At 39.5% G+C, this 72,089-nt stretch overlaps 1 protein-coding gene across 6 annotated transcripts; it reads right to left on the bottom strand.

The window, feature by feature from the left end:
* Positions 1-16,369: 16,369 nt before the first annotated feature.
* elavl2 (ELAV like neuron-specific RNA binding protein 2) lies at positions 16,370-55,863 on the bottom strand. Of its 6 annotated transcripts, none has more exons than XM_033609901.2 (8): positions 55,426-55,863; positions 38,373-38,463; positions 36,918-37,161; positions 30,741-30,844; positions 25,742-25,895; positions 23,095-23,281; positions 22,268-22,306; positions 16,370-19,038 (listed from the first exon to the last, which is right to left on the bottom strand). In XM_033609901.2, the coding sequence occupies exons 2-8, from the start codon at positions 38,442-38,444 to the stop codon at positions 18,708-18,710; spliced, it is 1,131 nt and encodes a 376-aa protein (XP_033465792.1). In that variant the 5' UTR covers positions 38,445-38,463; positions 55,426-55,863; the 3' UTR covers positions 16,370-18,707. The 6 variants fall into 6 exon arrangements, with proteins under 6 accessions (XP_033465792.1, XP_033465790.1, XP_033465788.1 ...); XM_033609899.2 differs by having other exon boundaries at positions 23,056-23,281; positions 36,918-37,158; positions 55,426-55,861; XM_033609897.2 differs by having other exon boundaries at positions 23,056-23,281; positions 55,426-55,860.
* Between the last annotated feature and the right edge of the window lie 16,226 nt (positions 55,864-72,089).

Consider the following 72,089-nt stretch of genomic DNA (forward strand, 5'->3'; position numbering starts at 1 on the left):
TATCATTGTGGCGTGAGAGCACCGGCCGGTCGGAGCTTTTTTTAAGAGATGTATTCTCTCCATCGACTACATACATTGTTGTGTATTACAATGAAGAATACTCCTGGAAAGCTGAGTTTGCAGATTGTTATTTGCTTTTATCCTCTTGTAGAATTCACCTCTGCAGGAGGGAAAAAAAAAGTATTGTTTGACAACCTTGGTCCCAAAGTTGTTTTTTTGCCAGCTAGAATAAATGGATACAGAAGGAGAGAGAAAGAGTGAGAGGGGGAGGCGAGGACCTCCCCACGGACTCCTCTATCTCCAGGCAAGTTTTTCTCTTGTTTGATGGAGCTCAACAGACAGGAGTTTTCTCACTGAGGCAAAGTTAAGGGGAAGCGGCAACTGAGGTGCCATGGCTGAAAAACATCTTAGCTCACAACCAAAAATCGGTTGCAGGCGAAGGGAAACCAAAGTTTCTCCTTTTCCGCTTTGTTTAAGAGGTCAGGGAGGCCAATAGATCCATGTGATTCATGTGTTTCAAGTTTTGTAGGAGTGGGTTGGACCGGGATACACACTGGAGCACACGTCTGCTGTCAGTCTTCCTCTCACTACCTTCAGTGGTGGTATCCAGTTATTCCAGTAGGAGGAAGCTGGAGTGTGATTGTAGCAGATGCATTTTTAATAGAGTCTAACATAATCTACACGCTGCAGCTTGTAGTGTGGGTGAGTAAATACCAGGGCCGTCCTGTATCACCTTCTGAATTTGATTCAGTGTTGAGCAGAGGTGGGACCAGATCATAGTTTTGAAAGTTACAAGTAAGTTTCAAGTCTAGTATACACTAAGCTAAACTTTAATCATAATGCACTCCCACCAAATTTAATGTCATTTTAACTAACAGATCATGCATAGTTTGTGGACATGAACAAAATTATCTTTTCTATCTTTTCCCAACTGCTGCTCAGAAACATAGCATTAGTGTTTCATGGTTCTCGCCTGCAACCTGACTGGATGCTGTTGGATTGGTTCAAACAAAGTGGGTCTAGAGAATGAATGTCACCTTGCTGGAAATGATTAGCATTGACATTGGTTAATAAAGGAAATGAAGGTAAATACATTGATTTGTTGCATGTTTTTTAAGTAGCATACTTTTTAATCTTTAGGTTTGAGGGAACGTATTGAGTATTTTCAAGTCAAAAGGCTCAAGTCCAAATAAAGTCACGAGTCATTGGTGTTAAAAAGGGTGGAGCCGAATACTTGGATTGGCACATCTGGTACAGATAACATACTGTGTACGAGTACGAGTACTACACGGGTAAAATATCTGTACTCTTGATGAAGGGAAATCTTCATTTGGGTGCCTGTGTTCAATCCCACACATTCTAACTTTGACCTCGTCACATATTGACGCTTGGTCATGGACCTTCCATGTCCGGATATGACGTGCAGCCTACCCTGCATGCGTTGGTTGTTGATGTTCTGGGACACCATGTCAAATTCTGCCTGTTGCATGCATTGTCTTCTTTCAAAACACACTTCTGTTTTCACAGGAAATGTAATGTTTTCACACAGTCTTTTTCAAAATAAATGCACTACATCAGTACAACAGTGCAAACTGACTTTTTTCCCGCTAATGCATATGGTTGGATTTAGGAATAAAGAACAGGGTTTGGCTTTAATTCAATTCAGTTTTGTTTATAAAGCTCAATATCACCAATCGCAATTTGCCTCAGAGGGCTTGACAGCGTCCAATATCCCTCTGTCCTTGGACCCTCACGGCAGATAAGGGAAAACCCTTTAACGGGGAAAATAATCACCTTACAGGATGCGAACACCGTTCTCCCAGATGAAAGTCGGTGTTTTTTGAACCCATCCATCACAACTTCTGCCCGCCCTACATGGACTTTTGCCGCCTTAACTTTCGTCCTTGTCCGGCAGTGTTTCCCCCTGACACCGCCAAGCGCTGTTAAACTATAATGGCGACTGCCCATGTATTAAGCCAATGGCTTTTTTCGTCAGTGTCTGACGCTGCAAGTCACTGCCGAAGCGCCGGATTTAGACGACTTTGGAGTGACACCAGGTTGTTCAATCTCTTATTCTTTTGTTTAAAAATGACCTGAAGCTCAATTCTGAGATTGTTGTATGCAAATAGTTTTCTAATAATAAATATAGCAACTTCTAATCAACCCACATCAATTTCAGGCTTGAAATAATTTCTTGTGGCCCACTACCGGTCTAAACTCCATCCATTTTGATCACAGATACAGATCCAGATAATTTAGTCGGTTAAACAGATACAAAGATACAGATAATGGTGTACTCACTCATCCCTGGTGTTAAAATTCAAGTCGAGCTGCAACTATTTTTGATTCAAGTCGTCAAATTTGTGACTTGCTTCTGAGTCGAATCCAAGTCATGTGACTCTGGTCCACTCCTGCGGCCTCTGAGGTGTGACTTCTACTCCTATATTTTCCTGCAGAAAACACAGTGAAGTGTATCTCAACCAAAGGAACCAAAACACATATTACACACCTCAAATTGATGTAAAGTATGACCTACTGCCTGCCTTTCCAAAAAATTACTCTGACATCTACTCACACACTTACAATAAAATCAGACTACACAATACTCAGCCCAGTAATGATCTGACTCAACAGACGGAGCTTTGGGTGTGACAACTGTTTCTTTTTAATCTATGCAGTTTCTTGAAAATAACCGGCACAGCATAAGGGTCCATCTGTGGCATCTTACTGATCTCCAATGTACAAGTCATGAAAGACAGCGGGGTATGACTGGGCAGGGTCAAATGTCTGCAGGGGGACACAGGGGGCACGTCCCCCTCATTATTTATAACGTGCATTTGTCACCCCCGATAAAAACCCAGACACATTTACACTATAAATTGATGAAGAACAGGCACAACTTAGTGGGAAAAAAAGAAAGTGGGAAATTAACTGTTTGGTGCTCAGTTTTCTGCTGGAGGACCCCCAAACTTTTCATTTTGTATGTGTCTCCCCCAGTGTTGAATTGAAACCTACACTCCTGAACGCCTGCCATGTGTCCTTGTACAACTATGATCGCTTATTCTGACATAGCGACATTATGATTTGATCAGAATTGCTAAATAGGGAGCATATTGTTTAAAAATGATATCATTGTTTAGCATAGGAGAGCACTGGCCAGTGATTTGCTACCTAGCAGGTACCATAGCCTTACTGCTCACAGTTTTATTCTCTCTGTATATATCTGTGATTCCCACGCATGATTTGTCCTTTCTTCCATCCCCTTTCTCTGTCTCCTCTCTCTATCTCTTCCTCCCTCCTGGGTTAGCTTTGCAGCCTAGCCTGTGGGCCCAGGGATGTTGTATTAATTAACTCGCCTCACTGCACTCTCATCAAGCTGCCGGTAAATGGCCCCGCTCCAAGTTTCCCTCCCGGAGCGCACCAAGATGGCAGCATCCGTAAACAACTTCAAATTTACGGTACTGCAGTCACAGCAGCGAGGCCCCTGCTACTCCTTACACTGAGGGAAGGCAGGCTGGAGCGTGCAATTCAAACAGAGCCTCCCTCCGCACGCTGCTGTGTGGTTTAATATGTAAATGCATTTTCGTTAGACTCAAACTGCCATCGCAGTCATCTATTTTTCCTCTACCTCTCTGACGTCTGTGATTTGCAATTGCTGCTTGGAACAAAGTGCAATCTTTTTTAATGTGCACTGCAGTACGGAATGTGCCTATCGCTCAGCAGTGGAGCAGTCGTAAACAACTTTGTATACCTTTTACGTGGCATGATTAAAATGGGTGCAAATCTTTGTCAATATTAACATGGTTTGACAAGCCATGCAAATGACTCTGCTCCTCAGAGAGTGTGCAGACTATAATGAGGTAAATTCTACAGTGCGTTTCTGTAGCATTGGAGCTGAGTTGCTGAGGAAACTCAAGGTGGGTAAATACAACCCACAATCCCAGAGGATTCCCAAGTCCTACCTTAGCTTTGAATAGCTGCTACACATAATGAATTCCAATCAGAATGGACATTTTAATAAATTGGTTTGTTAGAAAACCTATCTAATAAATATTCCCCTTTTCTGTGTTGTTTATTTCCCCAATACGTCATATCTGCATATGATGGTTGATGATCCATATCAGGAAATCAATCAAATCATAAATATTTCATGCAGAACCCCACATCTACTCTCTGGAGCTTCATAAAAACAGATTATTATGTTCTACTTACTGTCATGGAGGCCCAAGATATCCTGGGGTCACTGGGCCAACGTTTCTCTTCATCTTCACAAACTGAAGTTCAACCAACAGCAGCAACTGAGAGTTTTGCTTCACCTGAAAGAGACAAAACATAGACAAAGAGACCCAAAACATCCTCAGAGACACTAAACAACACAAAGAGACACCAAAAATCCACAAAGAGACACCAAACATCCTCAGAGGCACCAAACAACACAAAGAGACACCAAACAACACCAAAGGCTACAAAACAACTACAAAAAGATGCAAATAACCATAAAGAGGGCATAACGATGCCCTAAATGACCAAAGTGAAACATCAAATGTCAGCAAAGATGCTCTAAACATCTACAAAGATATGCTAAATAAATACAAAAACACACACACACAAAACTGCATGACATGAAATGACTTAAGAATACTGCAAATATACACTAAAATAAAGAGACAAAATATGCCTACAAAGAGACACAAAAAAAAACTACAAAGAAACGCTTGCAAAGACATGCTATAGACTACGAAGGGATGCAAAATGACCACAAACAGACAAAAATAGACACAAGTTGCCCACAAAGATACACTAAATGACCACAAACAAGATGCAACACAACCACAAAAGAGATAGACATAAAATTCCTACAAAGAGATGCTAAATGTCTCCAAAGTGATGCAAAACGACCACAAATACCTACAAAGAGACACAGAAAACTACAAAGAAATGCAAAATGCTTGCAAGAGATGTTACAGACTACAAAGGGATGCAAAATGACCAGATACGGACAAAGGGAAATGCAAAATACCCACACAGACATGCTAAATGACTACAAAGTGATGCAAAACAACCACAGATACTGTGAGACACAAAATGCTAATACAAAGAGATGCTAACTAACTACCTAAGAATGTGAAACAACAACAAACAGATAAAATAGGACACAACATTCCTACAGAGATGCTAAATATCTACAAAGGGATGCAAAATGACCACAAACGGACAAAGAGAGACACAAAATGCCTACTTAGAGATGCAAAATACATCGACAGAAATTCTAAATGACTACAGAGTGATGCAAAATGACCACAAACAGGCATAAAGAGACACACATTTTGGAACAACTGCCTTTCAATGCTGAGAATCTCAAAAGATGCATCATCTGCACACTGAATCCAACCTGAGTTGCTTCAGAGCACGTAAGTAAAATGGAATAAGCTAAGAAAATGAGCGTGACTCACGCTACACACAGTGCAACACAGCAACTCTTCATTCTAAAGGCCGGGCACAGAAATACACCGACCTAGCATCATCCATAAACAATGATCTGAGGCTTATTTTTCCTGTGGACATAGCTCCTGTCTGTTTTCTCTCTCAGTGGCTGCAGTGGGCGAAAATAGCCCTCACAGAGACACACCCAGAAGAGAGTCAAATCAAACATCATTATTCCCTGGGTAAATATTGTGAAGAGATCTCATCTCCACTGGCTGCAGAGGAAACGAGGGATGAGGCACTATTCCTGGTGTGCTCCGGTCAACCTTAAATCAGACCTTATTACAGGGGATGCTGGCAAAGCAGCCACGAGCACACATGAAAACACAGCGATGCAAAACTCACATGGCATAAATGTATGGCTACATCATAAACACGCAAAATGCATCCAGATGTGGAACGCACAGACACCGACTTCTAAGACAAACAGACTCATGCTGAGCTTTCATCACAGCTTCATGCATACATCAACATACACAGTGGGGTTTTTGCAATCTGCCAAGATGGTCCAAAAAGGCGCAGTTTTGTTTCATGCCCAAAATTAGCTAACATTTTAGGGAGGCACACTAGACATCGTATGTGCAAAGAAATGGAGGGCCATTGGCTAAGTGAACAATGCTGAGGTCAAAGGTCAAATTAAATTATAGTAACCTGACATGAGCATGCAACAGAAGGTGCTCTGTGTTTCTCACCATTGCAATTCATATCATCGCCTGCAGCTGCTGTAGAAGTGATAGATAATGGCCAGAACTGCAGCAGCTCATCAGTCGGACTTGCTGCGATTAGAGAACCTGACACTCATGTTGAATCCAGCTACTGATGCTGCACAACAAGAGAGTGATTCTCCTTACCTGGGACCATTTCTTGGGGATTTTTACGAGAGCACAATACAGTGACAGGTTTGATCAACATATAACAGAGGAGAAAATCACAAAGCAGTCGACCATCAGTCATAGTTCAATGTGTTAGCAATTTGCTATTGTTTTATGGAAATCAGTGTCCATGTCACTACTGGTAGCATGAGGCCACACCTGCAGCCTATTAGGTTGCACAGGTAGTCCACCTCCTCCAGGATTGCACATCCATACATGCAATCATAAACAAGGTTTGCTGTGTCTCCCAGCACAGTCTCAAGAGCATGGAGGAGATACCAGGAGACTGGCTGTTACACAGGGAGAGCTGGACGGGCTGTAGAAAGGCATCAACGCAGCAGCAGGACCAGTATCTGCTCCTTCGTGTGAAAAAGAACAGGAGGAGCACTGCCAGAGCCCTACAACACAACCTCCAGCAGACTACTGGTGTGCATGTTTCTGACTAAACTGTCAGAAGCAGACTCCATGAGGGCCCGACGTCCTCTAGTTGGACCTGTGCTCACAGCCCAGCACCATGCATCTCCATTGGCATTCACCAGAGAACACCAGAATTGGCAGGTCTGCCTTTGGCGCCCTGTTCTCTTCACAGATGAGAGCAGGTTCACACTTAGCACATGTGATAGGCACAAAAGAGACTGGAGACGCCATAGTGAACATTGTGCTGCCTGTAACATCATCTAGCCGTCCAGTTTGGCAGTGGGTCAGTGATGATCTGGGGAGGCATATCCTTGGAGGGTCACAACAGACCTCCATGTCACTGCCAACGGTATCCTGACTACTGTTATGTACCAGGGTGAAATCCTCAGAGCGATTGTCAGACCTTAAGCTGGTGCAGTGGGCCCTGGATTCCTCCTGGTGCAGGACAATGCCCGGCCTCATGTTTAGGCAGTTCCTGGATGACAAAGGCATTGATGCCATTGACTGGCCCTCTCGTTCCCCTGACCTTAATCCAACTGAGCACCTATGGGCCACACAGGGGCCATACACACTACTGAGTCACATTATGAGTTGCCATGATAAAATTCCCACAAGTTGGTTGATTTCATTTTTTTTTTTTACTTTGATTCTCGGTGTGATTTTGAATCCAGCCCTCAGTGGGTTGATGATTTTCCACTGACCATTGTTAGGCCATTTTTTTCTCAAAAAATATACAATGTACATCACTAAAGATATTTCAGCTTGAATTATTCTTTCATCAGCATCTGATGTGTGATTTAAGAGTTCCCTTAATGTTTTTGAGCAGTGTAGTAAGAAACACCATGACCCCATTTGCACAACAACCACAAGCTTGTTATGTTTGTGGTAAAGTAAGCTTTAAATCCACACACTGATTTAGCCTCATTAGATTCATGCTGTCTCTGACACAGCTGACAATATAAAAGCTTTTAACCATTTGCTTTAAGTACTTTGCAGATAGTTTCATGGTTATTTGTCTAATGGACTGTAGCTAACAGCGTTAGCACAAAGGAGTTACTCAAGGCTCTAGTTCAGGTCCTTTCATTTCATTATACATGAATAAAATTGTATCGCACTTGGGTACAATGTGAGTGTGTCATCAACATATTTTGTAATGCTCAGTGTAACCTAGCAATTGAACAACTGCAGCTTGCTTTTGCTGGTTTTAAAAGAGCATTTCTAAGCCATCCTGTAATTGCAGACAAGAATAAGTAATCAACCTTCAAACTGTTATTTTTTATTAAACATGCATGAAATGAGTCTACTTGTGCATAAGGTTTGATGTCAAACTCATATATGTTGAAGCATTGATCTACACATTAAAGGTGAAGATAAGCTTGTTCCCCAGATCCTTCAGACATAATCGGCCATCTGTCTTTCAGTCATAAATTGACGTTATCTATGTACACGCATCAAGTCTCGCTCTAATACCCCCAGATGCCATCAATCACTATGCGCTTCCTATTCATGTGTATCAGGTTTTTGACTTGCAAATTGGACACACTTGTAAAAGAGGCCTCTTGCTGCTTGATGAGTGTTTCTAAATGCAAATTAAGTTTGAAGTGAAATATATTACACATAATGCTGGATCTGATCTTGTTTTCAATATTTAATCAGCTGCAGGACAGCAGGGGGTTTAATCTTTAAACTTTTTTTTTAGCAGAGTGAAAAACTGTTGACCATTTGGCCACAGTGTCAGTGAAAAATAATGTAATGCTACAGAGCTTTGAAGATTGCTCATAATAGTTCTCTCTTATTTCACCACTGTCTAAATCTATAATAAACCTGTCTGCTGGATATTCTTATGACCAGCAGGGGCCCCTAGTGAACACCCCCAGCCTGGAGAAACAAAACCCATTTTAAGAAAACTATTGGCTGGAAAGCCTTGCTGTTTCAAGAAAGCCTCGTTTGCCCATCACTGAAGAACAAGACTTGTCGATAGCAATCACTGGCAGAGCTGCCTCTGTCCCTGAGATGTGGGCTGGAGCCCTCAGTGGTTTCCTCCAAGCTAAAACTCATCTTTGATTTCCAAAGTCAACAGTGAGAGGCATAGATTTCCTCTCTCTCTCCTCAGACTACTGGTGTGAGCTGAGAAAAGGAGAGAGACAGGGGAAGAAGCTATGTTTTGTTGATTGCCGTCCTTGTGCCAGCGGCTTGCCACAGCCGCTATTCTTGGGGCTTGTTTTTGCGTGGGGGTTGAGAGAGAGATTTTTCCGTGGCACTGCAAAATGAGAAATGACACGGTTTCCCCAAACGTGGCGCCTCATCGGCCTGTTATGGATTAGTTAAGGCTGTTATTCTAATCTGCACCCCTTTTCTTCACTGCCTCATTATGGAACGGAGGTGCCAAGGCCTCATAGGGAGAATAACATGGAGCCCTGTTAAGAGTCGTTAGAGAAGATAGATGATGCCGTGTTGATGGAAGTCAGTGCTGATCTGACAGGGCTGCAGGAAGCCAAGCTCCAACCATTTGTGATGTAAGAACTTAAATCCAATCACTGAACATGTTTGACCGTGGACTGCAAGAAATAGGAAGACAGCAGAACAAGGTCCTATACTGAGCAGAATGTCTTTGATGTCTGAAGAATGGAAATATGATGCAAAAGAGAAGCATTCAACATTGTATACTGTACTGTGTAAGCCGCATGGCAGTTCTGTCAGAGGCAGCGGGGATAGAGGGACATATCTGCGTGTGGTGAATTTAAAAAAAAAAAAAAAAAAGGTCTTATTTCCTTTGACCTTCACCATGTAATTAATTTCAAGCCGGTCAAAAATGCTACTTTAACTCCATTTCACCGTTTTCAACTTTGCAGTTGACTCATTTGAATTTGTGCGCAATCAACAAGGACTGCTGATCACCACTTATCCTCTTAAATAGACAGGTGTGACGTGCCTAACCCTTCGTAACTGCTTGTTAAAAAGAATATTTCAGGGAGTGCTTAATGGATGAACCTCACACAAAGGGAAGGCACTTGTGAATTTACCTGTGAATTATCCGTGACACCGGGCCATTAAAGGGATCATATACAAGTCACATAAAGGACCACTATTCATCCACTCCACCCCAATCAGCTTAAAGGCCTTTTCATTTAAAACGTTCGAGAGCGTTTCATCAGTGGATGAAAGACAATGTTCCGCCGAGGACAAATACTCAGTGAACAACTGCACATACGGGAGACTGAAATTAATGACACGCATGCATTTTAACATGGAGGGTCAAGAAGCGAGGTTTGTGTGCTTGTAATGTCAAGGACCACACAAACAAGCTCCTTGATAACATGAAGCTAAACTAGACGTTGGCAGCTGGTTTACTGGCAGCTAGGTGCGTAGGACATTTTAACAGGGACACATGGAAGGTGGAAAGTATTCAAAGCAAAATATAGCAACAGATTTAAGTTGCCAAACACATTCTACATTCCACCGGCAAAACTTGGATTTAAGGTAAGTGCCAAAAATATTGCTAATGATATTCACATTTTAGCTTTGCATGTAAAACTTCCTGAACCTTTGGTATCAAACACTAGGTAATGTGAAAGTAAATACATTTAATCCAACATTCTTTTGATTCAATCCAACGCTGGCCCAGAAATTCATAAACTGTAGCTACTGTGTTGTGCAGTGTCTGGACCTGGGGAAATGATGCATCTCACCATGTTTAGTGGTTTAAAAATTACCTCCTGTGGAGTATGACATGCTGCGCACACCCAAAACACTAAATCTGTGTAAAAATGATCCCAAGATGAATAAAAAATTCAAAGCTACTCTGATTCAAAATAACACACAGTATCAGTTGCAACAGTGGGTCCCAACTGGTGGGGGACCCTTCTGAATGGACCGCAAGTGACATGTGAAGATGTCAAGTTTGTAAAAGCGCAGTTAATCTTGAAGTACAGTGAATTTCTAGTGCATAGCTTTTATTTTGAAGTGCCATTTCCTGCTACTGCCCTGTTATCAGACAGAAACAACCAGTGTCATGCACATCTAGCTTATCCAGTTCAGATATCTCAAAAACAGTAAAACCTTTTTTTTTTTTTTAATCACAGTAAGTAAAGTTTGTCGCAAAACTAAATTGGTGGGTACGGAAATATAATTTGAAACCAATTTTATGGGTGCAGATGACACTATTTCAAGTCAGTGCTCTCAGACCAGCTGTCAAAATCCAAATTTTTAAATGCAAAAAACTCCAGAGGCCAGTCAGATACATTTGTAATTGTATTAAATCAGAGCTGAAGTCTGTCAGAGTGGACACACAGCAGGGCCATCTTGACAAAGAAGTCCATGTCAATTAGAATTGGAGCACAGCTAAGGAAACAAATCTACATATGACTTGATGAGGGATAGGCCGACTGAAAATGCCAAAGAAATTGAAACTGTTCTAGCTGAAGCTATCCAGATTTTATTAATTTAGTGTTTTATTACTTTTCATTGCCTCATGCTTGACATACAGGAGAATATCTCACATTCAAGTATGTCCAAAATGTTTAAACTTTAATTGCATACCACTTCCATAGTGGTAACCCTGGCAAGGAATTTGTCAATATGCGAAATGCTGATGTTCCAACACTCTGCAGATTTGTTGCTTTTGTGCTCAGAAGTACAGACATCTTGTCACTTACATACTCCTATTATTTCATTTATCTGTGCAAGAATTCAAGTTCTCAACATACACAATATGAGCTGAAGAAGGCTCTGAAGTGCCTCCATTGTACTGTGGAATCTGAACAGGAGGATAGGTGCAAAGTATAAATGAGTGTAATAGAAAACCTGGTGGGCCATAAATCACATCAGCAACACAGACCGTATGCAAATATGTTTACGCGCGCCTGCTGACATCAGCAGCTCGAGACAAAATGTACAAGCATGTTTTATTCATCTCCTTTCCCATTACATACCATGTTACAGTATGTTAGGTTTCACAGGTGCAAGGGGGCTGTTATGAGGGTGAGAGCAGCAAATGGGTGGCATGATAATGGAGGGACCATCTGTGTGACCCCTTTCTTCATTAACACAGACTGAAATGAAGGGCAAGGTAAAGAAAAAATGTATAGAGGACACAGTGCTGGAGCTCAGATTCTCCATATACTGGCCACATGGGAGCTGCAGGTCAAAGCGACATCACTTTACAGCTACTGTACATCAAGGACGCGCATGATACAGACTAGAACCCTGGGAAATTCAACTGGTGCAAAAGGTGCAAAAAATAAAAAATGGCACCAACCACATTTTATTACTCCTCAGACTAGTTACTAACAAGCAGGGGAACTTTTATCCCTGGGTGTTTCTCCTGCAGCTGGCAGAGAGTACGGGGTTGCTTAACATAGAAATGCAGTTTGATTAAAATACCTACAGTCAGCTGTAAAACCTAAACACTATGTGCTGCAGTTAAAATTTGTGAACTATAGCCAAGTAAGCAGAGATGTCAAAACAGAATTACAGGTAGCTAGCAAGTGTGATAGTGGATTAACCTGGTAAGAATTGCTACATGTAAATGAAATGGTTGAAATGCTGTTGTAAAAGTAATGGATTAAATCAAAAAGGTTAGCTAAAAGAAATGGATAAAATAGATGTTATTGCTAAATGTAATGTAAATCATTGAAATAGTTAGCTAATATTAATGGACAACAGTTGATACTGTAGCCAAAAATAAAATAGCCTACTGAGCTAAAAGATAAGGATAGCCGAAATGGTTCAAATAGTTAGCTAAAAGTAACAAATGGTTAAAATAGCTAAAACTAAAATTTTTGGTAACTTTGTTTTTTTTTTTTTACAAAACTTTTTCAACAATTCATCCTTTAAAAGAGACAAATGGCTAAAATAGTTTACTAAAATAAAGGATAAATGGTTAAAATATATATATAAATGGTTGAAATAGTCAGCTAAAAGTAACAAATATTAAAAAAAAAAAAAGGTCAGATAAAAATTAAATTTTAGGTAACTTTTTTTAACAATTTAACCTTTACTTTACTAAAAGCAAATGATAAATTTTGAAATGATTAGCTAAAAGTAAATGATTAATTTAGAAATAGTTAGCTAAAAGGAAAAGATAAATTTAGAAATGATTAGCTAAAAGTAAAGGATTAATTTAGAAATAGTTAGCTAAAAGTTAAAGATAAATATATAAACGGTTAGCTAAAAGTAAAGGGTAGGCCTAAATGGTTTAAATAGTTAGCTAAAAGTAAAGGATAAATTTAGAAATAGTTAGCTAAAAGTTAAAGATACATTTTTAAACGGTTAGCTAAAAGTAGGTCTAAATGATTTTAATAGTTAGCTAAAAGAAAAGGATTAATTTAGAAATAGTTAGCTAAAAGTAATTAATTTAATTTTTTTAATTTAAAGGATAAAATTAGAAATAGTTAGCTAAAAGTAAAGGATAAATTTAGAAATAGTTAGCTAAAAGTAAAAGGATAAATTTAGAAATAGTTAGCTAAAAGTTAAAGATAAATATGGAAATAGTTAGCTAAAAGTTAAAGATAAATATATAAATAGTTAGCTAAAAGTTAAAGATAAATATGGAAATAGTTAGCTAAAAGTTAAAGATAATAAACAGTTAGCTAAAAGTAAAGGATACATTTAGAAATAGTTAGCTAAAAGTTAAAGATAATATAAAGTTAAAAGTAAAGGATCGGCCTAAATGGTTTGAATAGTTAGCTTAAAAGTAAAGGACACATTTTGAAGAGGTAAAAGTAAAGGATAAATGGTTGAAAGTGACTGATTAAATGGAAACAGTTAAATGGAAAAGATAAGGCTATAACATATTTCCCTACTGTGGTGGTAACAGCAAAACTGCAGACTTGACCAAACTGATCTGAAAACTAACTCTTTAATTGTAAATTAACAGTATTCACTCATATGATTATTAGCGCCAAATAAGATCCAATTTAAAATCAACAATGTCAAATGGACACATTTTGAACATGACAGGTTTTTAGGGGGTACCTGAGCTCATCTGACAGGCCTGTGGGGGATGACTGGAAAAAAGTTTGGAACCATGACAGTAGACAGACCTGATGGTGCCATAGCAAGGTAATTACTTTTTCCCAACTTTATGGTCTTGGTAAATTTTGATTTTGCACTTTCCATCAAACCACAATTTATTTATTTAGGCATTTGCATAGGAAGCACAGAGACGTCACTCAGGATAAAACAGAGCCCTCTTCAAAGTTAAAAGCTCATTTTTGTCCCTTGTACTTCATTTCTGAATCTGAATGACTGCTTGTCCAAAGCATTCAAAATGAGTCAAAGCAATTTTCAAGCTGCCGTCAAAACCCTGATGATTCAGTGCTCTAACAGAAGAAAACCCACTGACTGCAAATCGGTTTCTTTACGTCAAATAACTGAGAGGGATGTGACATCAACTTACACCAACTCATCTGTGATGGCCATTAACTGCTGAAGCCTAATCCTATTTTAACTAGCAGCATGTAATCACAGCATATAGCTAGAGGATGCCCAATCACATAACGTGTCTGCCATGATAAGACCACTCTCAGCTGGGAGAAGAGCCTCAAACATGCCAGATAAGAACTAAACACGCTGTCACTCAGCCAAAGCTCCTGACATCAATATCAGTTTCCAGTAGAAGACAAAAAACCAAAGAAGTGCCATGCAACCTTAACACTGATGTACGGGATGCTTTTAAACTGCAAAAATGACTCCTTTCATAGTAGAAACTGCTGTCGGGAAAGATTATTTCTGGTCTAACATGCAGGCTAATGGAACAGTAAATATCCGAGACTCTGAAAGCTTTTTAAGCAGCACACAGATTACCCTCCTTATCTTCCACTAGCCAAACACAGTGCTAGAATGACTACATGATTGAGCATGCCATAAATATTGTTTTCATTAAACTGAGCGACTTACTGGAACTTTTTTTTTTTGTTTTTTTTTTACCCAAACAGTGACTGCTTTGAAGAAGCTTTCTTTACAAAAAGGCAGTGTGGTTTCTTCAGCGGCTCCCATCTGCGTCCTTGCAATGCCCCTAAAATGACAGTCGGGCAGCATGAGGTGGCTGCGCAGTAGGGAAGCGCACTTCAAAGCAGGCCATTTCATCTTCAGCGAGGCTGTCTGCTTCAAGTGGAGCATGAGATAAAAAAATAAAAAGGGAGGGGAGGAAAAAAAAAAGAAAAAGAAAAGAAAAATCAATTCTCTATATCGGGCTTCTTCCTTCAAGCCGCGTGCTGCTCTTTGTGATGGTGCATTCAAGCCAGCACCTGAACTCTGCCCCAATTATCTGTTAAGGCAATTTGAGAATAGATTAGCATTTTAAAGACATTTGATGTTGAAAGCTCTAAAAACAGGCTATTTAAATGACTGTGCATCTGTCCTTCCTTCAACCTCGGCGCTGTGCAACTTTACAGCAGAAAGAATTAATCGACAAGTGTAGCAAACATGACAAACACTCATTCATCACTAGTAAAAACAGAGCTGTTCTAAAAATGTCAAACAAAAGTATGAGATAATGTCAATAATTCAAAGAAAAAAGCATGAGTGATAGGTATTGCACTTACTAGAACAAGACAAGTCAGTGCAGTTCAACGTTTGAATCGGTGTACATTAAAAGGAACTGTTTGACGTTTTGTGAGATACACTTATTCACTCAGCTGCTGAAAGTTAGATAGAATTGATTCCTGTCTGTCAAACACAGCTGAAGTGCCTACGAGCATCTTTACAGCTCATGGATGAACAGGGTACACCTCTTGTTTAAAGCCAGAGTAAAAATGATTTTACAGGGGGGGCTGAGTCGACTGTCGGGCGACAAAACTCCAGTGATCTTTGGAGGCACCTGTACATCTGTGGGCTTTTTGCTTAAAGGTAAAAACTGTGTATATACTCATACAAAAGTAATCCCCCCCCATTAGAAATGCGTGTCAGTGTATTTATCTGCAGAGACTGCCTATGTTTTCCTTTTTTTTTTTTTTTTTGATGGAGCTGTTCCTGGGTGTCCCGGTGAGGTTGGGACTTTATAAAAAGGTTGCAAACAGGTGCCAGATCCAAAGCGGCACTCATCCAGGGGGAAGCTTAAAAGGTGAGGACAAAGCACCAAAGAAACAAATGTTGCTACCGAGCGAGAATCTGGAGTTGGGTTTTAATATATCTGGTGATACCGTTTTGAAACATTCATTTTCCGTAACTGCTTATCCTGTTAGGGAGCCTATCACAGCGGACATGAGGTACACCCTGGACAGGTCGCCAGACTTTCACAGGGCTGACACATAGAGACAGACAACCATTCACACTCACATTCACACCTACGGACAATTTAGTCACCAATTAATCTGCATGTCTTTGGACTGTGGGAGGAAGCTGGAGTACCCAGAGAAAACCAGGAACCCTCTTGCTGTGAGGAAACAATGCTGACCATTGCACCACCAAACAGCAACTGACAATTCCTGCATAGCATATCTTTAAACTAAAACATAGGGATAAAGTCTGGAAAAAAAGTTACACAATTTCAATTTGACATGACAGAATGGTGAGAAACATGAAGTGCTGACAGTTTAACATGTTAAACTGGCAAAACCACTTCTGTGAGGAATGATGGGGTCCATTCACAAAGCTGCATTGCCCTTCAACTTATTTATTGATGTACTGAACATGGAAAAAATCCAAAGTATCCAAACACAAAGTAAAGAACATGTACATCCTTTTAAATACTCAACAAAAGATATTCTATTCCAAAAAACGCTGTGAACCAAGTCAGACTATACAACTTCAAATAAATAATCATTCTTATATTAAGAATTGAGATAAGAGGGGTGGGAGGGAACCATTTTTCATGCCGGACCATCAGCACAATTTGTCAAGACCAAATCATCATGAAGAAGTTACAAAAAGAAAAAAGTTATTTTCAACAATGACAGGTCAGGCATGAAAAATGTAGTCTCTACCCCACAGCAGCAAGTATCACAAATCATCTAGACTTAAATTTAACTTTTACAAGTAACACAAAGAAGGAATAGATAAACAAGAAAAGCAGTTGCAAAGATAATTATATAATGCATAGCACACTGCTCATTTAAGGGGAAGCATGACTAGTAATTGGTTTAAATACCAAGCAGGATGCAGGTGCAGTATTCAGTGCATCTAAGGCTCCGCTAGCCTCCGTTTGTTTGTTCTAGAGTACTGCGCTGTTGTTCGACAAACTCTTGCAACCAATTTAGCTATCGGTAATGGAACTGCTTCACTGACCTTCCCCCAAAGTGAATAAAGCAATATACACCTTTTTACGATTTTAAAGACAGGTTATATGCATTACGTATATATATGAGTATGGAAAAAAAACAAAACTAATCAAATAGTTCAAAACTGTGGTTTATATCCATTCTTTACCACATAAATATATATCTATAATGTTTATATATAAAAAACAAAAACATATGTCTATAGTTTCTTAATACCTTTTTTTTTTCTTTTTTACGAAGCAAGACTATCTACAGACCAAACAACCAACAAATTTGATGCACTGTAATGCTAGTCCATGGGACGACAAATCAAGTATCTCAACTGAAGGGAAACTCAAATTCAAAAAGGTTAATATCCAAAATGAAAATACCTTACATACTCCATAAAAGAGAAAAGAAAAACGATATATATAATATCACACTTTCCGATGAAGTCCAAACGAGAACCAAAAGAAGTCTGCCAAATACTCAACATAAAAAAGGACTTATTTACATAGCTCAAAGCTCAGGAGTAATCCGTTCTATTCTTCAGACTAGTTTTTCTTAAGCTGCTGCCTTCATTGGCTTGTCCTCAATCTTTCATACAAAGTATGTAAAAACCCTTATTGGTTGATATTAAGACAAAATCAGTCTAATGATATATCGTAGTTACACCACAAAACACCATGAGCTCCGTCTGAAGGGAATTCTTTAGGAAGAACTGATTTTAATCCCCCATTTAAGATATCTCCATGTTATAATTTTGCATGCACTTTTTGCGAATAAACCTTTGTATTTTTGTCCGTTTCCAAATCAAATCGGAAAGCGAGTCGCTAGTCATGTAACAACCAGGATGACGGGGGACCCACAGATGATTTTACAAATGAAACCAGCACTGCCATTGATTCTATAATCTAAAGATAATACAAAGATCTCAAAAGGTATCTTTTACATCATAAATCTCCCCAGAAATTTCAACCACTGCAAACTTTCCTGTAAAGTTCAAAAGCTCACAAGGTGTCATATGAAGATATTTCTCAAAGTATCCAAGTCAAAATATTTTGTTCCAGGTCCAGTAAAAAGTTTCTCCAAATTTTTCTTTTTATAAAAATAGATGCTTTTTAAACCCACATCAAAGAGGTTCTTAGCTCTTTGGCAAGGTACTGCTTTAAGAATTTTTTTTTTGTCTTTTATCCATTAAGTTTACAATAAGCAACATTATGCAGCCAACCAATAACCAACTGATATTACAATGAACGGAATACTTACAAAATCAACAAAACTGCAAAGAGTTCAAAATAAGTACTTGCTAACCACTGAAGGCATAACGCACCTAAGGCAAATCAGGACACAGAGAAATACAAAAAAATTAAATAAAGTAATCACTACACAAACCTTACAAGACTTACTGTTTCAAAGCAGATGTGCAACAAATGACAAAACCTATAGTAACGTTTTAGATGGTCCATCTGTAAAGACAGCAAGATAATTCAACATCACAGGCGTTAAAACCTGCAGTATTTTTTTTCCTGTTTTAAAGTATATTGAGAAGATTCAAAGCGTAGCAATGAAAAGGAAAAAAAAAAAAATCACATTGTTGGACGCTAAATTTTGTTTTTCTTCGTAACACTGATTTACAAAGCTGTTTTTACTAATGTAGAAAGTTACGGTCAATGCGCTTCCATTTTCTGTTTCCATTTTCTGCTGAGTTTTCTAGAAACAATTTCAGTGGGTATTAGGCTTTGTGTGTTTTGTTGGTTTTGAACGAGACTTGCAGCACTCTGTCCCCGAGGCGGTATCCATTCAAGCTGGCGATGGCCACGGCTGCCTCGTCATAGTTAGTCATGGTGACAAAACCAAATCCTTTGCACTTGTTTGTGTTGAAGTCGCGAATAACCTTGACGTTTGTGACGGCACCAAACGGCCCAAACATCTGCCAGAGGATGCTCTCATCTGCGTCTGGAGCCAGGTTGTAGACGAAGATACACCAGCCAGTGCCTGCGTGCCCCGGGATGTTGATGCCAGCCAAGCTGGTCACCCCGTCAATGGCCATGGGAGAGAACCTGCTGTAAAAGACAAAAAAATAACATGGTTCAAGGCAAGAGCCAAAAATGAGGACAAAATTGGCCTTTTTAGAAGACAAGAGATTGTGCCAACAAGCCTAACACACTCTGACAAGTCTCTACAGAGATCAGCACTCGCCATGCCTTATTCTGAGCAGTGTTTACAGTGCTGCTACAGTCAGTGCTAACACCTTCCTTTTTATTTTTAGAAACTGTTTTTTTAATAACTCAGTAGATGTGCAAGTTATTTTATTTTCTTCAGCTGGATATTAAATTAAAAACTCAGCCTCGTCCAGAAGCTGAGCTATTGTTCTGACTGAGCAGCAAAAAGTGTAGCACACATACAAGTCAACATGCATGCACACAGGCGGTTATCTCATATCAGCCCCAGATCATAACAACAGCATAACACACTTAGAAATGTGCTTTTTGAGCTCATATTGTGGCTTCAAAGACAGATCACAGAGTTATTTACTCAAAAACAAAGGGGGCAAACTGTAATGGTAAATAAACACCATATTAAAGTTGGAGTTTTTGCCAGGACTGGAATAAAGAGGCACGCAAAAGCCCCAGCTTTTGGTAAATGTGGTTTTGCAGTTTGAAGAAACAAAATTCAAAGTGCATGGAAAGCCTATGAATTATTGCAGCAGGTGTCACATGAGATTAGCTGCTCCAGTTGGCCTCTCAGGGAACATCCACCATGACAGGTGTGCTCCCAGCATCAAGGACACGCAGAGAGATTTGGCAACGAAGACGTCAGCCAACGAGCGGGGCAGAAGAGAAATCACAAGTCTATTGTCGCCGGTGATGGGCCTTTGAGCTTTCAGGGGATTGGACTTCAATCATACTTGAGGAAGGCATTCTTATAAAACTGAACTTAGACAAACTGGTATCCTGGCGAATCCTGAAAGACATCTGACGCAACAAAGTTTAAAACAGGACAGGGCTGTCCATAATAGATCAAGGTAAGAGTATGGAGCTCAAAATACAAGTATGCAATTTTGTGCAATAGCAAGTAAGGCATGGCAAAATTCTGTCTTTTGTTATGTAGACAAGTAGTGTAGACATGTTGTGACATTAAGTCAAGATTAAAGCACTTCACTGCATCACTGTCACTGACCTCATTCTAGTCGGTCGGTAACCTTATTTTAGAGAGGGACGTCATAATAATTACAAGTCAAAATTACTTTTAAAGCACAAAGACTGAACTTGCTCATATCAAGATCAAGAGAACTGTACATAAGGGATTACAGTGTACGCTGTAGAGTCTGGCTCAACATGACAGAAGGCAATCATCATGCTTCTAATCAGATAAACAGTATAGTGTATACGTTAGCAGGTATGCTTGACGAAATTTACAATGTGGAATTATCACACTCTGTATTTAGCAGCACAGTCCAGACTCTACTGCTTTTAACACACTGCAGCTGAATGAATTTAACTGCTGCCTCAGTTACCTGCACATCACAGTGGCTCAGAGCTCAAAGCTACAGTTAGTAACTTTTATGAAAATAACTTTGTCATATTTGCTGAAACTGTCACTATATTCTGACAGTAGTACATGAGACCGATAGCCTGTATAAAAATTCTGAGCCTGTATAAAAATCATGTCCCTCCTCCTCTTCCTACTGCCGCTAATGGCATTCACTCGAGTCAGACTGCGGCATGGCACAAACAACCAAACAGTGCCAAGGAGTCTGTAACGCAACTGTCAATCAATCAATCACTTCTCATAAACTGCTGTTAAGCTGCCAAACTAGGCAGCGCTGATCAAATATGGATCAAGTTTCTGTAGCTGCACTGCCTATTTCTCAGCTCAGATGTTTCAGAAAAATATATTAGTGTAGTCTTTAGCTGGAAAATGAGAACATTTGTGACCCAGCTTAATTTCCACAGATGTACCAAGCACCATCCACCACCAACTTTACCTCTTTACAGCTAAACTTGCACTAAAATATGTATATATATATGAAAACATTTGAGGTGAGAAATAGACAATGCAGTTACAGAATCTTGACAGCTTGTCACATTTCACCGGCAGTGATTCACATGACTGACAGCTCTGTTAGAGACTCCTCGGCCGAGATTGGTCAGTTTCATTTACATGTGGTAAGGCCATTAGACGCAGAGGGGTATGATTTTTGTCACAGATTATCTGTCTCGTTTAGCGCTGTGTGAATAAAGTGACAGTTTTGGCAACTAGTCACTTTAGACTTTAGCCTCCTGGACTAACATCCAGGTTCGAAACATGTCAAGGCGTATGAGGTATGACCTGTTCTCATGACAAATGTGACCCCGTGTAAGCCGTGAAGAATGTCCTATGTCTGCTATTCCTGTTTTTATTTGTTTTCTGGTTTGTTGTTTTGTTTTGTGGTTGTCCTACTATGTAGAGCACACTGCAGCAAATCCCTAATGACTTGTGCAAGTTGTATGGCAATAAAGTATTGAATCTTAAATATGAAAAAAGTTACAAACTACCTCAGACTGCCACCTCCTACTCAGATGGTCCTGGGTCTGAATGCCACAGGGGCCTTGTTGTATGACAAGCTGTCCCTTTTCAAATTAGGTATATTAAGAAGTTACGATGTGCTCAATGTAGGAGAAACGTGGATTTTAAAAAGTATAACTTGGCATCTAACTTTGATAAATAATTTCCCATGATTTATACTTAAATTGAAAGTGTGTCGATACATGTATATCAGCAGAATGTATCCATCCTCCAAATCAGCATCATCCCCACGAATCCAGCATCCAGCTCTACTATACTGTGGCAGAGGAAGGGTGATTGTCCCAGGTCAGAGGAGCAGGCAGTCTTCAGCGGTCTCTCCCTGTGAGCATGTGTGGCTCCTCTCTCCCCCCTCCCCACTCCTGACATACACAAGTCTACCTTTCTGCATCTTGCACACACGCTAAATATTTACATTATCACTTGCTGTTAAGACAAACAGCCTGATTCACTCACACCAACTGGATCATGTATATATTTGTTTGTAGAGGTTGAGCACTAATGCATGCACACAAAAGCATTTTCCTTTGATCAACAACCTCGTTTTGAATCAGTGCTACCGTATGCAGTGTTAACTACCTACGCAATGTTGCCAAGAGCTCATGCAGGGAAAAATAAACAAGGAAAAAAAAAAAGGTATCCCATCAACTCCCTCATGTTCGGTCTGGTTCTCCCTCAGGATCAATTAAAGCAGACTATGGAATATAAAGAAGAAAACCAATTTACCTTTTGACTCCGTACGCCATGTTCAGCAGATTGTCCAACCTAAAAAACAAACAAACACCGACACACACATTAATGTCATTATAACGGACGCTTTTTATGAGGTTGATGATGTATTTTGACAGAGATGAGTAATATTTCTGATACCATAATAACGTCAGTTCTATTCAAGTGAATCCCAAGACGATCATGTCCTTATTAACCTGTTGACCAAACTTGTTTATCAATATTCAGCCTACACAGCAGAGCCAACCAGAGACAGTCTGTTCATATAGAAATATCAGCTTATGCAGGAAACACTGCAGCTTCCACAGCTTATTACATAAAGATTCAATTTCCACAAACTGACTTTTTTGCATACTACTGAGGTCTATCAGCGGACTGAGAAGCAAATTAATTTATGGATTCATTTCCACATTTATGGCCACTAACTAGGCTAATTGCTAAAAAAAGAAAAAAAAAACCTCACACTATTGATTTATCCACCAGAGTATTGCTCATCTCATTTTCATATTTGTCAAAATCTGCTCAAACCCAATCGTGGTATAGGCCTATGTCTGCAACAGGAGGAACACAGCAAAGTTGAAAATGTGAAAATGGGGAAAAATTATTCTGTCCAGAGTATTGATGAGCTCCAACACAGAATATTTTCAAAATACTGCTGTGAGACAATTTAAATGCTAATTTCAAAGAGCCTCAGAGGGTCAACAGACTCAAAATCACTAGCAGTATTAACTACGGTGGCTCTAATCAGATGATGATTTTTTTTTTTTTTGGTGTGCCCCTTTTACCTGAAGCGTTGTGCCTGCTGTGCGAGGGGTCCTGGGTACCTTCGATTGGGTGACTGATACAGCTGGGACAGCAGTGCCTGGCTGGTCTTCTGGCTCGGGTTGTTTGCAAACTTGACTGTAATGGGTTCGGTGGCACCGGGCGGCTTCTGACAGTTAAGACCCTTGATGGCCTCCTCAGCCTCAACTCGCCGATCAAAACGAATGAAGCCAACCCCTCTGGAAACGCCTGAGCAGAGTACATTAACATAAGATTAGTCATATGCCGAGTTTCTCATGACAGCTATGAAAACATTCAGTAATGATGTGCAGTGTGAGCGTCACCTACACAGCTTAAACAGTAATTTAGGGGTCAAAATACTGAGTTTATTGGCAGATTTACACATCACAAATTTACAGATTTAACAATAATTATATTATCTAACCATGACTGTTTTACCCGAACCTTGTGAAAACAATTGGCACCTCAAAATGCAGTGTGCTGCTGCTAGGGTGCACCACCTGCTTGCAATACTACAAAGTTTTGAATCATTACAAGTGAGAATACTTTTACCGGCTAAAACTCTGATTAATGCAATGATGGCAACAGGCACACCCTTCCCAATTACCAACATCTGAGTTGTATAAACAAACTTAATACTGCAAATATTGAAACACAAACAAGAAGCAGAAGCGTAAACATTCAAATCATCCCAAATCAAGAAAAGATGCAAATATCAAAAGCACAGGAGAAATGTGCAGCAAGAGAACAACCATGGTGGAGGTGAAAAAGTGGACTTGTTTTGTCTGAGCACCAGCGGCAATACGCTTTCTCATCATAGGACAGTGGCGGGCAGCAGGAAGAAACAAGACCAAGGCCGAAGATTGTGACATGCATAGACGTCCCAAGACGGCAGAGAGGTAGAAAAAACCCCCACAAAGAAACATTTTTATCTAAACATTACTCTAACCCGAACTTTACACACAACTGGAGTAATGTCATGACATTAACTACTGCTAGCACTGTCTGTGTGAAGTGATAGTAACATTAGCAAGTTAGCATTATCATCTACCTACTGTGTTATCTATCAGTGTTATTAGAGCCTGTGTCCACAAAGCATTCTTTTCTTAGCGCCGGCGTCCTCTCAGAGTTCAAGCGCTGCTCCAGAGCTTCAGCTTTTTTTTTGTCTGTACTTTTCAGAAAAGGTGCTGGTGATGTCACTGCCACTCCTTTAGCTCAACTACTGTCAAAACAAAGACTGAGCAGATTGGCCGGTTGACACTTAATGTTACTGGTGAGTGTTGTGTTTACATCACTGTACATCGTAAGCAACTGTGTTATCAATTGTTAACGTAGCACAGCATCCAAAGATATTGCTGTCATAGATTAAAGCTCACACTCAGTGCATCATTTAAAAAAACAAAGCGCTGGGAGCACCTATTATGAAGCGGTCCCTGGCGCACTGCCCCCTCTTTTCTGCTGAAGAAAAGCGCTATGTGGACACACACCCTCAGCTAGCTACTTTAATTAAACCCACCGGTTCATAAACCTATTGAACAGATTGAAGCCAACAGATCCTAGAAGTTAGTTTAAACATTTTTCCTTTAACTTATTTACCTCTCACTGCCCTCTTGGGACATCCATGCATGTCTTTTCGCTCTTGGTCTTGTCTCTTCCTGCTGCCTTCCACTCAGCCTTGAGCTTCAGTATCTTTGCCTTTGCCAAGTCAAAAGAGGTCCATCACTGCAGTGCCCCATGCTGCTGGTAGCACTACTTCCTGCTGCACATTTGTCGATTTGATATTTGTTTGTTTGTCGTTAAGTGCATCATTTTGTATGCACTCCAGTATTTGATTTGGAATGCATATCCATAATGTTTGTGCTTTAATTCTTGTTTTGAGTTTTGTCCTTGAGAGCCACTGTATTAAAAAGTCATCAGAAACCATAAATGCCTTTGCATACAGTGTCAGCTGTTAGTTTGTGCGCAATGACAGGTTGCAGCCCTGCTTTAATATTTCCGTGGCTGGGTTTCCCCTTTGCCTACAGTTGGGTCACAGATTTTTCCATTAATACTAAAGTAAAACTGGAAGTGAATTCTCAGGAAGAAAAGTGGTTTTATGTTTGAAAAATAAAGACAACCATTCCCTTAATGCATGCCTGAAGGAATATCATACGTTTCAGCAGCACACAGGGACAGAACCATTGGGAAATATCTCAGTGAAAGATTCTGTTTATTAGTGTTTCATAAGAGTTTCTGCTTCCACATGACAGCTGAGAAATAGAGAATATAACTGCTCTAAATGCATTTCATTTCCTGCCATGAAAAACAGGCATTGCATGTACACCTTGGGGATGGGAAGAGAAAGGGGAAGATAGCAAGAGAAGGTAAGTGCAGGCAGGAGGGAGATTGGAGGGAAAAAGAAATTATGAAGCAATGAGTCCTGCTACTTTACACCCATTTCATATTCTATCCATCTATGCATATTTATGAACACCTCTAGTGGAAAATTGCATTTTTGGGGACCTCATACCCACACCACCTCTGATGTATTTCTCAGGCCTGGCTGTGTCATTTTGTTAGGGAGTCACTGGGGGGAGGAGGGGGGAAAGGAAGCAAAGTAAAAAATGAAAGTAAAATAAAAAATTAACAAAAAAGAAGGGGAGTGGGGAGGAGTGCAGCAAAACGGGACAGCTGTCATGTCCTACTCACCAGTCACCTGGTCGACCAGGATGCGTGAGGTAATGATGCGTCCATACTGAGAGAAGAGCTGCTCCAGTTCTTTCTGAGTCATGGTTTTTGGCAAGCCACTGACGTACAAATTTGCATCTCTGATGGAGGCGGAGCTTGGACGCGCATAGGAAACCTACAGACAGAGACAGTTCACATGAGCACCAGCACATTAGAGCCAGTTTTAGCACACGCAGTGATAAACTTGCATACCTCTAAAACACACTGTCTGCGATCAAGGTAGGCTATTCATCACCTTTTATGTTACACTGGCTCAAACAGAAGCAGAGGAGCAGATGCTGTGACCCATTTCTGGCAGAGAGAACGCAAACACTAACTCACAATTAACCGGACTGAGCTTTCTTTAAATTTACTCATGGTTTGGAGCCCACATTACTGTGTTTGTGACAAAGACTGCATTCAGCTGCAAATACAATCACATGTAATGCCTTGTAGCAGAAACAAAAAATGCTTAATTCAAATGTCTGCAACAAATTTAAGTTTCTTATGATGCTGTGCAATGAAATAACAGCATGGTTTATAAGGCTACAAATAATAACGCTGATACCATTTCAGCATATTGATGAATCCACTGAAATTTCTCAGGTGGACAAACAGTCGCTATTTGTAGCATTTCCAATACAAAAACTAGCAGGTTCTTTTTTCTACAATTTTAAATAAATGTCTGCATTATGGCACATGAGAAAACATCTCCGCAACGTGTGTTGAAACTTAACTCGCAAATATTGACATGGATAGACACATTCATCACAATGATATAAAATGAAAATGTGAACAGATGCAGATTTACTCCAGGTGAAAAATGGTTCAACTTGAAAGTTCTGGGTTTTCCCAAAACTTTAAGACTCAATAAATGTATAGACAAGAGCAAAAGAAGAAAAACAAAAAACCCAAATGCAGTTCTTGGTAAGAATTAAAGTCAGTCGAAGATGACTTCACATGTAGGCACACTCCACACACTCACAGCCAGTCACTGCTACAGCAAACATCTCTGCCGATACTATCTGTCTGTGGATAATGAACAGACTGAGAAAAACCTACACATCAATTAAATTCACTCAAAGCAAAACAAAAACGTGCTTCCTCTTCAGTCATAACACACCTGAGGGAAACTGCACTGATCTGTCACAGCAGTGTGAATGCCGACATTTATTTTAAATTTAGTTTTAGTCCGAGTTGCTTGCTGAAAACTAGGGATGCACCGAAATGAAAATTTGTGGCCGAAGCCGAAGAATATTAAACGCTTGGCTGAATACCCAGTACCGAATACCGAATATTGTTGTTTAGTTTTTCCATTAGTTTTTGCAGATGAACCCCCTCCAGATTAGTGTTGTCACGGTACCAATATTGGGACCCACTGTGCGATACCAATGAAAATATCATGGTTCTGAGTAGTATCACGATACCACAGCGAAAATGAAGCAGATGTGCCTTTTGTCATTTATTAAAAGATAAATCACTTTTCCATAATACATCAATGATATTTCAATGGAATAAATTATTTATTGACTTATTCATACTTCAAAAACAGCATAAATGAGTGATTAACATAGGGGGGATCAAAATAAAATAAATAAATAAAATAAGAATCAACCAGCCACCCTCCTCCCCTGACAGTCCCTTCATAAGTAAAGAACAGTCCCTAACGTGCGGTGAGGTTTGTGGGCTGTGAACGGCTTGTTTCTCCTCTGACACATCACATACCTGTGTTCGGCTGGCTCGGCTGTTCACGTACTTTTGGGCAGTCATGACACCAAGAAGAGGATATTATTGGAGCCGACTTCCCGTCGCCCGGTAAGCCGATGGCCGCCGTATTTGACAGGAATACATTACTGTCTGTGTCTGTGACCCCCGTTCAACCCACAATCGATGGGATTCGCCTTTCGTTCCTGCTGGTGGCTGAAATCTGTAGGCTGCTCGCACAGCGTGCTGAATGATTTAAGCCTATTTTGCTCGCTCCAAACTATTTTTAGTCGCAAATGTGAGTGCGGTGACGGGCGGATCGCCACACTGCCTATATTTTACTCAGCCCGTCACAGCACACTGTTTGATTGCATTATCAAAACATGCCGCTATTATTCGGCCTTGCTTTTAACTTATTCCACCGAATACCAAATGTGTGTTTTTTTGCAATATTCGGCCGAATATATTCGGTTACCGAATATTCGGTGCATCCCTACTGAAAACTGTTGTTGGTTTAAAGTCACATTGCAGTCTGTGCGTTGTTTTAGTCAACGAGTCAGTTTCATGATACTTTAATACATTTTGCTGAAGGAGTATACCTTTAAGTACTATGGATTAAGTCATCTAGGCTGATAATGTTTTACAGTAACAGTACATCTTTAATATTACAGAAAAATGAACACCTTAAGGTATTTTTAATACTACTACATATATAACTGACATTACAGAGGTCTTCCGCTTAATTTGGTGTCATGTTTCACTCAGTAGAGCTCTGATATAATAAATTATAAGTTGTAAAAATAAGTAAACTGTGTCATTAAGGCAGACGAGCATTGTCAAGTTAATTCACTTTACATGGAGCTAAAATAAATGATGCTAAATGAGATGGTGTCTGTTTATCAGTTGTAAGAAGTCACAAATCATCTTCTAGAAGGAGTAGATGTTAGCCGCTGACTCCGCTCTGTTAAATTAAACAATATTTTAAAGTAGCAAGTCAAGCTAATAGCTAACGTGACTAACTTGAAAGGAAAACAACCAATGATTTGTAAGTGCTACTATGATTTAACTTAGGTTGTCTGCCTAAACCAAAAACTATTTTGCCTCATCTCGGGGATAATGAACAGATTTTGCTGTAATTTTTTGGTGTCAATATTTTTTTCACTTTCACTTTTGCTGAACATTGACAGATATTTGTGGAGCATCAAGGAAAGGCAAGAGAAAATGGTGATGCAAAAAAAAAAATTACATTTGGTTCATACCTGCGCTCTCACAAATTAAATATACACAAACCTCTATTCATCCTATTGCTATGCCTGTTTTTCTCCAGTATGATTGTTTTTATAATCATTTGGGTTCCACAACAATAGTGTGATGCAACGCAATAATTCGTCTGCTCCACAGTCTTTGTTTGTCACCCTATTTTTCTTTCCCCAGTGCATACTTTAGAATGACTCTCATGGGCTAAATGGACAGTGACGAATCAGTCTGTCAAGAAAAAGTTAAACTCGCACATTTTCTGTCCATCAACTCAGTTGGAAACCTGACAGAGATGGATGCGGCATCGGGCCTGTCTAGACAGCTCTCGTTTAAAAATAAATTGATCATTTCTTGAAAATTTCTATAGACAACAGAGCAGCATGGCTGCCTATTAAAACTAATCTCACCCATTCCCGTCTCTAAAGTCAGGAGATATTTGGAGGGCCCCCAGCACCAGGCTAGATAAATATGCAGCATAAATCAACATTTGTCCATAAACACAGCGGAGTAATAGAAAACAGAGGGGGACCACAGAGTCATCTACCAGGTCCTGCAGATCAATACATCATTACACCCCTGAGTAGTCATAAATTCCTTTTTTCGGTGCACCTTCCAGTTTTCAGTCATGTAGACATTTATACAATGACATGCAGGAGGAACCCATACAGCCTAAATTTAGGAGCTGATGTGTAAGAATGGCTTGCGGATGGTTTTATGGAGGAATAAATGAGAGAATCACAGAGAGGGATTAAAGAAAGAAAGTGCAGAGACAAGAATGTGCTGTATCTTTCCATTCCCTCCATCTGGTGGCTCCAGATTCTCGCTATCTGACTGTCAATTACCTGAATAACACAACAGCTGTATGAAATTACAATGTCAGACATTTTATAGGGTCCGATACCAAGTCCTTATAATCTTATGCGATGGATTGTATTAAAAAAAAAAAAAAATAAATAAAAATCACTCACTTTAATAAAACCTCGAAAAGGATTCCTTTTTGTGCTCTCCGATCAATGAGAACTCCACTTGGTTCGCCCCACCTCAACACTCACCCTGTTCCTGCCTGACAAAGTGAACGTGAAAGCTGAAGCTCCCCGCCGACAGCCAGGCAACTCCCTCGCTTCTCCTCATCCCTGCCTCCTAGTCTCACCTTCACACTTCATTTGACGCCAACATTTGCAAAGTATATTCCTCTAACTCACTGGGGTTTATTTGCACTTCTGACAGAGCAGCTAGAGAATTTTGGATGTGTGATACATTCAAAAAAAAAAAAAAAAATGTACCCGTGTTATACTTTCAGAGGTATGAACTGAGGAAGAGAGGTGGAGAGAAAGATGTGTTCAGTTTGATTCATGGGGATGAGGTGGTATGGCTCATAACACGCCTCATCTTCAACTGTCAATATAATATTAAAGTGTTAAATACAGAAATAATCAAGCGTACAGCTCACAAATTTGGTGCTATTCAAACATGAATTTTCTATCACAAAATGTGTTTTTGCCCACAGACATTTTCATGAATACCCCTCTGTCCGATGTGAGAAGGGATCTGGCTAGCTCCTTGTAAAACCACTGTGAAAAAATATCACATCTAATAATCTGGCTCCACCAACCGCAAATCCTGCAGCACTATATGAAGCAAATGAGTTTTTCCACCAGCACATTGAGTGCTACATTGCCTGATGAATGCTAATGGCAGCCACCTCCCTGTAAAGGCATACAGCAGTGCTACAGCACATGCAACCATAGAAACAGTTCTGCTCTACTTGAGGCCCAGGCAAAGCCGCATGTGCCCAGATTAACAATAGGCTCTCTCTCACCCCACATTTCTCTAGCCTCATTATGCTTCGACTCCAACCCAGAGAGCCAGACATGAACGGCATATCTTGGATTTCTGCAACCAGTCACGAATGGCAACAGATTCCAGAGAGCTGAATATGACCGCCTGATTAGGTAGGTTACTGGAGATAAGAATGAACACGCCAGTGCCTGTTAAATTTAAATCACACATGACATCTTACCTTGATGGTTTTGGTCTGAAGTCTCAAGCCATTTAAGGTATTGATGGCTTTTTCTGCATCCTTCGGGTCCACGTAATTCACAAATCCATAGCCTAGGCTCTGCCCTGCAATCACAAGACCAGAACACATGAGGCGTCACACATGAAAAATGACTGCTGAATAAAAATGTATTTCAACTAAACATGGACAAAACTGCCTTTTATGAATCAATGGCATCAATGCAGTTTTAGTCGTGAAATACAGTGTCAGTAATACTGGGATAAACAGATGAACAGTCAGTCTTTATTTCTTATTTGGCAGAGCATGAAGAACACAAGAGGTCACAGGCTCATTTGCAGCATCTATTTGGCTCACAACCTATAGTAAATTCTCAAACCAACTCTTTGACAAACATGTCTTAAATTAAAAACGACAGGCAATTGCTCTGCTTTCACACCAACTCATCTCTGACACAGTGCAGTAGCCGAGGCTCAATGTGTTCCCCTCCCTCTACAGTTTATCTCTAAAATGTACAATAGATTGACACCCACTCTTTATGTGCACAGAGGCAATTCAATTTCCTCCACCCACACTGCTGGGTCTCTCTGCAATTCCACTGCCGGTCAAGTTCACCAGCTCAAGCAGCTTCAGCATATTAATACAGTACATAAGCAACTTGAATTTTATCTAAAACTCTGAGATTAAATCAGGTTAATATGTTCATGTGCCCCACCATCACATTTAAGCACAAGAAATGTTAAGAGACATGATCGAGAGTGTGCTGTGACGGGGAATCCACAACAGAGGTCCAGCACTTAAACATATCCTTAACATTCTGATATTTGAATCAGATTTTCAATTCCAATAGATGTGTTTCGTAGGTTGAATCATCTTTTAAATGTTGTACACTATGAAATAAATCAAATTTGTATATTGTTACCACCACATAGTTTTTTTTAAATGTTAAATTAAGACCACAGCGTTTCATTACAAAGGAAAACACAACTGTGAAACATTTCTTGCAGCATTTCTATCAGTTTAGCCTAACTGTACATCAAACAGCCTATATACATCCATACTGGCTTTATCCGTCTTACCATGAGTCACTGCTCTCATGGGTTGTTCTGCTGTGATCAAGTGAAGTTCATAAACTTAATTTCACCTTGGATCTAAGGGAACGTTATAGCCAGGAGAAACATGCAGTCTTTGAAATGAGCTGGTGAAATGACACTTTTACTTAAGCCTGGCGGGCAAACCGCCTGCTTCGCTGTGTTCTACTGTACATGCTGTTATGTGGGCACGTTATGCCCTTATAGCGATGTCTTCCTATGGAACGTCTCAGCAGCCGCAACATCCGCCGTTATGACAAGGGAGCCTTAAACATGTTTCTATAACAAACAACTTGCTCACTTTCAGCTGTCATTAAGGAGTAGAGGAGGCATGCTGGGATGCACTTTGAAACAGAGAACTGCACCCAGCTTCCAGTAAAAGACTAGTGCTGCCCATAGTGGGAGGAAAATGACACAAAGACTAAGCTGCTGCAGCAGCAGCAGCCAAGGCGAGAACATTTAAAGCAAAGAGGAAGCATGCATCTCTCTGGTGATTACTTAACATCTGATGTAGCACCAGCACACAGATGTAGGCTGGCTTAAATCCATTGCCACAGGGCCAAGGGAGAGACAAAAGCAACACAGTCTGGAGGGGATAGGGTTTTATGTAGAGCTGAAATTGAAATCAGAGCATCATTCCTGAGAAATGACTTGGAGGCTTTGAATAACATTAAGGGCCTAATTTTCCCCCAACTGAGTTTCAAGTCAGTTTTTCCCGCCCCAATTCAAGCTTTATCGGATAAAAGTAATTCAAAAAGATACTTGCTTAACTGCTTAATTTATAATAGCCTGCTGGTTAGTTACTGTCGATGGAAAAAGCTGGTCGTCTACCACTATCAATCCATACCACAACTTGTGTAATCAAATGGATGCTTTATAAATGCCTGTACTGACAGAAGGTACTGCTCAGCAGCAGGGATCAATCTCTCTGACTCTTTCTTACAGTACTTCGATTTAAAAGCAGGTTTCTGATACTCAAACTGTGCAAATGTGAGGAAACATGACTGAACCTGAAATTGTGACACATGGTAAATAAATGTAGCAGTAGCACATAAACCAATAATGGGCACACTGAAACTTTAGCAACTCCCTTGGAGTAAGCATTAGAGTTGCAGCCCTGTTATGTTTATTACAACACACGTTGAAATATCAGTGCTGTTTATTCCTGAAAAGAAATTTGCCTTCCTTAGTGTCCAAACTCACCCTCTATAGCCGACTACATTTGTATTTCTTTAATAAAAAGGCGATTTGTTTTCATATGGCTGAAAACTCATCAGATCACCATCTGATGCTAAGAGCCTTTGAAATCGTGCCGTAAACAGACCTCATCTACACACTTTGTTTCACTAAAGATGCCGGTGCAACTGTCATCCCCAATCCAATCTAACAGAGGCCCTCATTCTGAAAACAACGTGATGCTTGTGTAATTCTATACTCCACATTACTTGGGTCTTTTTGTAAAAGGTGTAAGATACAAATTAACATGGCACATGCAGGTTTTCACAGGTGTGTACAACTTCCCAACAGTCAAATACAAGATGAACATGACTGTGATGCCACACACAGGATAAAACACAGGTCTACCAACTAGGTTTACTCAACAGCTGGGATTTCCTAAACAGGATAGTTGCATGAGTTGAAGGACAAACAAACAACTGACATACAATTACTATTCCATCCAAGGCAGCATCCAAACATCCCTGAGACAAAACCTGTCTATAATTTTTCATCATTATGAAGAAGTAACTCAATTATTTGAATTCATCTATGCAAATTCTCTGCAAAGCAGCTTTGTTAAATCCATATAACTATACAGTGCCCTGTGTTTTGCACAGATGAATATTACTGTGGCATAACGCTGTGGACAGGTGACATGAAGAAGACACCTCAAAATAGATGTGATTTAATGACGCAGATTGCAAAATGGAGGCAGAGAGAAAATAGTGAAGTGCAAAGAGAAGAGACAGGCCAGAGGAAATGACCAAAGTCTATTGTAAAACCAGACTAGCTTAAAGTCAAAGCTCAAGCATCTCAACAGAGAGCATCCTGTCCACAAAACCTGATACAAGGCAACATTAACATATGCATTTAATGTAAATCAAATAACTGCAAGTTGAGATGAAGACACATAAATAATGTGTGTTATCTATGGCTAATTATGCTGATTTTCAACCATATTTTTATTGCAATGTGGGTAGTAACATTAAATGCAGATGAACAACGTTCAGCCTCCCTCCTGGCTGCCAGCACTTCAAAAGTCCACTGGATAATGTGAAACCCAGAGAGCCCCACCAGGGGATGAGCAGAGAGCTCCAGGCAACACGCAGAGAAGCTAAACACTGTTCATCTTCACAAACTGCCCAAACCGCTGTTACATAGAGCTGGTTAAAATTCAGTAAATTCTCCCCTTCAAGAACGTGAATCAACCTGGTGGCTAGTTGGGCTTTCACAAATTAACTGCAGCATTTCATTTTCTGGGTCTATTGTCAAAAAAAACCCTTTTATCTAACTTAGGGGCATAACCACAGAAAATAAAACATTGCAGAAACATTGTGAAAGCATGAGCTTACCCCATGTTATCATTATCATAGTCACATACCAGCACACACCTACGCCCCTCAAAGCAAACATGCCTAAAAGCCAAACAACAGGTGGTGTATGCATCAATTGGAGCCTGAGTATTGTATAAAATTTCAGCAATAATACTGCTGATTTTTCTGAAAAGGAAACAAATTAATTTTTCATTTACAAGACTTTTTTTTTCCTTTTGAATATCAACACTTGCTCTTTAATAAAGCAAAAGTATTTTTTATCCGATTACTTCATGAATTGATGGGTTAATCAATACAAAAGCTGTAGCCTGAGTTCAAACCGCAGTGACTCTGAAGCTAGACACGCATTAGATGTCAATACATTAAAAAACATCTAAAAATCTAAACCAACATTAAAAGGTGAGCAAGTCTACAAGGCCAAGCAGTCTGTTTGGATCTATGTTAATCTTCTCTGCTTTTAATTTCAATTTTAAATCATCTGTGTCTATAAAGTAATAAAAAGCATACATAAGGTACCACAGAGGGACAAACACTCTAAATTCTTCCTTATCCATTAATGCTTATTTTGTTTGAGCCCAAACTTGAGTGAGTCATCAGGGGGCCTACGGCAAATCGTTTCCTTGGTCAAACCACAAACAGGTTCACTTATGTTACTTGCTAAATCTGAATCTACATCTCTACTGCCCCACTTTATGGGGGCATGTAGTATCGCCTCAAGCCCTTTTCACTCAAGGGCAGGCTGATTTCAAACAACTTGTTTCATTTATGTTCTCGTACTTAAAATCACTTGGAGTGCTATGTTCACACTTGCTCCACTAAATATGCAACCTATCAAGCATGTTTATGTTCAATCACGCGAGCAGGCCGTGCTCAACACTGATTTTAGATGAGGATCACTTGTCAATTCAGCACAACCCATTTCACACATCAACAATCAAATGCATTTCTTGTATGCATGGCTATGTCAGGGCATTATTCCATGCAAGACTACACACTTGACAATTTCCATCATCGCTGCACGCCCAAAGTCTAAATTCAGTAAATACATAATGAGAGCCCATGACGCCTTCCATCCCCACAAATACACCAACCTTGGTTTGTGGTTGGCCTCTTGCTGCCATTTGTTTCCAGTGACATAAAATATAAAAGCTCTGATTTTGTATACAGAGCACTTACATAGCGCCACTCTAAGTGAGCTGCCACTTATTTTTATCTTTTAAAAAAGTTCTTTACTATAAATTCACCTTTAATAGAAATACTCATTTAAGTGTAAGAGAAGACAGCATTGCGTGCTTATAGAGGGAAACAGAATGAGCTTAACCAAACATACTTGGAGCACTTTACATTTTGAGAGTCAAGGCTTTTAGTTGTTGTAGGAAACAGTAGCAACCATGCAAAGCCAGACTTGTGAATACTGGTCAGCTATACATAAGCACTGTGAAATATTAAACACTATTAATATTTCAAAGACAGATGTGGCTGGGTGAACATCTTCCATGTTAATTTAATGAAGGTGACTACCTTGGAGTCTCGGAATAAAGATAATCTATAATTATTAAAGCTCTCGCCTCTTAGTTCAACAGTGCTGCTCAATAATAGCCCCCTGCCCTGCAGCCTCATTTCAATGAAAATATCTGTTCACTCCACTAAGGCTGTTGATGTTTGAGGACCAAATGCAAATGAAACAGATGTGTGTGTATACATCCTCAAAAAGGCCAGAGGCCAGACCATGCGACTGCGTTATATGAAGCAGATGGAGGAAGGTCTTGGTAACCTTGATTACAACAGCAAGCAGAAAGAATCCAGCAGCCTCTGACGTTATCTACCTGTTCACGTCACACAGGCGATGCAGTGTGCGTCTCTGCTGGCTGTATTCCTCCCATTAAAACAACATGAAATAATAAGCAGGTCCTCCACCTGCCTAAATATGACGAACGTGAAAATGCAACTGAAGTTGAGTCCCTTGAAATCCCTGTAGCAAAGAACCAAGGAAATACCCTGTGTGTAGAAAGCCCTGTATTAAATAGTATCCATTTCAAATCCCCTGGGGCTCGTTTTTTGGAAATGCCTTTTTGCTAGTGGCACTAGTATCATCCTACATATTAAAGCGGCATATATAGTAATTAAAATCAGTACACTGCTGCTTGGTAGGTATTATAATCGCTACTATGTGAAGACAGTGCCCGATATTCTTCAGAATGAGATGCACAATGATTGGCTGACTTCCAAAATAGCGGCCTCTGCATTTATTATAAGTTCAAAAAGGGCCACAATTATTGATGCTGGATGTCAAATATACAAAGGGGAAATCAGATAGTGTGTATGCATAAACAGCACTGCGAGCAGGGCCCAACTGATACATCATTTGGGTTCAATGTTGATGTTAGTAATTGAGGAAAAACATTTTTTTTAACATTTAAAATGGAAAAAAAATCTAATTGTGTGCCAATTAAATGTCAAAATAAATGCACACGCACGTAGTATCTGTTGGGCCCGAGCTATTAAACCAGCCATAGCAATGAAAGCAGCTGTGTTACCTGTTATTTTGTCTCGAACTAGTTTACAGGACTCAATTTCTCCAATGCTCCCGAACAAACTCTTCAGCTCCTCCTGGGTCATGTTCTGAGGCAGATAGTTGACTATCAAGTTAGTTTTACTGTCCTCTATGCTCCCCGACTCTACAGGTGAGGAGCAGTTGTTTGAGATTGTTGAAGGACCGTTGCTTGTGTTGTTGCAAGTTGGCCCATTGGACAGCTGTGTTTCCATGGCAGCAATTACCTGCTAAAGAGACAGAAAAAAAAAAAATCAAGTAAAGACCACATGCAAATCAGGCAAAAACATCAAAATACCAACAGAGTTAAAAAAGGAAACTCTTCACACATTGAAACAGTGTTTTGTGGAATACTGACTAATTGAAATGGATTTTTTTTTTTTTACTAAGACACAAAACAACATTACAGCAGCTAAGTTGCAGGGAACGTACAAGTCAAAAAGACAGACTGTCAAAGATTTGTGCTGCATTTCTTTTTAAATGGTGCATTAACATGATTTAGTGTAGCACGGTAGAATGAATGTTACAGGCCACTACCTTTTTAAAAACTAGAAGTTGTGATGCTGTGAATGTTGATGCTTTGTCCGCCTCAGAACAGGCTGGGGCAGACTATTCAGTCATGTAAATTTGTATCGTTAGTCTAAACAACTGGCCAAATGAGAAATGTTAGATTTTACAGTGCTACCAAAAGTTGGGAGGAAAAAAAAAAAAGTGAAAATAGAGCAAACTAGACTGCACAGTGAACTCCCTCTCTACTATTCATGATTGCTGCTTTTGTTTCTGGGCAAACAGAAGAGACCTTCAACTGAGAAAGTAATGTGATGGTCTATTAATCTGTCAGAAGCTCAACAATTGATACAGCAATGTTCAGGCATGTCTAAACATATCTTTCAAGGTTAAATGTGGCGACAGAAGTGAAACATTTCATTCGGCAAAATAAACAGTATGCAAAGCCTATGGCTGCGCCATATCTGCAGCCATCGGTACGTTAGCATCGAACAACAGATGATGTAGTAATCAGTTAAGGCAACCAGCAACAAGTTAATGTATGAAGAGTCATCCTTTGTTAACAGATTCACCATGTGCAGAAAGCAGGTCAGTGTACACCACTATGTATATTATTCTTAGGCAATCACATTTTTACTTATGTGTGCACCGAGGCCATGAAGCCATCATTTCAAAAAGCAATTCTAAGAGATAAACATATCAGAGTAGACAGTAGCAGACAGATTTAGACCATACCAATACAGTCAAACGTTAACAACTTGGGTGCTTTTCTTACACAAAACCCCAAAGTGCCTGAATTCCAAATTGAACATGTGATTAATTTGATTTGAGCGTCAAAATATGACTGGGAGCTAACGTCATTGGTATGGCCTGAGCGCTGTGACAGAAAGCAGGCCTTCTGGCCAAATGATTTCAAAAGAGAAGTGCCACAGACCCCAGTCCAAGGCTCAGGCGCCCACGAACCACTTCTAAGCAGAGAAGCCACATCGCACAGTCTGACTGCCATGTTAGTTTGGAGTTGCCGTCTGAAAATGTGGACACAAAAAGTACTTCATGTTAGATCAACAAGAACAAAAGCAACAGTCAGAGGTGATCACATGTCATTGTTGTAGAGGGAGAAAAGGAGGCTATATTTTTTGAGCCAGCTGTCCATGTAGATTGGCTTAAACCAGGGAGAAGCAAAAGGCAATGTTTCACTTAGTCACAATTCATCTTCAGTGAGGAGCAAACAGCTGAACCAAGAGAGCGTTCAGTCAAGAGAGAAACCTGGCCACAACACTGACAATAAGCATGAGGAATGGCAAATTAGTAGAATGGATGGGATTGCTGCACAAAGATGATCACTGCAGTCGGAAAGCACAAATCAATTGGTGTGCTCAGATTGCTCACATCCAGCAACAGAGCTGATGCTTAAGTTACATATGACATATCCTGCATTTGTTATGCGGTCTTCAGCACACACAAAGCATTAAAACGGCAAACATCCACAGTGAAATAATCAGCAAGTTTTCCGTAAGTCTCAACAACGAACCACTGACAACTGGTTCAAATCATCAAGGTGACATGAGCCAGAGATCACCAACAGAGTGGCAAAAAGACAACAGCTAGACTAAGGCTTACAGCTAACGTAAATCACCATTACAGATATGGTTTTAAAAAAAACACCATTATTACTATAATCAATAGCAATGACCACTTACCACGATCAAAACATCTAGCGCACTAACATTCAAATAATTTAGGGACATTTTTTGCTTAAAATAGCAATGCACAAATTTAACCAAATTGTGCATCACTGACCACTTGGTTTTTAAACATTTGAATCAGGTGCTGCTATTTACACACAAATTAAAAGAGTGCCTCAGCTAACATCAGAGGAATGTAGTGTATTTCCACACACATATCTGCTCTGCAAATCAATTTTCAAAATATCTATGGACCTTTTGTCAATGTTGTACTTCACCTAGTAAAATAAGTGACATTCAGCAGTGCTACAATGTTGAATTTGTCAGGAAATCAAGGCAGGGACATAAATGTTATAGTCCTGTGCTTGTTCTTCTGTGGCCTAACAACACCTACTATTAGAGGGTAACAATACAACCATCTGGATCATCGCTGCAGACTGAAAACATCGATACATATACTCATCTTTAAGATACGCCTTTATTTTAAATTTTCCATGGCACGTCTGTGTCACCATTCCCATCCTAAACATTAAAACAGTGCTAGCAGCCTAGCAGCAGGCAGACAATGGCAAGCTGCAAGAAAAATACAATGAGGATATTTACAGGCATCGTCTCATACATGCCCCTGAATCGAAACTGTATTGCGGCAGACTTTGAGATATCAGCAGATATATTATTGTCAAAAGAATCGATGTGATAATGCATTATGAACCATGAGATTTACACCCTTATCTGATGTATACATTATGTTTAGGCTACTGTTCCATCTGCATTATGTGTTGGTAAATTAAAGTTACATTAGAGAGCCGCACAGACCATAGCAGATTTTTAGGTTGCATGCTCTTCATTCAAAAATACAGCACAGATAAAGCGAGGTTGTTTCACCTTTTGGATGCATCTAGTGAAAGGGTCAGCTTGCCATAACTAAAATGTAAATTGATTCTCCCTACTCAAGTGATTAAAACAGCATTGCAAGTGTAAGGTGGACACGTATAAATCTCATCAATATTTCTTGGTGAAGAGCCTCTCAAATCAATGTGCCATTTTTAGTGTTACACCTACTCATAATGTGCGAATTGAAAACAATCCTTATCTATTATTTCAGAAAACCAAAAATAGAGATTAAAATATTTCTGTCATCTTGATTACATTGCTTTTTGTCTATATCTCTGCCATCTAAAATCTACTGTTCTGTGCTCTCATACAAGCATGTATGTATGTCTATAAATATGCGCTGTATACTGGAGTTTTCACACATTCTCCCTCTGTCATTTTCCATTTACACATTCAATAAAAGACTCTTGTCCTACTAGTATTTTTTCTTTTTTAACAAATGCTCGACAATGTTCTGAATCTCGACTAAATAAAGTCAGTGCAGCTCTAATGATGGAAGAGGATCACCTTTGATTTTTTTGAATAGGCCGTTTCTTTTTCATTTGCTGCTTTTCTTTGTTAATTGTGTTACAACACTGTCACATCTCAGCTGTCACAGTCAGCTGCAGCGATTGGCTGTGCTGTGCATCATGGTGTACATAAATGCACGTGAACTGACAAATTGCAGCTAACAGCTCGGTGTCAGTCAGATCAAACAGCTGTAGATCCGCTCTGGACTCTTATTCGATTAGAAAATAATTACGACCTCAGCTTATGCAAGTGTGAAAAACTGGAGGTGTACTGTGAGTGTGTGTGATTAGAGTTCACTGTGATAGCTTGACTAAAAATGACAATGTACTTAACAGTGTTATTTATCTAGATATTTAGATGTGTTTGTGCTCTGAAAGCATACCAGCATGAATCTCTGTGCACAGAAGAAAGCTTGTCAGAGGGGAGAGTGTGTGTTTCTGCCGGAGCACATAGCAAACTCAACAGGATTGTAAAGAGCAGAATGGTTTGTGTCCATCAAGATCACATGTTGCTAATTGCTTTGTTCATTATTTTATATATGCTCCAAATTGTACAAAAGTTCAAGACTTTGTGAATACATATATTGCCAATATTTATCTTTTTTTATATGCTTAAAAGTTTGATTCCAGATAATCTGAAGACTGAAAGGCTAATGCAAAACACCCACTTAGTACATAATTTAGCCATGAAAAATGCCACACTTCGTATATAAAGTCAAGATGAAATGAGGGGGAAAAAGCCTCTATAACCATTTTAGATCACATCTCCGGCCATGTTGCACTGCTATTTAGCAATTTATGCAAGATTGTAAAAAGTGAATTTCTTCATAGTCTCATACCAAAACCCGAAAATGCTTTCTTCCTGTAAAACAAAATCTGATGTGCGCTAACGTGAGCTAGTGCCAACCACTTTCAACCAATATCATGGTATCCACCCGTCAATCAAGCTGCATCTTATAGCTGCACATAGTTAAGATTAAGTTAGCTAGCTAGCAACAGTATGCTACACCACCTGTGATCATACAATCTTTTTACAATCCAACCTGAAAGCATGCATTGATCATTGGATGCTCACTCTGCCAGCACCTGACCGACATCACTTATACCCTCATATGCCATACCAAGACAGTGGACTCAGGTAAAATTGTTCACTATTTACTATCCATTATTCGTTGTATTATTGCTGTAACAGGACCGCAGTGAACTCAAGCCAATATTTTAGTTAGTTTGGGGGGGGGGGGGGGGGGGGGGGGCTTGATACCTTTAAAAGGCATAAATCAAAAATAACCCAGTACTCAGTAGTATTGAAACTTCTTCAGTTTTCTGTTTGCAGCCAATCACCTCAAGTGTTCTTCATTCTAATGCAACGTGTGATTGGTCCTCTATTACAACAGCTGCAGCCCATATAGTCTGGTGTGGTGAAGCGAAGTAGGGCTGCAACTAACAATTATTTTCATTGTCGACTCATCAGTTGATTATTTCTTTGATTAGTCAACGAATCACTTTATCGAAAAATGTGTTAAAATGTTGAAAAATGTTGGTTTGTCTCTCCCAAACCCAAAATTATGTCATCTAATGTCTTGTTTCGTACTCACGCCAAAGGGTTTTAGTTCACCGTCATGGGGGAGCATGTAAAGCTGTCAATATCTGAACGTAAGAAGCTGCAATAAGAGTATTTTGGGGTACTTTTATAGTACTTTTCCATTAAAAATGACTCAAACCGATTAGCTGACTACTAAAATAGTCACCAATTATTTTGATAGTCGATAAGTCATTGATTAGTCGACTAATTGTTGCTACCCTAAAGCTAAGTGCAATGTATTTACAGAGTTGGTAGTTTAGCGTGCCAACATGCCAACAAAACATTACAAAGTATTGCTATACTACACTTTTGTTGCATCTGTGGTGTTTTACGCAACTGAATGCTTTAAGGGCTCTCGTCTCGGTACTGTTACGGGAATTTTTTAAAACAGCACGCAGCCTGAGTTGTATTAGAGAAGCTGTATTTCGGTGGTGAAGTCTGCAAGAACCTTCATACAACAGTTCATCCTCATCTAAACACGACAACAGCCTATGTCACCAACAATATGCTCATTCTAGTGTTTGCTAATGAGTTGCACATCAGAAGCCATGTGTAAAATATGGAACTATAAAGATTCCTTAGTGTATATATGAAAATACATTATAGCAGCATCACTTGCTGCTTCATAACAGTTTTCTGTCTGACCAGTTCTGTGTTAAGGTGATAAAAATCAATTTGACAATAAGATCTGTTAATAGACTATCTTTGACTTTCTTTTTTTTACTGATGGTCTTACAAAAAAAGCAAGTTTAAGACATCAGTTTGAGAACTTGATTCTTGATTTCTAACATTTCAAAATGACAAAAAAAATGAACATGATAAAAGTGGCATAGTACCATTCTTGAGGAACTGTTTTACCAATAAAATGCAAAGTCTAATTTTGGTTGAGCTGTGAGAACGACTAACAATGCCCAATTAATAATTTCTACTGTAAAAGCTCAACATTCAGGCCAACATTGCTTGCAGGTTGGGGAGACGTTTATGCGCAATACCTCTGTTTTATGATATACATCCATCCTTACCATCGCTGTTTTCAGCCTTCTAAATGTACTGTAGACAAACTGAATTGCCAATATTGCAGTGCTCAAGTGCAATAGATGACTCATTTGATTCACTGTCATGTCCCTAAACCAAGGTCAGAACCCACTGACTACATAACCCAAGCAAAAAATAGAAACTACAGTGATACAGCAAATAGCTTAAACCCACATGACCTCTTACCACATACATTTCATTCACTAGAAGAAACAATGAGCACAGATGAGTAGTTCATCCTCAACAAACATGTGCGGAGACTATAATGGAAACACACAAAGCCTGAACAAGGACAGTTGATTCTTCAAGGCTAGTAAGAGGGTGGTTTAGCAGCCTCCATCTCCCAGAACCCAGAACACAGTAGTGATGTGTAGCTGTTGTGAGCATTTTCAGCATGTTGCAGCAAATGCAAATAGAAGGTAAAAAGAGCTTTAGCAGTAAACTAGTTACATTAGACGGGCAGCTTCAGACTATAAGTGCTAACTGAATCAACACTCAAACCGTCAACACATCAGCAAGGAAAAACACAGACTTCCACTGTGCTGCTTTGCTAGAAAATGTACTGTATCACCATGTTTATCAACACTGTGACAGGAAGTTACATAACATGCTAGAGAATTCTGTAAATACTGCCTCTTCTATTCTCTTGTATGGGAAAACACAACCTTAAAAACTGATGTCCTAGGGTGGTAAATTAATCTTCAATTACGTTTTAATATTCCTTATTATCTGTAACTAAGATACTGCAGATGTATAAAACTAGCTCTGTAGAGATAATAATAGTTGTAGTGTTCTGTAAAGTAGTGTGCAGACTAGAGGTGGGCATTTTAAATCATTTCTATATTCAAGTATTCGCATTAAATTATCATTAAGTACTGACAAAATACTAACTTTAGAAAAGAGTACGAAATAAACTCCCAAGTGGAAATGTGGGTAGAGGCTTGGGTTACACCTCTTCCCATCTTACAGTGTGCGACTGAACATGGATGGAGCATAAAGTGTCCAGACATACAAGTGACAAAAACATTCAGGTCGCCTATGAGGCCGAGAGAGCCTAAGCAACAGCTCTCCGAAAATAGACTGGAGGTGTGTGAAGCTTTAACAAAATACAGCCAGGACGAACGGCTTTCAAACAAGTGAGATGTCACTTAGCTAGCCTGTTAGGATATCTGTATTGGGAAATACTACAACAATCTGATATTTGCTTGTTTGCATTGCGTCCAGTTAAAAGAAGTACTAGCCTATCGTCCTGCGTGACACAGGCTGTAGAGATTAGCTATGATACATGTTTGACGTTAGATTGCTTGCACTGTACATTCATTTTGTTTGTGTCGAAATACTTCAAAACATCACTCTTATGCCTGCGTTAGATTAGATATTTGAAAAGTTTACCTTTTTTGCAAAGAACAGTGTCAATTTACATTTTATGTTTATTATATACATTTAATTTTCTTTAATAAAAGTGAAAAAAGAAAATGAGATTACTGTGTATGTTGAACGAATACTGATTATCATCCAAACTGAGGCCCATCCCTGGTACAGAGTTACATGCTGTGCTGTTCACTGCTGCATAGACTACTTTCATTGCAAGTAATGTCTAGTAAGCTGCAGGCCATGACATACTACAATGAAGTCAACACTACTGTACAACTCTGTGGCTTCTGGAGACATCATAAACAGCATACTTCTGAATTTGCCAATCTGACAAATGTGAACAACTTAATATGGTTTCAAAGTTCAAGGGGTAATTCAATGTTTTTTTCTAAATCAGTCTGTGTCCCCTCTCTAAATCCAGAGCTTTTTGTGGGTCCGTGAACGCAGCACAGGCAGAACTCTTCTTTTTCCCTTCAGCAGCCGTTTGTGGAGTTTTGAGTCGTGGGGTGGATAATTTATCAGTCGATCTGATCAGAGGTGACCAGATCGATGGACGAGAGGAGCTGCTATTTGTGAGTGAAAGCATATGTTTAGTACCAGGGTGGTGAAAGATTAAATTTCACTTCTACTGCACCTGATGTTCTACTGCTCAGTCTGTGCCCAGAGTACACTCTGCACTACAGAGATGTGGTGCAATTAATAACTGAACGGTTTATATATTCCAGCAACACCACTAATGAACGGTCCAGCTTAAAAAATAGAAAATCAAATCATGGCAGCAGATGTTTTAATAGTGGTGGGCCGCCTTAAATACATGAATGTGTGGGAAACCCTGTCACATCAGAGTATAACAGATATGAAATGCTCCAAATGATCATGATAAAACTGTGTTATTGCCATACCCAAACACAGAATAAAAGGTTTCTGTTAATACACAAGAGTTTTGCCTGAATGCATTGGTCCCAATATTATTTGATTCAGTCAAGTAAAACATTGACAATATCAATCATCCTCTACATCAAATCAGCCCCAATTTTCAGCTTCAACTGATTAAAGCATTACTAACTGAGCCAAGAACAGTCAACACTGACCAACTACACTGCAAGCATCCCAGTAGCGCAAGGATGGGGGCTTGAACTTTGCAGGTCAACTGAACCCCTCCTGCTGCTCCTTCCATCTGTTATTTGTCTCAAAATATAAAACCAGTTGGTGACTGCAAAATATCAGTACTGCTTTCACATGTCAACTTTTTTTTGCAGTTTTGTTAACATGACAAAAAGGCCACAAAGACAGACATTTCAAAAACCTGAGAGATACTCAGCCAAAGTTATTTTATATGCCAAAAAAAAAATATCGCAATTGTTAGCCACAATCACCCCCCCCCACATGCACAGTAACAAGAGAGAGACGCAGGCCACAAGAGAACATATTGTGTTGAAGAAAATGACTTACTTCAATCTCCATTTCATATGTTTCACCTTTTATTCTAAGTACAAAGCACAAACATTGGCTATTGTCCCGCTTGAGATAGTGCCACAAGGCAGAAATATTTCATTAGATAAACACTTGGAAGAGAAAGCTTGGCAGCACGCCTCTCCCCAAAAAATTCAGTCAAGGCTTTCACTGTGTGCAGCCAGCCAGCAGCCTCCTCTTAGTGCAGGCATTTGAGTGCAGAGCATCTTGTTTCCCTAGAGGCCTTGCCTCACAGTTTTCGTCAGAAACCAACCCCAGATAAAGACCACAAGGTTCTTTTTTTGTTTTCCCATCATTGCTAAGATAAACCCATCCACCTCCACAATTTTACCCCACTGAGCAGGCTGCCTTTTAGGACTCATTAAAGTGTAGCGTGTTTAGTTACTGGTACTCTCAGATCCCACAGCCTTCTCACAAGGGGGAGAAGAACCTCTGCATGCAGCATTACTATGAAGAGAATACAGAGATTCACAATTCAAATACAGTGAATGATACTGACTTCACACACACACACTAAAGTTATCTACAGTGTCACTATGACAATATGCAAGAGCCATTAGGGACACTCCAAACTAACGATGAAGCTTTGTTATGACTTTACATACAAGCGGCTCACTCAGACACTGTGACAGTTACTGTACTTCTGTTTTGTGCCTCAGCCCTGTGTCATGCCTCAACCTCTGAAGCTGGTGGCGCTGGCTCTGTTTTAGCAGCTCACTGATTGTGCTAATTAATTACATGGACAAGTGACTCCGAGTGGGTGTTTGGAAGAAAGATTTCACAGCTGATCAAACTTTCCACTGAAGTGCAGCTGGAAATCAACTGGTACAGACTCAGTGACAACCCTGGTAACATTTCGTACCTGTATCCTGTCCACGCCAAGAGCTATAATGATGTGAGCATTTACACTGATGGATGAGAACGTTCTTTAAAAAGTTGCCGAGCACTTCAAATGTGCTGGCAGCTTAGGAAAATGGTCTCTATTATTCATCAAATTGCTGTGAGAGCGATCCCAATGATACTGTTGGACACTGACGGACTCTGCTATCCACTTGAGTTAGGCTATCTTTTTGTCATTGTTATAGTTCTTCGTATGGATTAAGCAATATGTATGACTAAAAATGATTGTGAGAAGCGTTTTTGCTCTTGTCTGATGTTAGAAAGACTAAACAATTAATTGCTTTGTAATCAAAGAGTTATTCAAGGAAAAAATTGTTTGTTATAACCTTAAATGTGGTCAGTTGTAAACCTCCTGACGCACTACTACCTGAGGATAGACGTCTACAACCATGGATACCAAAGCTCCTGTAGCTCTGAATTAAATAAATCAAAATGATGTATTTAAGTCCCAACTGCCACTTGAGGATACTAAGCCATTTTTGTTTCAATTAACCGCAGCTTCAGTAAAGGTCTAGTTTGATTAAGAAACATCATACGACTGTCATACTTGCAAGCATTGATTTTTAAAAATACGTTTAATTTCCTTTGATAGATTTGAGGGATAAGAGGAGGCAGCAACAGAGTTAAATGCACTAAACTCTGTAAGCACTTATGCACAATAGGAATCTGTCAGCCTGCACAGTGCTTTTCATTTTTCTCTAGTATGAGAACAGAGATTCATACTTTTAAGGCATTACAGTATAGTACAGTAATATTGCACAATATTGGTTGTATTTGATTTAATTACGCATTGGTTGAAAAAGCCTTTGGCATCTGTTCTCTTCAGCCAGTCTGGCAATTTCAAGTATAATATCAGACAATATACTGTATAGGCCATTTCTTTGAAGACCTTTGAAGTGATCAAAACACAAGATAAAAACACTATCTGTGTCAAACACTAGAGTGATGAGGGGAAATACAGTAAGACAAAGCTTTAAGGTTTTGTCCTACGTAAACAAGAGGGCAATTTGGCCCGTTTACAAATCTGCCTAACTGTAGAACTTCTTGAACTTGAACCTGATGCCAACAGTGAGATCAGCATGTACTGATGTGACACTGAGCACTTAAAGTGAGGAGGCACGAATCTCTGCTACTAGCTCCTCAGAGGATTAAATTGACCAAGTATGCGTGACAAGCTGCAGAGTGAAGAACTCCAGAGTGCACACACTGACATGCACGGCCTGTCCTTGAAAACTAAAAGCCCACAAGTAACAGTTCAAAATATCCCGTCTGAAAACACAGATGTGACAAGTCTACCCACACACTGAGGTGTGCAAAGGCAAATGCAACGATATACAAAGCTGTAAAATGATCTGGACGACCTTTACCTTAATAGGAAAAATAAGGTGTAATGTGATGGCAGTACTGGTGAAGTTATGTGTTTGGGTGTTAAGCATCGCCCATGTACATCTGAACAGATTTCTCCTTTAGTAAAAAATGGGGTGCCTTAAATATGCACTTTTTAAGTTGAAAGATTTACAACTTTGACATTAAAAGGAGTTGAAGGCCATATTCAGAGCATATCTACGATTCAGTCTGAGCCGAAATTTCCTGCACACAGCTCTCAACATGGAAGTGGCTGAGCCGGCAGGTAGAAGCTAACTGTGGTAACAGTGCAAACAGTGCTAACAATGGCAACAGCGTTGAGAGAGCTAATGGTGCTAACATGAGGGGGAATCAGAGGGTGCATGATACGCTCCCATGACAACACCATTTCACCACCACGAGTTGGGATGCGGCTATCAGCATCAGGGCTGAGTGTCACCACTGATTTCCTGAATTGATTCACAAGGTCCCGATTCGATACGATAGGGGATATTTCAGTTACAATACCGATATACTAGAATGTGAACGAGATCCTCAAAGAACTGATACTGTAAATTTTACATGGAATTATTTTACAAAAGGAATGAATTCAGAACAGGATTAAAGGTGAATGTTTAATAACTAAATGTTTCTAAAGCAGCAATATTAAAACAGCAAAGTCACTATATTAACTCTCACTGGAAACAAATTTAAAATGTCAATAAAATAAATCATAATCCTGACATCACAATACTGAGTGAAGTTTGGAAAGAATAAAGAACACAGACATCAGTTAGTCTCAGTCCTGCTGTCCTCTCTGCTCCTCCCTCTGCTGCTGAGAGTCACTGCCTGCAGGTCACACGACTATCGGTAAGTTTTAAGATACGAGACAAACAGAGCTAAATTGTCTAACAAAAACAGGTGTTGTTGTTTTAGCTTGAGCTGGAAAGCAATCCGTGCTTGTTTAAAACATATTAGTGGCAGTGGATGAGAGACTGCGGACAGAGCAGATTGAAATATCGCTTTTCTACATGCTGATCAGGTGTACTGATAAAGTATTGACTTTTTCCTCCTGGAGGTTTTATCGGACTAACAGTATCAAGTGTAGCGGTCGTCAGCTCAGGTTATCTTCACTTGTGTCTCCACCGTTGCATCTACTCCATGTTTGTGCGTAAAAGCAGCGCAGCAGCCCTGACGCACAGAAAGCAGGAGGAGACGCTGCTGTAGCGTGATAATAAATTACACCAAAACATAGAAACAGTGAGCTAACCGTGACAGATAAATACCGTTATGCCGTGACGTTAGAGCTTCTCAATTCTGCTGTCGTTAATAATATAGCGCTGTGGCCCTTTAACATCGCCGAGATTAATGGGGTTAAAGCTTCACACATCCGTGGAAAAAGCATATATTAAAAGAGCGATCTCGGATTTTATGAATCAACATTGGGTCATTCACGAGAAGATCGATTTGAATTGGATGAACCGATTATTTTAACCCAGCCTCTGAGCAAGCCAGTTGGATACACACTCAGACACACACTCGGATCGGCTAGCACAACAAAGAACAGAGAAGCTCAGGTTACCCCACACACACACACACACACACACACACACACACACACACACACACACACACACACACACACACACACACACACACACAGAGGGAGTGCTACTTCAGTTTCTGCTCTGGATGTTGTTGGATAGTTGTTTGCTGCTATAATATTGCTGTGAATGTTGCATACAGCTCCTTTAATTGCACCAAGTCTGTTGAATTCTGTATCAAACTAATCATCGTAATTTTGCTGACAACAAGGGTAAAATATCGAACATGTAATTTACATCACATGCTGGCAGGACAACTGCTGCTCAAAACTCTGCTCAGTGATACAATGTACCTTTGCTCTTCCATTCCTACAACCAAATCAGCTTTGTTTGCAGATTAACATTTAAAGATAAGCAAAAACATATCAACAGAGACACACGCTTTATACTTTGATAGAGTTTGTCCTGAAGGTGCAGTGCTCCAGTGGGTAGGGTTGAGAGCGGGGTAGTTATGCAGCAGCTCCCTCATACCAGAGCCGCTCAGAATAATACTTAAAAGTGATGCAATACTGACTTATAATTGGCAGTCTGCCTCCAAAGTAGAAGGGCACGATTTCTCACCAACACTTGTGGAGAAAGGAATAAACCAGCAAAGTCAGTTGGAGAGCGAGGGGGGGGGGGGGGGGGAACATTTACCAGAGAGTCCGCCTGAAATAAAATTCAGTTTGGTAGTTTGTGTTGCTCGAGAGAGCCTGCAACACATGTTCATCAATATTGACTTATTCTAAAATTTGGACCAGAGGCATTTTTTTTATTCTTTCTGGTTTGATGCTGTTAAAGAGCCGATGTAAAAATATCAACTGGTCACTGCTTGTGAAAAAGAAAATTCTCCATATCTTCCTGCTCTGCTATAACAATTTTCTTCTATGTTGTCAAAAAATAAATTGAAAAAAAATCAAAGTGTTATTATCAAATGAATTGCCTGGTCCTGCAACTGTTAAATAATCCAACACTATTAGTTATGAATTGCCTTAGTGTCACCCCAGAGGTGCTTCAGTTGGTACTTAATACCAAATACATTGATTCTTACAGTTCACAATTTTTGTACTAACAGTAAAACTCTAAACGTAACACAACCAGGATTGATTAAGAGTCAAACCTACTGTAACACAGCTGAAGATAATTTTCAGATACAAGTCCGTCTACTATAAAATACAAAAGTGTGCGGGTCGTATATCATCAAAAGGCAGACAGTGTGATGCTAAAGCTGGGCTTAATATTAGATGCTGATGTCAGCGCTCCAGAATTACCCAACATCATAGCTGGCAATGCAACCACAAATCATACATATACAAATGATCATTTTTAACACTAAGAGTGGTTAAAATAAAAAAAAAGAGAGTGACAACAGAGATTGCTCATCAAGCTCTGGGTTCACTGCTGAAGATGTGACGTTTCAGTCTCTAAAGCCCCCCAGCTATTTTAACTGTTTTTGACTGGAGGTCTCAGATTATTAACCTTGCTCTGATTTTGTCATTTTAGCAGTCAAGCCCCAAACACTGAATCAGGGTTTAGACATTACACTACACATGTTATGAGATCCAATCTGATAATTTAAAATTAAAAAAGAACTGTGTTTAGACACTGCTAGGTTTATTTATACTACCTCTGCTTCTCACCATCACAGGCCTACACACTAATACAGCCAAACATTAAACATCACAAATCAACACTCGCCACATAACACCTATACAGAGCATGAGATGTGGCCATCTATAAAAGCTGCTGTGATGCAGTGACAGGGTCAAGAACACTGCATTGCTGGCCTCCAGTAATGACCCACACACATGCAGAGGTAGGGCCACCCTGTGGCCAACACACAATGAAACGAAAACAGTCCTGTGCAGCATCGACAGAGCAGGGGGGAGGCCATGAGGGGAAGAAAGGGGGATGGGATGGACATTTAAGAAGGACAAAAGGGGCAAAATTGCTTTCTCTTCCTGCTAAAGCCACCCACTGTATACTAACCCAGTTCTGACAGCAGCACACATTGCTGTACAGAGCACAGTGATGTGGCCTTTGGAAGTTCACTCACTGTCCTGCATTTTAGTCACTCTGTCAGCAGCCTTTATTTAGAAAGGCAAACGTGGGGGTTCCATAATACATAAAGACAACCGCTCTTATCTCTTGTCGCTCTCAGGAGCACAGAGGCTGTTGAAACTGTAGAAGCTGCATGGACACTGAGGAGGAAAAATGCCTTAAAGCAGCATATATATGCATACAGAGGAACATGTGGGCATCTCCTATTTATATTAAAGCTGAGCTTTTGATGAGATCAGCAGTGATACTTAATTTGATTTAAGATGTTTTCTTGTGCTCTTGACATCACTGATATTAATAGCAAATTACACAATCTCACTACTTAAATACAGTAAAATTGCTCTTGAACCCACTAACACAAAACCTACGTACAATGGCACCTGATTCAGGCATTGTTTTTAATTAAAATGCTTATATAAATCATTTTTGCAGTATTTTAATACTATACATATTATATTTAACCAGCTGGCTGGACAAAAGGCAGCACTTTAATCAGCAACAAATATTGCTTAAGTCTGTTTATCATTTTCTATTTCATCCGTCTTAAAATGTCTCACTTTTCACATAGTGTCAAATGTATACATGAAAAAGGTTCACTGAGAAACCACGTATAATAACCGCACCACAGGGCGCAAATGTCTTAAATCTAATCTTATAAATTATGTTCAAACTAACAAATACCAGGGCTCTGAATTCACACTACAAGCATGCGTCACACCTTTAAACCCTCAGTAAGCACCCCCATTTCCTTTTCGCTGGGCCGTCCCCCTATGCCCACAGGACCACAGATGTCCTGTGTGTTGGCAACCTCCTGGTAAATTAACTGGTCAGGCTCTCAGCTGCTGGCTCGATGATATGTAATCTTTTTATGACCTACCAACTGAAGATTACTCACCGCAGACTGCCAACTATAACTCAGATGCCTGTGGCTTCAGCACATTCACCTGCTCAATATTCAAGGCCAGATACCACAATCACAAGCACGAAAACAGCAAAACAGAGAGAATATGTCTGCGTTTGTAACACAGATTGCTGTCTAACAATTGTCCGCAGAGCCCTTGAACACTGGACGACCCAAAGTTTCTTTACATGGAGTCGCATTAACCTAAAATATCCTTTTTGACCATTTACAGTGGACAGAAAAACGGCATCACTCGCCATGTTGTCAGGTAGTAAATTATGAATGCTGTTATTAATGTTAAACATCACATAGAACAAAATTAGTTTCATGTATTGAATGAAAACCCATCAGATACACTGTGTGTACACAAATCCACAGCTACATAAATGTTGGATTTTGACGATTTCTGCAACATACTGAAATTGATTTCCAACATCAATAGTATGGTACTACAAAAAGTACACTTGCTGCATTGCTCCATACACATGCATCTATAAATGTAAACATGGTCTGAATTAAATTGCTGTGTTAAAATTGTGAAAAGTAACTAAGGAAAGCAAGTGTGTCTCAAGTCAAGGCGTTTCTAATTAGCTGAGCTACAACGTGGAGTAAATAAAGGGGGAGAGTAAGAGCTGCCACGTTTAATTGATTAATCTGTGACACCTGTGCTACTGCGGGCAACCTGCGCAACGACAGCAACTGCGACCCAAATTAACAGACAAAATCCTCCCAAACCACGCTTGCTTGTAGCTAAAATGGCCAAAATGAGTTGTGTGTTTCGCATTTAATTTGAGTACTCTGAGAAAGCGCACCGCAATGCTAGTGGTAATTGAGGTGACGCCAGCAAGCGGCGTGGTTGGACGAACGCCATTAGCGAGCTATCTACCACAGCTGTGGACACTCAAGACAGTTTTGTGTTGACTGCGGCGTGGATGAAACTCGGTTTGTGGGGCTCGGGTTTCAATACATGTGTGTAGTCATGCGTGTTAGGTATCGCCGAATTTTGGCTTTGCGCTTCCTGCGACTGTAGCTATAAATTTGGGTAGCAACGTTAAATTATAGTGGCTGAAATTTGTGTCACGTTAAAACACCGATATTTCCAATGAAGTCCCGTGAGCAACATGTCCGCCGCGATAGCTTGCTTCGGTTTGACCTTGCTAGCTACCGTAATTCGTTAAATAGCGCCTTGTCTCTGGGTGTTTCTTCGTCGCAGTTTAATTTTGGCAGTTAATATTTTTGTACACTACTTTTGTGGTGTCTTACCTTGACGTGTTCAGTCGGCGTCACGGGTATTTATTGATGTAAAGTCTGCAGACATCAAACTTTGGGTCTCGGTCTTTGCGCAGTAGAAAAGGGGGCGGTGGCGGGAACGCGGCCACCCTAAGTAAACTAATCAGACCATTAGCCAATCAACGAAGACCCCGTCTCTAACCCGGAAATAGGTAATTGATTTGCTGCAGGTGTACTTGGTGTATTTGTTTCATGCCACCTAGCCTGACTTTGATGTCGAGCTAAATTAAAAACACACAACAAAGAAAATTGCTGGAGGTAGTGGCCTTAAAGCTGCGTCAGGGTGCCAACAGGGTCCCTGGGCTACTCAGGGGAACCAGCAATTTAAGATAGTTAAATCTGATCCACTACAAGTAATCTATAAGAATCTCTCTTTGTATTTTACATTTAATTGGCTCCATTGTGGCTCCTGCGCCTACAGGACAGGCATTTGGCAATACAATAGGTATTAAAAGCAAAACCCTGTTAAATAGAAATGCTGGTGAGTGGCCTTAGATAGGGAAAAGGTGAGGATCCAAATCCAGTCTTTTTAGTTTGAGTAGGCACACTTGTCACTTTGCAATTAACACCTGCGTGGAAATCAGTAATCCTATACAAATATGCATGATAGCAGAACTTATACCATCCAGCAACTCCAACACATGCTGCACTTAACCTATATAGCATCAGAGTTACACTGAAACATCAGCCTTGTGTGGTATTTTACATTTAAATCAAATTAAAGACATCTCACACTAGCCTGCCACTTTGTTTAAATTACATGTGTATTTGTTTTAATTTATACCCTCACTAGCCTATACTGCAAGTTTTGATATTTATGAAACAGCATGATAAAAATCAAGCAGCCTACATCTGGTTACTGCAGCCATTATTTAAACACCAGGTGTGAAATGCTGCACAAAAACAATGTTAGTGTATTATTCCCAACATGCCAGGCTATTTACTTTAGATGCGGTCACATCACCGAGTACTATGCGGATCCCACGTTTCAGCACTCTACCAAGGCCTATATTTCTACACACGAGAGCAATAAACGCGTCCATGTCTGAAAGCTTGGAAGATTTTTTTTTTTTTTTTGGAGACGAGCACATGTGCAGAGATAGCCCGCTCATCCCATCGTGTAAGTCTATGATATGCCAAAGATGCAAGGCACCCGCAATTCAGAGTTGGAAAATCAGCCGTCAATGGAAACATGAATGCATCACGGTCACTTTTCCCCCCTATCGCGTTTGCATGCAATACGACAGCCTGAGACTACAGTGGATGCATGATCTGACACAGGATTAGGAAAAATCTTTGGTGTAACGAAAATGTCTCTTGTAGGTTGAATGAGCAAATGTGGAAAAAATATCTTACCGTTTCTATAAATGAAAGTTATGGACGTCCTTAGGGCAAACAATCTCTGAATGAAAACACCTGGCCAATAGCTCGTGAAATGATGAATTCCGCTCTCTCTTAGTTCAAACTTGGAAACATAAAAAGCCAACACAAACAAGATAAAATGAGGGAAATGAAATATTTATTAAATCAAAACACAGAAATGATTTCCTTTCAGCAAATGCATGGAACAAAAAAGGGAAAAAAAGGAACAGAAGAAAGAAAAGGAATCAAATAATTAAAAAAGCCGGCTTCTGCCTGTCTCGCTCTTTACAGGTGCGCCACACAAATACGCGACATCACTGAGTGGAAACCAATGCAAGGAGGAGGTTGTCTTTAAAAGGAAGATAGTCCTGCCGGCAAATATATAGGGCCGTATCACAGCATGCCTATACCTCTCCGCTCTCTCCGTTTCATCCATTCAACCTACACATGAACACGCATTGGACGCGGAAGTATACCCAGAGTAGCTCCATCCACCGCTTATGCACACGTAGGCTCTCCAATACTATTGGCTCTTAGGCGGCGCTCGCCGGGCGCAGCCGTCTCTCCAAATCACAAGATGCCATTCGTCCGCGCCCCAGTCACTCAAAGCGATCGAGCATTTTTCCTAAATATGGCATTTGAAGTCAAACATCGCCTTTGCCGAGACACGCACAGTGCAGCAGGCGGGAATAACACCGTGGCTTGAGAGTAGTCCGCTTCTTCTTCCTCCTTACAAATGTGTTTCACACCACATCACCACACTGTCACCATCAGCCACGGATATTAAAAGCGGACCCGTTTATTCATGTGTGCCGCGTGTTTTTAACTGGGTGTTTTATTCCACTTCGCCCTTGATATGAGACAATAAAACAACTCTGAGACAGTCTCCTATCAGGCCAAGCGCACTCGTCATCACCCGGGTGTTTTCTGCTTCATCATGCCCCCTCACTGTCTGCGCCATTTCAGCACTCTCACATCATCATTTGTAAGGACAAGACATGTATGCATGTGTGCACAGAAAGCACGCAGCAGCGTTCAGCACCACGGACAGCGCACATATCCAGTACAGTAAGCAGCCCACACGCTTCCCACCGTCTGCCTCAGACACTTACAGTCAATGGTCAGCCCTCGATCCTCGACCTATAGGCGAGAAACAAAAGGTGGGCGTTCATTTGGGCTCCCCTGACATTTCCCTTTTTTAAAACAATCGCTTTGTTTTACTTGTAGTCATATCTCACTGTACAGCGGGAGTGGCAGCACACTCATCCCGTGCACATCTCTTGTCGACTTTCAGAGGGGTGGAGCAACAGTTAGGCTCGCATGGATACAAGTGAAAAGGGGGGATCGATGCTTTCAAACATAAGCCAGTACAGTAGCTGTGGCGAAAAGGCTATAAGCTCATAAGCTCACTGCAGAAACCTGCAACACAATAGGACCTGTGTCACAGTCAATCCAGCCATGCAGTGACACCTATTGTCCTCTGAACGCATATATACATGTATGTTCATGCTTTTATCAGTGCTGGAAATTGGCTGCTTTTAATGATGTGCATGTAAATCTCCTTAAATCCCTTTATATGTAAACAACACACAAACAATAGCATTTTAAACACACTCCAGAGCACAGACAGCATACATAGGCGAAATCTGTCACATGTTAAATGATGTGTAAATATTGGTAAACCTCATGCTACTCCTCTAAAAGTAGCCTCACATCAGAGATACAGGCTAAATGTGACAACTCTACCCAGAATCTCCAAACCAGCATTTGCTTTCACCCTGACAGGCTTTATCTCAGCTGCTAGGGTCATCCTTCAAAACTGGGAAGTCAAGTTAGAGCTGTATATAGAGAGTGGGTTAAGTTAATGACAGAGAATGCATCATGCGAGTTAATGGGAATCATGTTTGCTGATCTGGAATTAGTTTTTGTCTTTTATAAAAGGACTAAACATGTCACAGGAGTTGGACACTGCACTGAAATGAACGTACAGATGGAGGGAGTGGCCTTTTGTTTCTTTTGCTTTGGCTGTGTCATAGGGACCTTTTGTTTGTTTGTTTCCAGGCTTGATGGGTAGAATAGGTCACCTGTTTGTGTTGATGTTCTTAAGATAGAATAAAACCAATAAAAAAACCTAGAAGACAAAAAGAATGTGAACGCTAAAATAAAAAAGCAGCTTTCTAACAACATTATTTAGGAAAATAATGTGAAAATAAGAAATAGTTAAAAAGAAATTAAACAATACAATAGATAGATAGATAGATAGATAGATAGATAGATAGATCTTGTGCAATTCTGTTTGCCTTGACACCACATTTGAACAACTGTGTCAATTAAACACATACACAGATGACAAATATTGCTTTTGATGAAACAAGAAAACAAAGTCATCACATGTAGACTGTGAAACAATTGACATAGAGTCCACATGATATTTGAATGTTACTGAACTTTACAAGAAATGTCTCCCCCTGCCCTGATATTGATACTACTAGCATACAGTACTATATCTATAGCTATATCTATATCCATATCTTTGTCTATATCTATATCTTAGTCTATCTATATCTATGTCTATATATTTATATCTATATCTTTGTCTATATCTATGTCTATATCTATCTTTGTCTATATCTATATCTTTGTCTATATCTATGTCTGTCTATATCTATATCTTTGTCTATATCTATATCTATGTCTTTGTCTATATCTATATCTTTGTCTATATCTATGTCTATGTCTGTCTATATCTATGTCTATATCTATCTTTGTCTATATCTATGTTTATATCTATATCTTTGTCTATATCTATGTCTATGTCTTTGTCTATATCTATATCTATATCTATGTCTTTGTCTATATCTTTGTCTATATCTATATCTTTGTCTATATCTATGTCTTTGTCTATATCTATATCTTTGTCTATATCTATATCTATATCTTTGTCTATATCTGTATCTATGTCTATATGTATATCTATGTCTATATCTATACCTACATCTTTGTCTATATCTATACCTACATCTTTGTCGATATCTATATCTTTGTCTATGTCTATATCTTTGTCTATATCTATATCTTTGTCTATATCTATGTCTATATCTTTGTCTATATCTGTATCTATGTCTATATGTATATCTATATCTATGTCTATGTCTTTGTCTATATCTATATCTTTGTCTATATCTATATCTTTGTCTATATCTGTATCTATGTCTATATGTATATCTATGTCTATATCTATATCTTTGTCTATATCTATGTCTATATCTTTGTCTATATCTATGTCTTTGTCTATCTATATCTATGTCTATATCTATGTCTTTGTCTATCTATATCTATGTCTATATCTATATCTTTGTCTATATCTGTATCTATGTCTATATGTATATGTATATCTATGTCTATGTCTATATCTATACCTACATCTTTGTCGATATCTATACCTTTGTCTATATCTATGTCTTTGTCTATCTATATCTATGTCTATATCTATATCTTTGTCTATATCTATGTCTATATCTTTGTCTATATCTGTATCTATGTCTATATGTATATCTATGTCTATGTCTATACCTACATCTTTGTCGATATCTATACCTTTGTCTATATCTGTGTCTTTGTCTATCTATATCTATGTCTATATCTATATCTTTGTCTATATCTTTGTCTATATCTGTATCTATGTCTATATGTATATGTATATCTATGTCTATGTCTATATCTATACCTACATATTTGTCGATATCTATACCTTTGTCTATATCTATGTCTATATCTATGTCTATATCTTTGTCTATATCTGTCTATATCTTTGTCTATGTCTATGTCTATATCTTTGTCTATATGTGTATCTATGTCTATATGTATATCTATATCTATGTCTATATCTATATCTATACCTACATCTTTGTCGATATCTATACCTTTGTCTATATCTATATCTATATCTTTGTCTATATCTATGTCTATATCTATACCTACATCTTTGTCGATATCTATACCTTTGTCTATATCTATGTCTTTGTCTATCTATATCTTTGTCTATATCTATATCTTTGTCTATATCTATGTCTATATCTTTGTCTATGTCTATGTCTATATCTTTGTCTATATCTGTATCTATGTCTATATGTATATCTATATCTATGTCTATGTCTATATCTATATCTATACCTACATCTTTGTCGATATCTATACCTTTGTCTATATCTGTGTCTTTGTCTATCTATATCTATATCTATGTCTATATCTTTGTCTATATCTGTATCTATGTCTATATGTATATGTATATCTATGTCTATGTCTATATCTATACCTACATATTTGTCAATATCTATACCTTTGTCTATATCTATGTCTATATCTATGTCTATATCTTTGTCTATATCTGTCTATATCTTTGTCTATGTCTATGTCTATATCTTTGTCTATATGTGTATCTATGTCTATATGTATATCTATATCTTTGTCTATATCTATGTCTATATCTTTGTCTATATCTATGTCTATATCTATACCTACATCTTTGTCGATATCTATACCTTTGTCTATATCTATGTCTTTGTCTATCTATATCTTTGTCTATATCTATATCTTTGTCTATATCTATATCTTTGTCTATATCTATGTCTATATCTTTGTCTATGTCTATGTCTATATCTTTGTCTATATCTGTATCTATGTCTATATGTATATCTATATCTATGTCTATGTCTATATCTATATCTATACCTACATCTTTGTCGATATCTATACCTTTGTCTATATCTATATCTATGTCTTTGTCTATCTATATCTATGTCTATATCTATATCTTTGTCTATATCTATATATAAGACATAAGGAATGTATTTTTTCACTAAGATGACCTCTGTCTATTGATTCCTTTTGGCTGGATGATCATGAAAAATTTGAGTTTTGTTTCAGAACAGGAACCTCTTTTGTGGCTGAATTTCTTTGCCAGGTCTGGGACAGAAGGAAGAGCATTCTGTTTCTAGACGGAGTAGTTAAATAAGTATAGTAGAAGTAAGCCTTCACAGCATGAATGACCTTTGATTCTCATCCTGTCAGTGCAAAACAATACAGAGTACAGGAATTGCCAAAATATTGCACAATCAACACAAGTGTATAAAAGAAGAATGATGTGAGCATGTGCTACTGTCCATACACACATCATCAGAAACAAGCACAAGAGTTTCCTGCTCCAATCTGGGCTGTAATGTTGAAGCACATCTCCCCTGAAAATCAGTGCTTAGTTTAATGTAGCTCCAATTTTCTGGCTCAAGCTACTTGAAATTTGCATGATAAAACTCAAACATTTTAGGGTAAGGAAGAAAAAAATCATCATAATCAATCATCTAAAAGGTATTTCTGGGCTTTACATCTTGATGACAGTAGTCTTGCTGCTCTGGTTTCAGGCTTTGGGGAACTTATTCATGCCCACAAATATCAATTAGATCATTAGCATTTAGATAGCATATAAGAATTCTTAAAATGAAAGAGAACATGGACCTATTGGCCCAATTTTTAATGCTGATTTGTGAAAGTGTGTCTCCAAAGAATGTCAGGACGACTTACGGAGTAGGTAGATTATATTTTAAAGATCAGATGCAAGGAAGGGTCAATATATCAGGGTAAATCAGTGATTCTGTGTGACTTGTTTCCAGGAATAGAACCAGACAGGGAAAATATGGAGGTGGCAAATTAACACCTAATAAAGAGTCAACTGACACATCAACTCTGTCACCTCAGGTACCGCTGGGCCTCTTCTTAAAGTCCGACTTACTGTACATGAAGCTAAATCCCTGGGAGGCATCATTGCAGTGTGGCAGTCGATAATTTTGGCTTGGGGTTGAACAAGTAGAAAAACTCTCTGAACACTGGCGTATTAAATATTATGGGACCCGGGAGATTTCCCTGCGTGGCAGCCAAGGCAACAATCATTAGAGAATCTTACCAGACTCCTGTAGCTTTGGTCCAGCACCATCTTCCTGTCAGGCCCTCACAGCATGCTCCTGGCCAGCTACAGTGCACCCAGGGAGCTGTAAGACAACAACCATCTTGATTCCACCAAGGAGACAAAGAAGCACAGTGCAGAGAGGGAGAATGGACATGTTTGACTTTGCTGCTTCCCCAAAGACGCACCCTGTGACAATGAGAACACACATCACACAGGAATCAAATGAAAAGTGATTGAGGAGGTGCAGGATGTTTAAATATGTCTCACTGTCATGAACAAACAACAGTTCACTGCCTTCTTCTCCTTTTTCTCCTTCTTCTTCTTCTCCTGCAATAGACAATCCCATGGTAAGCACATTGCTACTCCCCCCTCTGGATAAAGTATTCAACCAGCAGCAGTGGCCTTTAGTGCAGCCTTTATCCCAGCAGAACGCTGCGTTACTGTTCTGCAAGGAGCTTTCATATTTTACATCTTCACAATTCTGATAAAATGCCCTTTGTGGCAAATCTCAAATCTCCATGTGTGCGATCCATTTAAATCCTACGGCTACTCCCTTCAAATACATCTTTTAAATAGTTATTCTGAAAAAAATCATATTCTAAAGGAAAAATGTCATCTTTGTTGCACACATTAATTACACTTCCTGTTCAAATACTCACAATGGGAATAGCTGGTGTGACAAACCTGACCACGCCCATGATGGCCTCTGCAATGGGTGCAGCCTAAAAGGAATCACATGAATAAGATCACATTAAATCATGATTATATTTACAGTTGTATAAAGAAATTAAAATAAAACTACAAAAGCAACAATTAGATAAATAGAGGATGATCTACAGATGACCTTAATTCAAGGGGATTTTGGTTCCAGGACCTCATATTCATCTGGGAGTCACAATTATGTCATGCTGCACAGTGCTTACCAGGTATGGGCTAAAAGGTGGCAAACAGGCTCATCGGGGGACTCTTTACTGTAAAGCAATAGAACTCTAATGGAGAGAAAGCCCTCACATCCAAACCTGACTGCGGATCACGCAGCCATTTATATTTCAGGGCCACAAATATGAACAAATGTGTAATGTGTACACCCCCTCGGAGGGAATGTAGGTCAATGCCGGGGTCGTTAACCTAATCCATCACTGTAATGTGCAGCGCCAAGGTCTCAAACCATTTGGACAGTACGGATCGGGAGCGTTTTTATTTTTTTATTTTTTTATTGGACTTCCTCCAGGTCAATAATTAGGCGCTGGCTCCTCACTGTAGGGGGCGCTCTTTTCTGTCTGAGTGGCTCATGCAGTAAATCACTGAATATCCCAGCAGTGGTGTGGAGGTAATCTGGCATGCAAGAGGTGGAGTGAAACTCAGCAAGAACAAAAAGTCACTTTGAGTTATTGAAACTACATTTGCTCCAATACTTAAAGGGACAGTTCAGATTTTTTTTTTTTTTTTTTGGTTAAGTGGGGTTTTATGAGGTGCTTATCCATAGTCAGTTAATTACATGCACTAGATGTCAGTCGGCACACCCCCAGTGTCAAGAACCAGGCTGGAGTGTGACGGGGGGGGCAAGCAATGTACTACTGTGGATAGGGGTCAGGGACAAAACCTATTTTACTGACCTAAAAAATGGCCCACCTAAAGAAATCAATATGAGTTTAAGTGCACACTATATTGAGAGTATTTTCACCACTTTACCTTTCCATCAGACAGCCTGTTCTGACAGGGAAGCCATTAGCAGCTTCAGTTCCCCTGTTATGCTCTCATCAAAGCCACCAGATTCCATTGACAAAAACAGTCATTTTAGCTCACTGAATATGGGAGCTACTGGTCTACTGCTGCTTCATCAGTGAGTTAGTTTGTGTCACTGTGTGATTTTGGTGAATCCAAACCAAGCCTTTTAAATGCCAAAGTGACACAATAACACTGACTAACTAACTGTTCAGGGCAGCAGTAGACCAGCAGCTCCTGTGTTGAAAATGTTAAATCAGTGTTTTTTTCAATGGGGTCTGGCTTTGAAGAGAGCGATATGACAGCTTCATTCTCCTGTTGGAAATAACTCTTTGATAATAAGGTTAGGCTGTAAAATTATGCTAAATATAGTACACAATTAAACTGATTTTGATTTTTTAGATGGGACTAAAATATATTTTGTTGCTGACCCCGTCCACAGCAATAGATTGCTTAGTTTCCTTGTCAGACTCAAGCCAGTTTCTCCAAACTGGGGTCGTGCTGACAGACCTCTACTATTTGTAATATACTGTCTATGGGTAAGTACCCCTTACAACCCCACTTAAAAAAAATCAGAACTATGCCTTTGGGTACATTTTGAGGTACTTGTACTTTACTTAAGTATTTCCTTTATATGGTACTTTATTCTTAAACTAATTTCAGAAAGAAAAATATGTAAAATGTCTGTAAAATGTCATTTATCTTGCAAGTGTACTCTTCTTCAATGTTTTGTTTACTTCCTGGATTTTTTCCCGCATGGAACACACAATCAAGAGCCTCTGTATGAGCACAGTGACATGTGGAGTCGATTAGCCAGCTAGTGCGATACACTCCCAGGGACTCAAATACACTAACATATAAGAAGGGCCGGCCCATCTACCATAACAAAGAACAGACGCTCAGATTACATCACACCCAGAGGTAGCGTGACGTCATTCTCTGCTCTAGACGCCATTGCTCCACTAAATCTTTACACAGCAAATAGTAGTCTATATTTATCCACCACTGCACACTTTAAGGGAAAATGCACGTAATTAAACCAAATGGCAGCCTACAGCAAAGTGAATGAAAATTAATGACTACAAACCCCACTCGTGTGCCACTGTAAGGTATGGTGACCGAAAATGTATCCTATTAATAAAAATTTATGCTTTCTTTTATGGATGACCAATTTCATTAAAAAAAAAAAAAGTGCCTCCAGCAGTGAGGTACAGACCTGGCACAAGCCATAAAATATTCCCACCTCCATCTCCTCTCCATTTGGATCCTCTCATCTCCTCTCTGCTCATTGATAATCTGTATGACTGATCCAGTGGGTCCCACCTCCTGCTATTAATGTCAAGGGTGAGTGCCCTTGACTTCCGCGCCTTCCTCGTGCACTTACTGGCAACCTGAGAGGCTGACAGGCCAGCATTTCATCAGACACGGACATTTTGTCTCTCCAATAGATCCAAGCAAAGGGGCTAAGATGTCAATAGTGGTTCCTTTGAGACATTAACGCTCCCTGCGCTGGTGTCTCTTGTGTGACAATGGTCTCAGTGTTGCATGGAGGTGATTATTAATGCTCCCTGCTGGGGCCGGACAAAATATGTTGAAATGAGCCTCCAGAAAGGCTGCGAAAGAGGGTAATAAGCAAAACTGCTGTAAAATATCTCTTTGAAAGCCTTTTCCTCTTTTAGCCCAAAGATTGCTGTGATCAGACAGAAGTGGAGAGGCAGGGGTTCTCTTAGGGGACAAGCTGCCGCTTCGCTCAATTATTTCTTTGCATAACTTCTCTTTTTCGCCACAGCTTTCTATCACTTATATTAGAATGAAAGGACCAAGCAACCCTTTTAAAGAACTCATATGTCACACACCTGGCTTTGGTACATTCCATTTAACACAATATAAACCAGCTAATCCTTATTATTTGAAGTCGCTGGGATGTGAAAATCAGTGTTTTTTTAACCAAATGAGGTTCAAATTCTGCTAAATACCTGTTGGCAATGATAAAACACACACTCTGTGTTTGTGTGGAAACTAAACTTGTATCTAACTACGCAGCCAAATGTCTGGGGAGCAGCCTTTGATGTTACGTTCTAGTGAAATAGCTTCTGAGGAATCCCTTTGTGAGAGTGCATGACGCAAAAAACACAAATGTTGACTGAGCTGTCATCGGTTTTATGGAAAAGTGAGAATTTCAAGTGAATTAGTGGACCGCACAGTTTGGTCAAATAAAACATACATGAGTCAGACAGGTCACAGCAGACAACATGAAAATAGTAACACTAACACACATCAGTGCAGCTCAGGAGCCCGCCATGCCACTAAGCGATACATTAGGGTAGGCAATTAATTAATAAATAAAAAGTCCACCGTAAGTGATGCAACTAAAATCATGACCAGTAGAAAGGTTAATAAATATGATGCAACAAAGCAAAAAGAATAGATGTGAAACAAGACATTACAAACTATGTCACAAACATAACCCATATCTCAGGAAACAGGCAACCCCTTAACCCAGGGGTAGAAAAAGGTTTGGCTCCGGAGCCAAAAAAGGACATAAATAAGTGTTGTTTTTTTAACATTTTTCTTTTTCATACATCACTGTTGTAGGCCTAAAGTGATTTTACATTCTCTGATGGTAAAAATGCATAGCTTATACACCTATTAAAAAAAGGTTTTAACATTTCTTCAACTAAAATGTGCGTCATACATCTATGACCAGGCACCTTTTCTGCTAAATTTGGCCAACCCTCACTGGCAGTGGCTCGTCTTGAGTCTCCCTAGCTAGGCTAACTATGGATTCTGAAGGAAAACGGATAATTAAATGGTGCGCGGACAGATTTGTTTGCTTTCACCGCCAACGCTGCACAGTTAAAGCAGCAAATAATCATGATTAGCGCACTGCAGAGGAGCCACCTAGTGGTGAAAGATATTAATGAATGCTCATTTGGAGGCATTAGTAATGTCGATAGGCTTATTTAGATACCTTCATTATAATAATAATAAAATGTATTTGATATAGCACCTATTACCGAAATGAAAATCACAAAGTGCTTCACACAGTACAATCAAGCAATCCAACAATCCAACAGTGAAACATGCAATCAGTAAAAACAAAGGCAATATAACTATTAAAACAAAGCAACAAAAGGAAAGTAAAACATACAGAAAATACAGGCCACTGAGGCCTCAAACAGAAACATACCAAGGAAAAAATTCTAGACAACTGAGGGTGGGACATAAGCTATTTTGAAAAGATGGGTCTAAACCTAATGGAAGAGACTTCCACAGTGCTGGAACCACGACTTCAAAGGCACCATCACCTTTTGTTTTCAGTTTGGAGCGGCGGACTGCAAGTAGGTCCTGATCTGAAGACCTAAGGGACCTCCTGACGATATAAGGATGGAGGAGATCACTAATGTATTCAGGTGCCCGACCATGGAGGGCTCTATACGCAAGACTAAGTATCTTAAATCCTGAACCTGATGGGAAGCCAGGGTAAAGAAACTGAAATGGGAATGATATGGTTTGACCTGTTGGACCTGGTTAACAGTCTCGCAGCAGTGTTCTTGATTATTTGAAGACGATTCAGAGATGATTAAATTAGACAAGTAAAATGAGAATGCGCCGGACCATCAGAATACAATAACTGTCCTTTGATAGAAACACTCAGTTTTATAAACACGTTTTCTAAGTCATTTCCTGACATTGTTCATTAGCCTCACTGTCCACCAAATATTTTTGACAAATAATTTCATGCTAAATGTTAAAAAAGAAGTTTGTTGCTAAAATGGGAAGGCGGCATATGACTGTAGGTAAAGCTGCAGGTTATATATATATATATATATATATATCGTCCTCTAAACTTATGCAGTGTCATGCCCATTTATATCTAAGCGGCAAAACCAAAAAACACTGTCGGGAACTAGCTAGTCAACTTATCTTGTATTTTGGCTATATTGGAGACATAACAGATGCAGACTGTTTGCTGAGCAGATGTGTCATAGAGTGTATTCACTGCAACACATACAGTGTAGGGTTGTGAAAATCAGAAGCAAAACAAGATGGGGAGATTTTGTTTTGAGATTGAGTAAGATTGTTTCTGCAGTTTTAGGACCCAACACATGTACAACATACTGTAGGCTATGTAAGGGATGGAGATACTAGGCAGCTGGTGCTGGCAAAATAAACACAGACAGGGTGAAAGTGGAAGCCTTGTTTGATACAAAGTAGTGACAAACAGTATGGGACTAATCAAAGATAATTATAAATTGACAGTAAATATTGCTTTTCTTGTTGGCGTCAAGGAAACTAGCGAATAAAATGTTAAGTAGTTACACGAAATGGTTCTCACTGAGAAGTAAACAAATCCCAGTTATTTCTAATGTTAGATTATATTCATTCATGTATGTGCCCAGTAAAGGAAGTGGAGTAAAATCGCCACTTCTTAACTTATGTCAAAATGACCGCTGTTGCTATCCACGCTTATATCCATGCTATCGCTTTCCTTGGTAATAATGTTGACCTCAACACCAGGTCTCAGGAAGTGCGCCCGGCTTTGAAGACAATTTTCATAGTGGCCAAACAGTGGAATCAAAACTCTAGGGTACATCGCGTGACGCCCATCAACTTAAATTTGGAAAAAGACATATGTAAATCATTGGATACATTTTTTTGAGCATCACAGCCCCCATGAAAAGACTCATTTTCATTTTCACTATCAGGGTATAATCTATTTGGCCCAATAACATTTTGAAGGTCTAGAAGAGCCACACAATTGAATTATTTTATCCCCATTCATGTTAGTGGAGCACTAAACAGGAAGTAGCCAGCTCGGCTGATGGAAGTCTCTAGTGTGCCTGCTCTACGAACCCAATGATACGGAAGCAGTGCCGATCACCCGGGTAATTTCACACTTCGGAAATACTTTTTTTGGCCTCATGGGCCACTGGGCAACTTTCATAGGAATGAAGGGGATCCTGTCTCCAACACAGTATCCAGGTTCCCAAATGGTGGGTCGAGGTCCAAAATTGGGTTACGAGTCCATTCTAAATGGACCGCAAGTGACGCACAAACGTGTCAAGTTTGTAAAAAACAAGTTTTACTTCTAAGTACCGTGAATTTCCGGCAAAGAGCTTTAAATGTGAAGTTTGAAATTTGAAGGGCCTCCCTAGTGTAGTGGTTAGAGCACTCATCTCCCATACGGAAGGTCCAGGTTTCAAATCCTGCTAGTGTTGACATCAGCAAAAGCATGCGGTCGCAAGAGGTTCCCACTGCCGAAGCAAACACAATCAGATTCCTTAAGCAGGCTTCAGGATAGGTCTTCAGAATCTGAGCCGAGTCGGCACTGCAAGCACATCTCAAGCCCATTGTAGACGGGAGGTTCCAGACATAAAAGCAGATTTGATTCAGCTTTAAATGTGAAGTGCAGTTTCCTGCTGTAGAGTGAGTGACTAAAGGATAGCTACTTGACAGAGGCAGCTAACTGTGTGGACCTTGAACTAATGACCAAGGAGATATCTAGACCCTGTGGCTAGAACGGATGAGAACCACTGTCTTAATACATCCATGCTTGACATGCATGCTAGGACAGTAATCTCGTTGCCATGGTAATGGGTTTGGTCCAACTTCTAACCACACCCTCATTCTCTGTTTGGGGGAGAATGTTCCCTGAAAAACAGGAAGTAAACCTGGCTTTAACACAGCCTTCCTGTACTGTGCTTCAATCATAAGCTTTTCTTAGATACAAAAGTTTCACTGAAAGCAACTTAGTTCTTAGTTTTGATACTCTTTATGTAAGCACCGAAGATATGAAGCATAAACAAGGAACAAACAGACAGAACATCAAATCTCAAACCCCGAAGAACACGATCACTTAATGTCTTTGCTCTTGTGATGCTAATGTCTTGCTGTCATGTCACCTGCTTTAAACCAGAAGACAGAGCCTTAGGAGGGCTGAGATCACTACCCCCTTTTTGTGTATTTCCCAATGGAATTAGAAGTTGATGCTTGTGCATGATGTCATTGATTGTAGACCATCCAATATGGGTCCTGCTGGGAAGCTCCAGCTCCCACTGTGACTGTTAGGGCTATGTAATGCAAGACTGGGTGATGTCATTGCAAGAGCACAGGGACCATTACAGCCAAAAATGACAGTGCGACATGGCAGCAGATAATACAGTCAGACAAACTCATATGGGAGATGTGATATTGGACAAATGGGTTTACTGAAAATGAATTATTTTGTGTATTTAACTGTTTTCCATGGCACAGAAGTACGGTGCACTGGGGTTTTTGTCTATTCAACCAATTTAAAGGGACAGACACATATTTTTCTTCTTACCTGTAGTGCTGTTTATTTGTCTAGATTGTTTTGGTGTGAGTTGCTGAGTGTTGGAGATATCGGCCATAGAGATGTCTGCCTTCTTTCAAATATACTGGAACTTGATGACAATCAGCTTATGGTGCTCAAAGCATCTACAAAAAAAAATAAAGAAAATGAATGACTGTGTCCTTATTGGCAGAGCTGTAATATTCGTTAGCTCAGTGATGCTAGGTGAGCTAGCAGCATGGATGTATACAGAAAGTGGATACAGTGTTTGAAGGAGAGGTCCTGTTCATTGCTATGATAGTAGCGCATGAAATCCAAAAAACTTGATTTCAGCAGTTCAAAGTTACCAAGATCTTCCCCATCCTGGGGCCTAATGAGCAGGTGCATTAGAGATGTACGATGGCCAAGCAGCTAACTTTTACCAGGCCAGCGGCTAACTCCTGGTTTAGCCCTCTGCTACCTTAAATAGGTACAAAAATTATGTAATCGTGCAGCTCTTTCAAACTTAAGAAATGTTACTGGACCCGAATGAATCAAATATCGAAATTAGTCAATATTTGGAGGTAGCGATGCTCAAAAAAATGTATCTCCATGGCATCACATGACAGATCTTGAAGTTGTAATTTCACGTCTGGCCACTATATTAAAGTGGCTTTAAAGCCCAAAGCGGATCCTGGGGGTTTGGTGACACTGACCCTTTGAAACCTCAGCAAATTGGATTGGTTTCTTTCGAAAACATGGGAAGAGTGCAATGAGCAACGAAATAACAAATCACCCAAAAATTAGCAAGAAATAAGTAAAAAGAGAAAACTGAAAACAAGAAAATTAGTTATAAAAAAAAAAGTTTTAAACAAACAAACAAGGGAATGACCTGGAAAAATATCTTTAAAAAAATAGAATTATTCTATAAATATAGTTTTCCCTATCTTTCAGCAACATCTGATGTAATGTAGCACTGTCATGTCTGCTGCATAACACTGTATGAATCATCACTGCTAGGACTTTGTGCAATGTGCATACTCTGTGCAATATTCCGCATCTATTGTGTATATATTGTAAATAATTTGTGTGTACAGTTCATTCATTTTGGTGCCTTATTTTTTAATATATTTGTTTTTCTAAATATACATTGTCACTCTCCACTTTCTGTCTGTGCTTTGAGCTGCTGTGACATGTGAATTTCCCCAGTGTGGTGATCAATAAAGTTTTATCTTAAAAATGATTTTCTAAATCTATTAATTTTTTGCCATTTGTGGAACATTTCTCACAAGTTGCTCATTGCCTTTTTCCCCATGTTCTGAGAGAAACTGCACCAACTTGCATAGGGTTTAAAGGATTGAATACTTGTGAAAGGCTTCTGAAAGCAGCACATGAAAAGAGAAGTCGCTCCAGGTTTTAAAGGGTTAATGGGATCCTCCTACGCTGAGCTGAATCTTAGCAGTGACTTAGCAGTAGATGCACACTTCCTGCACAGTGATACGGTTGACTAGTGTAGTTCAGATGAAAGAAAATAGTTCCTACATGAAACTGCTCACAACAAGGTCTGTGAATTATCTTGAATGATCACGTCATAATTTCTGGAAGGACACATTGCTGTTGAGTCTTTCAAATGCATATTTTTGTTGCAATGAGCACCACAAGCTGAGTGCCATCTAGTTCCATTCTATTCTAAAGAAAGCACGGCCTCTCTACGGTCGATATCTAAAAATAATCTAAACTAATAAAGAGCACTACAGGTAAGAGGAAAATATGTATTTTTGATTTGGGGGTGAACTGTCCCTTTAAGTTTCTTTTCAGGCCTTGGAGACATACAAGGAAAACCTAGATAAAGGGATTTTTACATTATAATAGATGGCCTTAGATCAAATATTTAAGGTCAAGAAGACTGAAAGAAGCATTATCACTTTCAAAGTCTTTTATCAAACATTTTGATTGACAACCCAGAACAGCTGAAGGCATTCTGTGATGGCTGGAATAAAAATGAACAGGGATGAGAGCAGCTGTGAACATTATTCCCTGCAACAATTATAGCACATCTATGCATGCAGTCAAATGAATTGTTCTGACGTAAGAAACAGAAACTTTATTGGAATTCTTTTTTTTTTTTTTTTCCACGACCTTTCAGACAAACCAAATCAGCCGCAGTCACTTTGTCTACTGAACAAAAAAGGCACTTTTATTGAAAAGCTGCTCCAGCGTGATAAAAAAAAAAAAAAAAAAGCCCTTAAAGCAACAAAAACCAAATAAAACCTGAAAACATTTTCTTTCATCTCGACCCTTGGGGAAATACTGCTTGCGGTAGAACAGAGCGAGGTTTCAGATCTCTGAGAAAATAGGGCATGAAATCTCAATTAGATGTGTCAAGATCCTGGGAAATTTCAATGCTTTTTTACACACACTTGTCTCTGGGAGACACTGAGGAGCGCTTGACCACCCAGCACTTCATTCTCCCCCTGAAATAGCCTGGTCCTAAACAGCCTGATTGGAGAGCAGGATGGACAGCGTGGGCCTATCTCGTTGGGGGCGCGGGGGAAGGGGAGGGAGGGGGAGCAGGTGCAGGGGAGACAACGATCGATTTGGTTGTCCGCAGATAAAATAAGAAATCAAGGGGTTTTATGTGGCACCACTCCCTGGCAAGCCTTCACAGAGTCTAGGAGA

This window comes from Epinephelus lanceolatus, chromosome 22, assembly GCF_041903045.1.
Source record: "Epinephelus lanceolatus isolate andai-2023 chromosome 22, ASM4190304v1, whole genome shotgun sequence".
NCBI classification, from domain to species: Eukaryota; Metazoa; Chordata; class Actinopteri; order Perciformes; family Serranidae; genus Epinephelus; species Epinephelus lanceolatus.

Excerpts from the sequence above, each read along its gene's own strand:
- elavl2 (XM_033609897.2), bottom strand. The coding sequence starts at position 38,444 with ATGGCAGTCAGACTGTGCGATGTGGCTTCTCTGCTTAGAAGTGGTTCG. Across the intron at positions 30,845-36,917 it reads AGTTCGAGACAAAATAACAG|GGCAGAGCCTAGGCTATGGA; the intron begins GTAACACAGCTG and ends TTGTGATTGCAG. Across the intron at positions 19,039-22,267 it reads ATGGCGTACGGAGTCAAAAG|CAGGTTCTCTCCCATGGCCA; the intron begins GTAAATTGGTTT and ends TGTCTTTTACAG.